Source organism: Helianthus annuus, chromosome 11, assembly GCF_002127325.2.
Source record: "Helianthus annuus cultivar XRQ/B chromosome 11, HanXRQr2.0-SUNRISE, whole genome shotgun sequence".
Taxonomy (NCBI): domain Eukaryota; kingdom Viridiplantae; phylum Streptophyta; class Magnoliopsida; order Asterales; family Asteraceae; genus Helianthus; species Helianthus annuus.
Genome location: NC_035443.2, coordinates 1,811,823 through 1,883,911, shown reverse-complemented (window position 1 = coordinate 1,883,911; position 72,089 = coordinate 1,811,823). Strand labels below are relative to the sequence as shown.

The following is a 72,089-nucleotide window of genomic DNA, read 5'->3' as shown; positions in this document are numbered from 1 at the left end:
ATGCCATTAGCGCTCGTTACTGGGATGGAACCCCCTCCATAACGCCCCCTGACGCCTAGGAAATAGGAAAGGGGCCTATGGAGCGCCATTGAAGCTGATGTGACGGGCGGTATACCACACATAGTAGCTTTAATATCACCCATAATTCATTGGGGTACCCATAATTTATTGGGTAAAAGTAGTTTGTAGTACAAATGATTTAAAGGAAACATGCTATTATGAGTCTGTATTCGGGGTTGTTTGGTAGCCTCTGAATGGTTATTAAGATGCTACCTCTTAATGGAACCATTAAAAATTTTACCAATGAGAAAGTAGAAGAATGTGACATGTGATGATTTACCATTCAGAGGTTACCTCTTAACCATTCAGAATGCTATTATGAGTCTGTATTCGGGGTTGTTTGGTAGCCTCTGAATGGTTATTAAGATGCTACCTCTTAATGGAACCATTAAAAATTTTACCAATGAGAAAGTAGAAGAATGTGACATGTGATGATTTACCATTCAGAGGTTACCTCTTAACCATTCAGACTTGAGGTTACCTCTTATTCATTCAGAGGTTTTAAATCATTAAGAGGTAACATCTAAGTCATTAAGAGGCTACCAAACAGCCCCTTCAACTTATATACATGCACGTAGTTATAAATTCTCTTTAATCAGTATATGCTATGTACACTATATGCTATGTACACTGGCGGATATTTTCATGGGCCAGGGTCCTCTGCCCGTTGTTATTCGCTTTGTAATGTTAATTTTATTAAAAAAAATATAATTATTTTTTATAGTATAAAATATTGGATTTTGAGAGTCCGTTACCCCTGATTTTATTGAAAACTAAGTTAAAAGTCCGTCAATTACTATGTCGACCAGCCGACATTCTGGTCTTTGGATGGGTAGGAGGAAAACATGTCTGTGTGGATCTAACAGGGGTTTCCCTGCTTCTGGGCTTAGGGGTAGTGCTTTCACGGTGAATCAGGCTGCTTTAAAGACAGCTTCGGGTAGAGTGACCAAACATAAGAAAGCGTGCCTTGACAACCAGCACGTGTTTATCTCATTTGCTTTTTTTACTTTTGGTTTTCTGACGCCAGAGACTGTGGACCTACTTAGTCGAGTTCAAAGGGTAATGAATAGTATGGGCGTATTTTTTAAAAGGCTTAGTTTTGCTATTAAAAAAGAGTAGCGACGTAGTTTGTTGCCCGTTTATCAACTATCTCAATGTAAATTCGAATCAAAATAAATATAAATATATAATACAAACATACCATAGGTAAAGAGGACGAGCACCAACAACATAAACACAAGGAAGCCTTTCTTCATTTTTGAAAATTGATTGCAAGAGATGATACAAGTGAATTGGAACATAACCCATGTTATGTTTTATATCGGAGGCTCAATTACCTTCATGGTGCACGTGTCCTTGCACAATTTACTTCTCTACACGTTTTCATCTACATGTACTCTTTGAATGCCAACTCAACTCACAAAATGTCAAAAGAAAAAAATGGTAAATTTGACTTTTATAAATCTTGCCATGACACTTGTAAGTAGTACAAGGAAAGATATGTATGGTTTCTAGTGTACATTAATGATTATCTCAAACTAGTCTGTCAGGTGTCTATAAAGTGTGTAACTAAACATCCTAAAACCTAATCTACGAACTTAACAATAATAACATTGATTGTATACTAAGTACAAAATTTACAATCAATTTTGTAAAGGCACTACAAACTTATGTCAAATCTAGCTTTTAACATTCTTTTTGTCTTCATAACATTCTTTTAAGTTGCCATGCCAAGCGTAAAACCTCTTTTCTTCAAGTATATATCCAATTGAACATTTTCCAATTATTAGAAACCGAAGAAAAAATGTTGAATACCAGAATAAGATTAAAAGGAAAAGGAAAAGGCTAAATATAAGAATCTAAAGAAGAAAGTGTTGAATATCAGAAAAAAGATTAACAGAGAAAAAAGATTAACAGGAAAGGTAAAGAACATATTGTAGAAAACAAAGCCATAACCAAGTTCAAGAAAACAAAGGAAAGGCCAATAAAGAAAGTTAGGTTTGCATGACCTGAGTTAAACAAAGATGTTGTTAATAAGATTGAAAGGAAAAAAAGCTGCATGGGAACTTATATGGCTAAGAGGGCAGCTTGTGGCTTTAAGAGATCGTGAAGAACATCGAGAAAAGAAAGTCACGAGAATGAAACGTCATATCGTCAAGGAAGACATTCTCATCGAGAATCGAGAAAAGCCTTTGTGTTACAACAAGGCGCAATAAAGAAAGTGTATAAATTGATCAATGATTTTCACAATAGTTTGGATATAGAAATGACCTTATCAATTGATGATATTTTTGAAGGATTTGATAAAGAAGGGGACAATAAGGAAAAAAACTAAACAAGATGCTAGTGGAGAGAAAGAAACAGTGACAAAGATTCTTGTTCAAAAGGAAGGTGAAGCGTTTTGGGTGAATATTTCGATCAATATTCTGGATCATGACTAATCAGAACCTATTCCTTATTTTCAAAGTAATCTATTTTTGCACGTGTTGTTTATTCATCGTGTAAGACCCTAATACGTATTTAACAAAAAGTCGCAGCGGAAATTTGTGCCATAAAAATTTCTTTCATTAAAAACATCTCGACTTACTTGAAAGTTCGTTTTAATATGTATCTTTTACAAAAATAAAGGTATAAGTCATGTTTACTAAAGTACATACTCAATTATCCCTGTACAATCTATCTTATGACTCGGTCTTCGATCTCCATTGCTCGTGATAACTGCCCGTGATTCGTACAACCTGCACTCACCACATACATTCATAACATTAGTACATAATACATAAACAAGATTCAGTCTCATACACTTCCCATTTCGTTATCTTTCTGACTTTAAGCAATTCATCTGCATATCCATATCCTGGTGAGGCTTTGATAATGTACCTGCATTACTTTTCATTCTCAAGGAACACTATTAATAACGTATTACTCGTCGTATCTCTATCATACATACATACATTCTTACATGCATACCTACACATCTACATACGTACATACCTTCCTATATCTCTACATACATGCATACACTCATGCGTACCTTCATATATACCAAATACATATCTACATACACACATACATTACTACGTCTCTATATATGTACATATACACATACGTATCTTCACATATACATAAATACACATCTACATACGTACATACATTACTACGTCTCTACTTACTTTCATACACTCATACGTGCCTTCATACATACTTAAATACGCGTCTACATATGTACATGCACTCTTACGTACACGTTCAAGATCTTACATACCTCTTGTATATCCATATATTAATCACGTGGTACTTAGACTTAGATTTATAGCCCATAGACGTCAAAAGAACGATCAAAATCATGTTTGGGAGGCCCGCCATGGTCCACGGATAATAAACCGAAGCCTACTATACCCAAATTAACTTAGGTGACAATTTTCAGGTTTTTGAACATGGGGAGGCCGTCGGCGACGGCCCTTGCATAAGTTAAAAGGTGTTCTGTTGAACTCCTCTTATGTTAAGATGTGTTTCTTTTGCACTCCTCTTAAGTTAAGAGGCGTTTCTTTTGCACTCCTCTTAAGTTAAGAGGTGTTTCTTTTGCACTCCTCTTAAGTTAAGAGGTGTTTTTGCTGCAGCTACGTTTCGTCGTTCGTACGCACTAAAACGCACATAACTTTTGAACCGTTTACCCGTTTAACCTCCCGTTTCTTCCTACATGCTTGTAAATTCACATTCTATTATACGAACTGGAAATCCAACATCCGGTTTAAGGAAAATATCCACCTAAGCTCTCGGCTTTATATACCCGCTTTCACTTATTCGACCCGTTCATGTTTTCGTCAAACTACTCATTTGTTTTAACCCAAAACTTACATAAACGTTATAGCTATAATACTTTTACATTATCCGGGGTTCGTACTTGGGATTTATGCACCTGATACCCTGTATGCGTTAAACCTATTCATGTCATTCATTTATACGAAAGCAAACTTTGTTAATACAATTTCAAATGCGAAATTGTTTGTCTATTAACCATGACTCACAACCGAGTCTTTAGACTATCAATCCGCGTCTCCGATTCTTGGATAGCGTACTTATGTACAATTCTACCCATACCCGGTTATAGTACCGTAACTAATTACTTATACAACCCTTCCGGTATAGTAATAAAACCACAATTTTGACCCATTCGGCCTACTTAACGTAAATCATCAATTTCATACAACCCTTCTTATTTGACTTCAATTATCAAGCCTAATTAACTAGAACATAACCTTACTTAACAAACTAAGAAGTGATTCGGAAATCACTTACCTTGTGCTTTCGTGTCCGTATCTACTTCCTTGCCTCCTCTTGATCCGTTAGCCTTTCATGCTTGAGTTCATCTTGATATGATTCCTCTACTTTCATGCCACCAATTCACATTCTCGTTAGTATACACAATTGTACATGTTAAAGATCATATCAATTGCATATTTCACATTTGACTTTCATTAGTCAATTATAACAAGTATAAGACATATACCCAATTTCACATCCTTTCAAACTCATACAATTTACCATGTCATTTCATATAACGCGTATAGATGTAACATGTACTATACGACTTTCTAATATCCTACCTTTACAACAACAAGTCAAATTGTGCTTCCTATTCGTAGTTGACTTTCAGAAGTCAACAGTTTATCATATGAACTTCCGACTTATTCACCTATATCCGTAACATCATTTATGCTATATTAAAGACACTATATATATTTCTTACTCACGATGCAAATGTGCTTACAATCACATGATCACCTAGTGATATAAAACACAATGTACAAGTCCTTAATGCATAGTCTTGACCAAGACATACATTCAACCCGAATTCTTGTATGAGTTCCATCTAAAGCACATTCTTCAAGTTAGTATACTACTAATTACATCATTACCTCATCTCATTCATATATATATCAAGCCATTTCATATAATCTCACATCTTAACTTCACTTAGACATTTCATCAAACACTTGGTGTGCGTACCACTACCTTAGCACAATGTACAACTAATTAAAGCACATTCTTCCTAGTTCAATCATGGATTAACATAATCTTTCACAAATCATCATCATAACCAAGCATCATATGTCTATATCAATTTATCCATCTAACTACTTTCTATAACACTACTCTAACATCAACATTACACAATTCATCATAAATCTTCACTATACTTCATCTTCCTACAATTCTAAGTGGGTTTTATCCTAACTCATCAATACCATCCAAATTAAGCATATTACAACTTTAACACATTGATATTAACTAACATTCATATTCAATTTCATAATACATTCACGGATTACACATAACCCACTTCATTAAATATCACCAAAACATTAAATTCAACTTACCACTTGCTTATTAGAGCTAGATGATGAGAGATCTTCATCCATGCAATGTTTTTCCTTTGATCTTGGGTTTGATTTGGCTGAATTTGCATTCTTGTTCTTGAGAGGATTTATCCTCTTTCTTTCTCTCCATATACGAAACACACACACACTACACATAGTAAAATTCTGCCTTTTACATTTAATCCAAACTTCATCCTAAATCTCCAAATTCAGCCCCTCATGTTTGTTATGTATTCATAATTGTCCAAAATTCATTCTTTATTTGTTTTGACTAAACCATTTAAATGGTTAAATAGTCTAGTCATTTTGTTTTATGTTTCATCATATGGAATCGTATGATGAATGTAAATATTCGAGTTATGGGGCGTTACAAGTCTACCCCCCTTAAAGAAGGTTTCGTCCCCGAAACCTTTCCCATTCTTAGTAGACCAATACTACTCTTACTTTTCACCTATTCATTCACGATGCTCATTACAACATGAATACATTCGGGATCTTGGTCAAAAGTTTGTTTCATACCTAGACATGATTGTACGCATTGTCCTTGCGTTCTTAAATTATGTAATTTACTTTCACAATCCCATAAAACCCAGAGTCTGATCCAGAGCTCTTATTAGTGTCGTTTTCATTGTATGATGCTAGTTCCTAGCAAACATCCTTACTAGCGATTCATTCATTGAATTCATTCAATATGCATACTAATGCAAAACCGTACTCGAGGTTATATTCAGGTTTTTGGTCGCACAAACCTAAATTTACAGTTTGTTTCTACCTTTCTAATTAAGCATAATACATTCATACATTTACTAATCGAACTAAATCGATTTATTTCATTCTAATCATACATCATATACGATCTTTCATTTTGTTCTCTTTGAGTTATCCTTAACATCCCATTACTAATGTTACTTCTAGTTATCTTCATATATACATACGAGAGGTCAACATATTATCATAGGCATACTATAAACATTTAATTATATCAATACTTACGCATAATCACAAGCTAAACATCTTACTAACCTTGATTTCGTTCCGTATCCCAACGGTTTGTGGCCCGAATCGGCCCATTTCTTCGTGAGTTCTACATTGATTGTTTCCATTGATTTGTTGAGCATCCGTCTATGCGCATCCTTTCAACAAAGTCTTGTTTAGATGAACATGGCCAATAAGCCCAACATCGAAATTAGTATTTTCCATCGATACTTGTCATTATTACTTTTTCTCCAAATTTACTTTATTCGGGGTTTTAAATGCTCACAAATCTTTCATTCTTATAATTATTTCATTAACCTTTTTGCAAAACTTCCCCTTCCCATCCATACTTAAGTTATTGTTCGGGTCGTAGCCCATCATTCGTTCCGACTCCCAAGAGTCATTTACCAACACATCTAACACATAACGGGTTTAAAACTTCTTTCTTTCATTTTAAAACTTAGGTTTGCGTGCCCATTACGATCGTTCTTTTGTTCATTTACTTTACATTTACTCATAGGACTCGTTTGACATAACTACGGTCAACTATTGACACAATTCTGATGTTGGTAGATTTTATCCTTTATATGTTTTAAATCCGTCCTGCGGATTCGAATGTAACACCCATACCTTTTATTACTTCTATATTTTGAATCCGTCTAGCGGTTTCTAACCTACCATTCATACATTTTCTTCCTTCTATGATTTGAATCCGTCTCGCAGATTCAAACATATCATTCCTGCATTTCATTCCTTGAATCCGTCTTGCGGATCCAAACATTCCATTCAAGCCTTTCATTCCTTGAATATGTCTCGTGGATTCAAACATTCCATTCATATCTTTCATTCCTTACGCGTGTTGAATCCGTCTCGCGGATTCAAACAAGTCATTCATACTTCATTCCTTTCATGCTTCGAATCCGTCTCGCAGATTCTAACACATCATTCATACTCTCCTTTCTTTCATGTTTCGAATCCGTCCCGCGGATTCTAACATATCATTCATACTTTCATTCATGAAAGTCTTGCATTTCTCTTCACCCCCACGTCCACCTACTACCTAATTCTAACGAACATACCTGTAACAATTATCACGGTCTCACGAACGTCATACGTTTCTTGTGTACTGGCCAGGTACACAATTCACATACTAGTTTCGTGTCTTCGCGTAATCGCCACCTTATGTCCGCAGAATTAAGTTTCGGCATGTGTAATATTTTCAAAACTTCTTTACCATGTCATTATTATATTTCATTTAAAATATGCTTTCACTTGCTTACTTATACCATTTCATATGCCCACACGTTAAGTTTACGTACCTGGGGTCAATTCGTCTTATTACTTGCCTTGATGCCAGTCCTAGACCGCATTCACGGATCATCCTTTCCAAGCAACTATGCTTACCTTACACATAACGTACTGTTAGTTTTATTCATGTGAATACATACATACACATTTTCATTCCATTTCTACCTTTAGATCTTGATCGAGTCATGGATTGTACGGGTTCCTTATCACAAGAGCACACAGGTTTGAGTCCAAGTACCTATCCTCTCGTACTTGATTCTCTCAAACCGGGGCTCTGATACCAACTTGTAAGACCCTAATACGTATTTGACAAAAAGTCGCAGCGGAAATTTGTGCCATAAAAATTTCTTTCATTAAAAACATCTTGACTTACTTGAAAGTTCGTTTTAATATGTATCTTTTACAAAAATAAAGTATAAGTCCTGTTTACTAAAGTACATACTCAATTATCCCCGTACAATCTATCTTATGACTCGGTCTTCGATCTCTATTGCTCGTGATAACCGCCCGTGATTCGTACAACCTGCACTCACCACATACATTCATAACATTAGTACATAATACATAAACAAGATTCAGTCTCGTACACTTCCCATTTCGTTATCTTTCTGACTTTAAGCAATTCATATGCATATCCATATCCTGGTGAGGCTTTGATAATGTACCTGCATTACTTTTCATTCTCAAGGAACACTATTAATAACGTATTACTCGTCGTATCTCTATCATACATACATACATACATTCTTACATGCATACCTACACATCTACATACGTACATACCTTCCTATATCTCTACATACATGCATACACTCATACGTACCTTCATATATACCAAATACATATCTACACACACACACACATACATTACTACGTCTCTATATATGTACATATACACATACGTATCTTCACATATACATAAATACACATCTACATACGTACATACATTACTACGTCTCTACTTACTTTCATACACTCATACGTGCCTTCATACATTCTTAAATACGCGTCTACATATGTGCATGCACTCTTACGTACACATTCAAGATCTTACATACCTCTTGTATATCCATATATTAATCACGTGGTACTTAGACTTAGATTTATAGCCCATAGACGTCAAAAGAACGATCAAAATCATGTTTGGGAGGCCCGCCATGGTCCACGGATAATAAACCGAAGCCTCCTATACCCAAATTAACTTAGGTGACAATTTTCAGGTTTTTGAACATGGGGAGGCCGTCGGCGACGGCCCTAGGGGCGTCGGCGACGGCCCTAGGGGCGTCGGCGACGGCCCTTGCATAAGTTAAAAGGTGTTCTGTTGAACTCCTCTTATGTTAAGATGTGTTTCTTTTGCACTCCTCTTAAGTTAAGAGGCGTTTCTTTTGCACTCCTCTTAAGTTAAGAGGTGTTTCTTTTGCACTCCTCTTAAGTTAAGAGGTGTTTTTGCTGCAGCTACGTTTCGTCGTCCGTACGCACTAAAACGCACATAACTTTTGAACCGTTTACCCGTTTAACCTCCCGTTTCTTCCTACATGCTTGTAAATTCACATTCTATTATATGAACTGGAAATCCAACATCCGGTTTAAGGAAAATATCCACTTAAGCTCTCGGCTTTATATACCCGCTTTTACTTATTCGACCCGTTCATGTTTTCGTCAAACTACTCATTTGTTTTAACCCAAAACTTACATAAACGTTATAGCTATAATACTTTTACATTATCCGGGGTTCGTACTTGGGATTTATGCACCCGATACCCGGTATGCGTTAAACCTATTCATGTCATTCATTTATACAAAAGCAAACTTTGTTAATACAATTTTAAATGCGAAATTGTTTGTTTATTAACCATGACTCACAACCGAGTCTTTAGACTATCAATCCGCGTCTCCGATTCTTGGATAGCGTACTTATGTACAATTCTACCCATACCCGGTTATAGTACCGTAATCAATTACTTATACAACCCTTCCGGTATAGTAATAAAACCACAATTTTGACCCATTCGGCCTACTTAACGTAAATCATCAATTTCATACAACCCTTCTTATTTGACTTCAATTATCATGCCTAATTAACTAGAACATAACCTTACTTAACAAACTAAGAAGTGATTCGGAAATCACTTACCTTGTGCATCCGTGTCCGTATCCACTTCCTTGCCTCCTCTTGACCCGTTAGCCTTTCATGCTTGAGTCCATCTTGATATGATTCCTCTACTTCATGCCACCAATTCACATTCTCGTTAGCATACACAATTGTACATGTTAAAGATCATATCAATTGCATATTTCACATTTGACTTTCATTAGTCAATTATAACAAGTATAAGACATATACCCAATTTCACATCCTTTCAAACTCATACAATTTACCATGTCATTTCATATAACGCGTATAGATGTAACATGTACTATACGACTTTCTAATATCCTACCTTTACAATAACAAGTCGAATTGTGCTTCCTATTCGTAGTTGACTTTCAGAAGTCAACAGTTTATCATATGAACTTCCGACTTATTCACCTATATCCGTAACATCATTTATGCTATATTAAAGACACTATATATATTTATTACTCACGATGCAAATGTGCTTACAATCACATGATCACCTAGTGATATAAAACACAATGTACAAGTCCTTAATGCATAGTCTTGACCAAGACATACATTCAACCCGAATTCTTGTGTGAGTTCCATCTAAAGCACATTCTTCAAGTTAGTATACTACTAATTACATCATTACCTCATCTCATTCATATATATATCAAGCCATTTCATACAATCTCACATCTTAACTTCACTTAGACATTTCATCAAACACTTGGTGTGCGTACCACTACCTTAGCACAATGTACAACTAATTAAAGCACATTCTTCCTAGTTCAATCATGGATTAACATAATCTTTCACAAATCATCATCATAACCAAGCATCATATGTCTATATCAATTTATCCATCTAACTACTTTCTATAACACTACTCTAACATCAACATTACACAATTCATCATAAATCTTCACTATACTTCATCTTCCTACAATTCTAAGTGGGTTTTATCCTAACTCATCAATACCATCCAAATTAAGCATATTACAACTTTAACACATTGATATTAACTAACATTCATATTCAATTTCATAATACATTCACGGATTACACATAACCCACTTCATCAAATATCACCAAAACATTAAATTCAACTTACCACTTGCTTATTAGAGCTAGATGATGAGAGATCTTCATCCATGCAATGTTTTTCCTTTGATCCTTGGGGTTGATTTGGATGAATTTGCATTCTTGTTCTTAAGAGGATTTATCCTCTTTCTTCCTCTCCATATACGAAACACACACACACTACACATAGTAAAATTCTGCCTTTTACATTTAATCCAAACTTCATCCTAAATCTCCAAATTCAGCCCCTCATGTTTGTTATGTATTCATAATTGTCCCAAATTCATTCTTTATTTGTTTTGACTAAACCATTTAAATGGTTAAATAGTCTAGTCATTTTGTTTTATGTTTCATCATATGGAATCGTATGATGAATGTAAATATTCGAGTTTTGGGGCGTTACACATCGCAAGCTTAACATTAAGAGACCAAGTCCAAGCTTAATTTTCGCTTACTTAGTCGAAGGAAGTGACCATTAGACTCAACAACCTGGACTCCAACGTTCGAAAAAGCATATACCGGAGCATCCACGAAATATTAGGCATATAGTTAGGCTTTTATCTTATAAATAAGGAGGCCATGTGATCGATTAGAACCTTACGAACACTACTCACACACACACTCACAAGCTCTAACATTCTCTTTTGCAGATTATACACCTCTTTACACATAATCACTTGCACTATAGCGATCATTGTACGGTCGATCACATTGGTCCGCGAGTTGTACCTTTACTTCTTTTCAATAATATTGACTGTGGCAGACGACTTTTATAGTCGTCTCCCAAGCTTTTGTGCCAGCGATCTACATTGATCAAGGGATTTCCTCCTAATTCCTAGTGTTCTTAATTATTACATTACTTAGTTTCACTTCCAACATTCTGAGCCATATTCCAATATTTCGAGCAGTATCTTTAGCAATTCAACGATATTCTGTCAACAACTCTTAGGATCTTTGTCCAACGTATTAATTACATTTTTTAATCAGTTAATCACCGAATCGTCTTATTTAGTTATTTAATAAAAAAACATAAAAAAATGTCTATTTAGCATGTTCATATGTTAAGTCTTCATATCAGAGTCAGACAAATTATCTTCATAACCATCTTACTTTTTCTTCAACATTTTTCTCATGTATGTATTTTCTTTTTTATTGAAAAAATGAATTGTTTAAATGCATAGAATGAGTCAAAGTCCAACCCACACACAAAGGCGGACCCAAAAAATGTTTTCAAAGGGTACGAATGAGGGGTTTAACCAAATTTTCAGGTACGAAAGAGATTTTGCTATGTAAAATACACTATTTTTTTTCAAAGGGTGCGTCCACCCACCCACCTCTTACTAGGTCCGCCCCTGCTCACACAATCACACTACCGTCCAATGGCGGATCTAGCCTAAAAGTTCAGGGGCATCCCAAATTTTATTTTATTGGATCAGGGGTATCCTTTGTATAACGAAGACAAAGTTAAAGGGTATTTTTACACTACGGAAACGAGGTTGAGGGGTAGCCTGTGCTACCCCTGCTAGCACACTAACTCCGCCCCTGCTACCGTCTTGGGAAGACTGAACAGTACTAGTGTAAACAAATTGAATGGTTCATGAACAGTTCGAAATCGCTTATCAAACTTATCAAAAGCTCAAACAGAACCAAGATTCAACGAGTTGGAGCTCAAACTCGAGTGAATTTTATACCTCAATTAAATTAAACAAGCCCAATGCCAAACTTTATTAAAAAAATATAAACCATTATTCAAACATAATGTTTTATTTTTGTCTCCTTGCAATCAAACCAAACCCATTTCAAATATATTAACTTCTTCTTCTTCTATTTTCATCTTCATGTCTTCACACTTTTCTCTAAACATACCAAACTTACATGCATTCAAACCCCACAATCAACAACGATCATGATCATGATCACAACAACAAATCCAACGGTCTGAGTTCAATCTCCCCACAAGACTCCCCAGATTTCGATCCTAGCGAGATTGTTTTAGCCGACGAACCGGCCGCTGAGGCGGCCGGTTCGGAAAACAACCCGCCGGACTCGTTCTGGGTGAGCCACAAAAACGTAACCGATTGGTTAAACCACAATACGTTCATCGAACGCAAAGCGTCGGTCAAAATGGTGACCGGTTCAAGAAAATTTGAACCGGGTCAAACCCGGTCTAACCAACGCTCCGTTTCGTTTAATAATAAACCGCAGGCTACGATAATCGGGTTTAGACAAAAGCCGGTTCATGGGTCTGATGGGAAGTCTAAACAGACCGACCGGTCGGATCACCTTCGGTTGTTTAAAAACCGGTCGGTTCCCGGGAAGAGTTCGGGTGGGCCGGTTCCGGAGCCCCGGTCGCCGAGAGTTTCGTGTATGGGTCGGGTCGGGTCAATGAGAAGCCGGGCTAGACGGACCGGGTTTTGGAAGAAAGTTAAGACGGCTATTTTGAACCGGGTTCGGACGAATAAGGTTCGTTGAACCGGTTTGGTGGCGACGGCGATGGTAATTTATTAGAACACGTTTTTATTTTTTTATATTTTTTATATTTATAAAGGATTAAATATTGTTTGTGTATTTTGTTTGGTAGTGTACATGTATATATTCCATTTGTATTTTTAAAATTTTGTTTTGGTTGGTTAAGTTGTAAGAAGTTGAAGAGAAATTTTGTATTTTAATTGAATAATAATTTAATAATTATTTTTCAATGTTCATGTCATATTCAGTATTATCTTTTGGTGATTATGATTAATAATTTATGGTTGGTAATGGTCGGATACCATTATTTTATTTTGTTTTTTAGTTAAATGATTTAAGTTAGTTGTGAATTATAAATTTGGAGGATATAAAATTTCTAACGTGGGATAGCATTCAAAATTTCAAATAACATTCATGACATAGATTTTGGATTGTTTAGTTATGTACTTATTATGTGTTTATTAGTCGGTATTCGTTAGGTTGATATGTCTAAATTGTTTAAAAAGGAGTGGTGTTTAGGTTGTATTAAAATTTAATTTTAATAAGGAGTTGTGTTTGGGTTGTATTAAAATTTACTTGTTGTGATCCATAAACTCGTTCGAAATTTAGTATTGTAAAGTTAGAAAATATATAATTTATAAGTTCAATCGTCAACATGTTTACAACATGTTTAACCCGCTTATACATCTATTACAACATTAGGTTAGAAACTTGTGTATTAAACGGGTAACGGGTTGAATATTTTTTTTAAATAATTGTAGTATAAAATATTTTAAAATCATATTATGCATGTTTATAAAGAAAATTCAATAGATATAGGAACCGAAAATTTATTAGAATAGATAGATAGATGTTTATGTTTAAAACATTAACCACTTATTTAATTCATGAAACAATACATAAACTTAATGGACTCATTTATCTGAAGAAAAACTCTACATATGGAAGAGAGTTGTAGGAAAATGACATTGGGCTTTTGTTTATACATATCAAGTAGCCACACCAAGATAGAGGGTATCAAACAATTAAAAAAAAAAAAAGAGTTAACTGCCATTTTCGTCCCTGTGGTTTGGTCACTTTGGCCATTTCAGACCATTTTTCAAAAATGCGCCATTTTCGTCCCCCACGTTCTGGAAAGGTGCCATTTCAGTCCAAAAATCATAACCCAGTTAAGTCAGTTTGTAAATAAGGACTGATTGTGTAAATTTGTAACATAAAGGACTGATTGTGTAAATTTAAAAAATGGACTGAAATGGCAGTTAACACCACCACCACTAGCCCTGCCACCACCACCACTCCGCTGCCACCACCGCCACCACCGCCACCACAGCCACCACCGCCACCACAGCCACCACCGCCACCGATGAACTCCGAACTCCGAGAACGGCATACCGAAACGAAAAGCTTGCGGGTTACGGGGACGTCTTCGTCTTCTCCGGTCGTCTTCTCCGATGAACTCCGAACTCCGGCGAGTTGCAGAAATGAGCAGGGGTGGAACTAGTAATTGATTTAGCCCATGTTCATTTCTGCAAATTTAATTAAGTTCGAGCGAATCAAGAACTCTTGTTATACACGAATCAATATAACATAAGCACGAATCTGAGGTGTAACAGATCTGGAAATTGATTATTCAAGAACTCTTGATCATTCGCAGTTCTATCTATTCGCAGTTCTATCTATTCGCTGGAAATTTAATTAAGTTCGAGCGAATCAAGAACTCTTGATCATTCGCAGTTCTATCTATTCGCTGAATCTGTTCCATCCACTGAGACGATCTATCAACTAAAAAAAGAGAACAAATGCAAGATTCTGGAAATAAGCAGCAACAATCGACACATAACTGTAGAGTGAGTTAAAACATTGAAGAAATAGGGAAGATTAAGTGCAAACGAACACTGATTAAGTAATTAATAACCGAGTGATGAAGAATTTCTTAGGAAGATATAAGAATAAGTTTACCAATGCAAAGGAAAATGGGGAAAGATGTACGAATGATTCTGTGGAGTTTGAAAAGTCGATGCTGTTGCAGAAGAGTGGGGTTCGACTTCCAAAAAGAAACGTGTTCTTGGGGTTTTAGAGAGGGAAAAAGCGTACTCGACCCGCCCCATACTCATACGGATACTCCATCTCCCTGCCCATTTCTGTAACTCGCCGGAGTTCGGAGTTCATCGGAGAAGACGACCGGAGAAGACGAAGACGTCCCCGTAACCCGCAAGCTTTTCGTTTCGGTATACCGTTCTCGGAGTTCGGAGTTCATCGGTGGCGGTGGTGGCTGTGGTGGCGGTGGTGGCTGTGGTGGCGGTGGTGGCGGTGGTGGCGGTGGTGGTGGTGGCAGCGGAGTGGTGGTGGTGGCAGGGCTAGTGGTGGTGGTGTTAACTGCCATTTCAGTCCATTTTTTAAATTTACACAATCAGTCCTTTATGTTACAAATTTACACAATCAGTCCTTATTTACAAACTAACTTAACTGGGTTATGATTTTTGGACTGAAATGGCACCTTTCCAGAACGTGGGGGACGAAAATGGCGCATTTTTAAAAAATGGACTGAAATGGCCAAAGTGACCAAACTACAGGGACGAAAATGGCAGTTAACTAAAAAAAAAAAACATTACTAAAGAATCTCAATGTAACTTGTTCGAATTAGTTGCTTTAATTAATAATCGAGTTGGCATTGAGAAAGATTTATTTAACAGTAGTATTTTTTTAATTTGTTATCCATTTCGATGGTTGTTTGAAAAATAAACAATGTTATTTAGTAGAACTAATGATACCACAACGGTCATGTTTGCATTAGAGCGTGCTTGGGGGATGGGCGAGCCGCACCCCAGCCGAGGCCCATTTTTTTAGGGCCCTAATTTTTTTTATATATAGAGTTAAATGCCATTTTAGACTTTGTGTTTTGGATCATTTTGCCAATTTAATCTAAATGTTTCATCTTTTATCTGTGGGTCCAAAACAATTTCACTGTTGCTGTTATAGTCCACTGGGTTAAATTGATTCATTTTTTCTGTTAACAAGAAGGCCAATTCGATCATTTTATATGACTGAATAACCCTTTTAGTTGACAAAATTACATATAAAATGACAAATTGGCCTTCTCGTTAACAGAAAAAATAGATAAAGTTAACACAGTGGACTAAAATGGCAACGGTGAAACCTTTTTGGACCCACAAGTGAAAAATAAAACATTTGGACTAAACTGACAAAATGGCTTAAACCACATGAACTAAAATAACATTTAACTCATTTATAATATATATACCATTCATTTACGTACATAAACACTTGTTTGTGTTCGTGTGCGTTCACGAATGTTCTTTTGTGTTCGGTACCTAAAATTAACAAACGAACACAAACAAATTTATTTCCTTGATGAACGGACACGCACATAAAATCTTATTCAGTAAGCGTTCATAAACACATGTATATTCTTAACAAACGAACACGTTTGTTCGTGTTCGTCTTCATTTGGAGCCCTAGCCTTGGATGCAAAAATCGCAATAATAGACAATTTTGGGTCCTTTTCATAATGTTCCCCAACAATACTTTTCCTTTTGGGGAAAAATACATTCGAACGAAGAAACAGCAAAAGAGTAAGTAGACCAATGGAGGAGGAGGAGTAAATGCTTCAAACCACAGTCCACCTCATCTCCTTTCCGCCACTTTCAATCATCAACTTCATACTCAAACTTCTTCATTCTCTTCATAAATCTTCACTCGAGCCTTCACACAGATATCTCCATTTCAGTTAGGTTTAAATCTAGCAGCAGCAACAACAACAACAACAACAAGACGAAGATCTGCGTAGAAAACGTACGGTTCGGCGCATTATTCATCCGGATTTAGGTATAACTGACGATTCGTTAATGTCTGGATTGCAATAAGTTTGTTTTAGTGTTTAATTGTTTATATACATGTAATTTATTTGTTGTTAATGTAGTGAATCAGTTCTAAGGATCCTAAATTGGAACCTATGTAGTTAATATCCCGGTATATCAGTGATATATCTGTCATCGGTCCTCTGCTGAAATATCGGTACAAAATATCCGTCAGAAATATTGATAACCTATGCAGTTAATGCGGTAAAATATCGGATATCGGTCGAGGACCGATATTTGAGATATAGGTTATCTCGGTGAGATATCGGTGATTTTAATACAATGTAGAATTTATATATATAGCAATTTAATACTAATAATTCAGTGATATATCGGTGATATATCGATTATATCGGTTATATCGGTCAAATCTCGGTGATATATCGGTTATATTGGTCAAATATCGGTCAATATCGCCGATAATATCGGTACCGATATTTTGACCGATATTTGAGACCGATATTTTACTAGGCGACCGATATGACCGATATAACCGATATATCACCGAGATTAACTGCATAGTTGATAACTATAGTATCGGCGATATTCACCGATATCAGGACCTTTCTTCTTAGTTCTACCATTTGTCTTTCTTCTTATTGCTGCTATTAGTGTTTTCAGTCTTAATTGTTACTGTTAAATGTTAGTGTTTTAAGTCTTAGTTAGTTCCGACTTGCTACAGTTGTTAGTGTTTTGCAAGTTGCAAAAGGTTGATTTGTTAATGTTAAGGAGATTATACAGAATTGTTAGTGATAAATTGCGATATTGACTGATATTTAACTGATATATCATCGATTTTCCGGATATCAATGCCTTTCTTCTTAGTTCTACCATTCGTCTTTCTTCTTATTGCTGCTATTAGTGTTTTAAGTCTTAGTTAGTTCCGACTTGCTACAGTTGTTAGTGTTTTGCAAGTTGCAAAAGGTTAATTTGTTAATGTTAGGAGATTATACAGAATTGTTAGTGATAAATTGCGATATTGACTGATATTTAACTGATATATCGCCGATTTTCCCGATATCATTACCTTTCTTCTTAGTTCTACCGTTCATCTTTCTTCTTATTGCTGCTATTAGTGTTTTAAGTCTTAACTGTTAGTTGTTAGTGACTTAGTGTTTTAAGTTTTAGTGAGTTCCGACTTGCTACAATTGTTAGTGTTTTGCAAGTTGCAAAAGGTTAATTTGTTAATGGTAGGAGAGTATACGGAATTGTTAGTGTTAAATTGCTATGTATATAAATTTAGCATGATATTAAAATTCCCGATATCCCACCGTGATAACCGATATCTCAAATATCGGTCCTTGACTGATATCCGATATTTTAACACATTAACTACTTAGATTGGAACTGCACTTAGTTTTCGACGATAAAGATAAACCTAGCAGTTTTGAGGCTTAACCGTTCAGAGGCAAATGTCTGACCAATTCAGATTAGAGGTCTTAACCATTCAGACTTTGTATAATGCTTAACCATTCAGAGGCAAGTGTCTGAACCATTCAAACATCTGCTCGTGAAACAAACAGTCTGAACCATTAAGTGCTGAACCAGTAAGAGGTCTGAACCATTAAGAGCCTCATTAAGAGCCTGTATAATGCTTAACCGTTCAGAGGCAAATGTCTGACCAATTCAGATTAGAGGTCTTAACCATTCATCTTTGTATAATGCTTAACCATTTAGAGGCAAATGTCTGAACCATTCAGACATCTGCTCGCGAAACAAACAGTCTGAACCATTAAATGCTGAACCAGTAAGAGGTCTGAACCATTAAGAGCCTCACTAAGAGGTAAACAAACAGCCCCTTAGTGAGTTCCGGCTTGCTACAATTGTTAGTGTTTTGCAAGTTGCAAAAGGTTAATTTGTTAGTGGTAGGAGAGTATACATAATTGTTAGTGTTAAATTGCTATATATAAATTTAGCATGACACTAAAATTCCCGATATCCCACCATGATAACCGATATCTCAAATATCGGTCCTTGACTGATATCCGATATTTTTAACACATTAACTACTTAGATTGGAACTGCACTTAGTTTTCGATGATAAAGATAAACCTAGCAGTTTTGATGTGCAAATTTGATCAGAATTGCAGCTGTTGGTAGTTTTGAAGTTGAGAAGTAAGTGTATTGTAACTTTGATTTTTTTAAAGTAAGTTGTAGTTCAGATCGAAACTGCTAGTTGACATTTGGTGGAACATTTAGGTAAAATTGGTTATTGTTCGAATTGCACAAGTTTGTTTTAGTGTATATAAATATTTAATGGTGGATTAACTCACCGGAAATTGCATCTAACAAAGCTACAATGTCATGTTTGAATGATTTGATTGTTCATATTGATAATGTATTGAATTAGTTTTTTATGGCTGATGCTAGACCTTGTAACTTGAAGCATAAAATTGATCGGAAGTTAAGTTTTATTTGCTGCATTTGCTATTAACATGGATATGGTAATTTATTGCTGAAAATTTGAAACTGAATTTGCTGGGTGACATTTGGTGCAATTCAAAGACAAATTGTAGCTTCTAATTTTTTAAAGTAATTTATTGTTGAAAACTTGAAATCGAATTTGCTTGTTGACATTTGGCGCAACCTGGATTTAAGTTGAAAAGGTCTTGCTTAAGTGCTAATTCATGCAATGTTAAGTTACATGTAGGGGTGTAAACGAGCCGGGCCGAGCCCGAGCTCGACCAGGCTCGAGCTCGGCTTGTTAGGTTTTTATGAAGCTCGAGCTCGAGCTCGGCTCGGTTCGAGCCTACTTCTTTGAGCTCGAGCTCGGCTCGCGAGTAAAACCCAAAGCTCGAGCTCGGCTCGAACTATTTTGAGAACAACCTTAAACGAGCTAAAAGCTAGGCTCGAGCTCACTTCAACATTGCTTAAACGAGCCAAAGCTCGGCTCTAGCTCGGCTCATCAATGTTATCATCATTATTAATGTATTATATATATAAAAATTAAAATTGTGTATGGGCTCGTTTAGGCTCGTGAGCCTAAACAAGCTTTGTATTTCAGGCTCGAGCTCGGGCTCGATAACAAAACGAGCTCTATTTCAGGCTCGAGCTCGGGCTCGGGCTCGTTAAGGCTCGGCTCGTTCGAGCTTTTAGTCGAGCCGATCACGAGTAGCTCTCGAGCCTCTTGGCTTGTTTACACCCCTAGTTACATGTGTTATTAGGGGTTATTTTATTTATTTTTATAATAATATTAGCAGTCATACTCTAGTTCAAACTATGGCAGTTCAAATATGTCAGATTCAAGCTCGGTCAACGTGATACTTGACTATCTGAAGAGTAACAGCTTTTCTAAATCTGAGGCTGCACTGCTTAACGAGATTGACAACCTACCTGATTTGAACGGGCTTATGCAAGAGCTTAAGCTTAAACAAGGAACGAGTTCTCAAACAAGTGACGGAACATCAAAGGAAGAATTCGTCGTGAAGGAAATGGAATACGGAGCTGCAAGAAATGGATCGTTTAATAAATGGAACAATGCTGCTTTTGTTAAAGAGCAAAATGGAGCCTGTGAGCCAATTGGAACAAGAACGTTTAGTTCCAGTAACGGGTCTGTTGATCTTTACCCGAATGATGTTGCCGTTAAAGTGGATGACGTGAAAGAGTGTCAAGTATTTACTCAATCAAAGATCCATCCATCTGACTTATATCCTAGGTTGCCACCTGTTAAACTTAAGTCAGATGACAAACATTCTAGTATAGCCTGGGAGGAGAAATATCAACGTGATGAACCAGGTTCGAAGACGTTTAACGTTGAAAGTACGTATCTTATTGGATCATTTCTTGATGTTCCTATTGGCCAAGAAATAAGCTCTTCAGGTCAGTAGTATTTACGTATATTTATTTCATCTAGGAATTCTTAGAATACATAGTGGCTAAATTATACATGTTCCACCCATAGGGCTGCAAACGAACCAAACGTTCAGCGAACAGTTCGTCGTTCGACGGGAAGTTTGTTAGTGTTCGTTTGTTTAATAAACGAACGAGAAATTCCGTTCGTTTAGTTAAATGAACGAACGTGAACAAAGGCCGCGTTCGTTTGTTTATGTTCGTGATTGTTTGGTAACGTGTTCGTTTATGTTCAATAGTTCATTAGTGTTTTTAAGTTTATATTTTATTTAAATACTTCAAAATTACCGACAAATAAAATATTTAATAAGTATCATTGTATTATATATCCTGTTCATAAACGCTTATTTGTGTTTGTTTCTCTTCATTTGCGTTCATGAACATTAGTTTGTGTTCATGAATGTTCGTTTGCGTTCATTACCTAAAATTAACAAACGAACACAAAACTTTCATTTACTTAATGAACGAACATGAACAGAAAATCTCGTTCAGTAAGTGTTCATGAACAGTTCGTGTACACATATATTACCTTAACAAACGAACACGAACAAGGTCATTGCTAATGTGTATATACATCTTTTACTTATATTTTTATGTGTATATACAACAAGGTAGAGGATCCTGTAAAAAGTGCTCAAAGTGTGAGAAGTGTATTATAACACTATATAACACCATATAAACAACGTATAACAATATGTAACACCATATAATACCATATAACACTATGTAGCACTATATATCATTATATAACAAATATAACACTATAGGTTGTCTGATAGCATGTCTATGATAGATGTATAGTGTTATATTTGTTATATAATGATATATAGTGTTACATAGTGTTATATGGTATTATATGGTGTTACATATTATTATACGGTGTTTATATGGTGTTATATAGTATTATATATAGTGATATAATACACTTCTCACACTTCTCACACTTTGAGCACTTTTTACACTATCCTTACCCTATACAACAATATCACGATTATAGTCATTGCTAATGTTCTTACTATCTACTCCTTGATGATTTAGGTGGAAAAAGGGTTGCAGGAGGCAATTGGTTCTCTGTAAGTCAGGGAATAACCGAGGACACGTCTGATCTAGTATCTGGTTTTGCAACAATCGGTGACGGTTTGAGTGAATATGTTGATTATCCAAATGATTACTGGGACTCTGATGAATATGATGACGACGATGATGTCGGTTATATGAGACAACCCATTGAGGATGAAACTTGGTTTCTAGCTCATGAAATTGACTACCCTAGTGATAACGAAAGGAAAACGAATCCACCAGAAAATACCCCTGAAAAAAACGACGATGATGATCTTTCGTATCTTTCGTTTGCAAAGGAGGAGTTGAATTATATGCATGAAGAACCCATGTGGAAGGGGGTAAGTGGGCCCAATTTGGATGATCTATGTGTAGATGAGGATCAACATGGTTCGGTTAGATCTATTGGTGTGGGGATCAACAGTGATGTGGCGGATTTCGGTAGCGAAAGGGAGTTAGATGGTATTTCGTCACATGATTCTGAGAAGAAATATATCGACCCGAAAACGAAAGTCGAAAATAGAAAAGCCACGGGTTCGGGTAAGGTGACGAAAAATGTGACGGATGGTGGATTTTCTTTTCCACCTCCTAGAGCGGGTCAACCGTTGACCGGTCTTAATAAAGGTTACGATCCTGTTGCAAGTGAGGATGAAGATGTGGATGGTGTTGGTACAGCAGATTCCAGCCCTTCTACGTTTTCGAATTATGGTTATGCTGAGCGGGCCCACCAGGTGGACCAGACAGTCGGCGGTTCACTGGAGGATGAAGAGGCTGCTGCTTTTCAAGAGCAAATGAACCAGATAAAGGCTCAAGAAGAGGAATATGAAACCTTTGATCTTAAAATTGTGCATAGAAAAAAGAGGTAAGTCTTTTGATCTCACTTGAACAAATCTGTAATTGACCAGTGATTGCTATCAATTCTATGCTAATTATTCATCTTCTATCTATATCTTGGTTTTATTAATCTAATTATTTACTAATTTTATTGTATCAAATTTTCTGTTATAGTGTTCTATATACTATTATACGTTAAACTGGTTAACATTGGTTTTATTAATAATTAATCTAATTATTTACTAATTTTATTAATCTATTTTGTTTTTCAGAACTGGCTTCGAGGAGGACAAGAATTTCAATGTTGCTATAAATTCGGTGATAGCTGGTCGCTATCATGTTACGGAGTATCTTGGATCTGCTGCATTCAGCAAAGCTATTCAAGCGCATGATCTTCAAACTGGCATGGATGTGTGTGTGAAAATCATAAAAAATAATAAAGATTTTTTCGATCAGAGTCTTGATGAGATAAAGCTTCTAAAGTTCATCAACAAACATGATCCTAGTGACAAATATCATCTTCTCAGACTTTATGATTACTTTTATTACAGAGTAAGTAATTCCCTTTACAAGTTACCTTTTTGGTCGACTATATTTTGAACTTTCAGGCAATCTTTATATATCGGCTCTCCTGACCGCTATTTGACTGATATCGACCGTTATTTTGGACTAAGCAGTCAATAGCGGTGCTATAGCGATGCTATAGCGGTTAGCGGACCTCAGGGTGTGTAGCGGTCCAAATAGCGGTGGCCTATAGCGGTTCCACTATTAGCGGCGCTAAATACCGCTATAGCGGTGCTATAGCGGTACTATAGCGGTGGCCTATAGCGGTTATAGCAGTAACGGTGTTTGATTATGTTAATTCTTAAATTAAATACTTCAAAGTTACTATTAGTATTTGATTTGCAATAGGTTTTTGATAATGGAATGATATTGCTATGAATTTTGATATTACTATTAATATTTTTCAAAGATATATTTATATATATATATAAATACATAAATTATGCATGGTATAAAAATTACCGCTATATCACCGCTATACCACCGCTATAACCTATATATCATATAGCGGACCTTGACCGCTATTCGATTTTGGACCGCTTTAACTGCATATATTTTGGATGCCTTTGTTGATGTGGACTCGGAGGAAGATTTCATGGCTTACGATTAGCTCATGTTTCAAATATTGGCACTTTTGAGTTTTGACTTTTGATATCACCATTAATATATGTTTTACGTTTTTTATATGTATATGTATAAATTCTACATGAATTAAAATTTCCGATATCCCACCGCCATAACCTATATCTCGAATATCGGCCCTTGACTGCTATTTGATTTTTGGACCGCCATAACTGCATAGGTGAACTAGATTCTTATAAGTAATAACTTTGGCGCTTTCATTTATATACTAGTTAATGGGTAAATAGGATAATTTTGGTGTTTTAAAAGGGTAAAAATGGAATCATAAAATTTAGAAGGATATAAATATCAGGGGTTGGTTCCGGTACAAACCATATTTATCCTACAAACCGTAAAAACAAATCTTAACAGTTAAAAAAGTTAAATTAGCACATACCAAAACAATACATACATAAAAGTAGCACTTTTGAATTATATTAGCACATGAAAATTAATCAAGATAATTGATTTTAGCACATATTTGAATGATGTCAGCACTTTTCTTAATCAGCACATTGAAAACAAAGGAAAGATCAAAATAAAGAATTAATTGATTGTTAACATATTTATAGTGAATTCAATATTATTGATATTATTTAGGATATTATTTTATCATTGCTCTATAATTGGTTGTATGTCACGTGACACTTTTTAAATGGTTCTTATAGTTTGTATGCGAAATATAGTTTGTATTTGATCCTACTCCATAAATATCAATATATGAAAATTTGAACTTTTAGAAGGATATATATGACAAATTGACAATGACACATGTTTAGAGCCTTTTCAGTTCTAAAGCTATTCTAGTGAAAGAACTGATTGTCTCTGTCATACAGTGTATGGTTTTTTGCCTTTGTGTTTTAACATGTATATAATATCATCCTTGCTTATATACTTTCAGGAACATTTGTTAATCGTTTGTGAACTTCTCAAAGCAAACTTATATGAATTTCATAAGTTTAATCGAGAATCTGGAGGAGAGGTTTATTTCACCATGCCAAGATTGCAGGTATGTTGTGCCTATTCAATAGGTGGCAAACTGGTCCTTGGGTGGGTAACGAGTAAAAAACGGGTGGTGTTGGGTTGACCCAAAACATTGTTCCCGGTTATTTTTAAAATTAAAGAGTAAGTCATCCCTGAGTTTTGGCCAGTTTTGCGACTTTCATCCAAAGGTTTGTTTTTCCGCATTTGGATCCAAAAGGTTTGAAATCTTGCCATTTTCATCCGGCTCGTTAACTCCATTCATTTTTCTTCGTTAAGTCAGGGGTATTTTCGTCTTTTTTGTTAACTTAAAGGGCAATTCGATCTTTTTCACTTTATGTAAAACAAAAAGACTGAATACCCCTGAAAACGACATAATTGCCCTTTAAGCTAACAAAAAAGACGAAAATGCTTCTGACTTAACAGAGAAAAATGGATGGAGTTAACGAGCCGGATGAAAATGAAAAGATTTCAAACCTTTTGGATCCAGATGAGGAAAAACAAACGTTTGGACGAAAGTTGCAAAACTGCCCAAATCTCAGGGACGAAAATGGCATTTTACTCTCTAGTTAATATGTTTATCAAAGGGCAATTGTCGAAAAAACCATATGGCCTTTTGCTGAACTCCTGCATAAGTCCCTAGAGGCTATTTTTCACGATTAAATCCCTTAACTTTTTTAAAACTTAATGATAAAGTCCTTGCATATTTTTATTTTACATAAACGGCACCTTTTGAAATATAATGAAAAGGTCCCTTTTTGCATCAAGCCTCTAAATTTTATCAAAAGGATCTTTTTCATTAATCGTTAGAAGTCTAGGGATTTAATTACGCATGAATGAAGTTCAAAGTATGTGAGAGTTCAGTGAAAGCCTATATCTAGTTTATCACATTTCTTATGAGAAAGAAACTAATAAAAAACTGGTACTGATGTCTATTTAATTATTTGAGTAAATTGCCATTTTAGTCCCTGTGGTTTGGGCCATTTTGCCAGTTTAGTCCAAAGGTTTCATTTTTAACCTGTGGGTCCAAAAAGGTTTCACAGTTGCCATTTTAGTCCACCATTTTAGTCCACTGGGTTAACTTCATCCATTTTTTCTGTTAACGAGAAGGCTAATTTGGTCATTTTATATGGTTGAATTGCCATTTTAGTTAACAGAATTACAAACAAAATGACCAAATTGGCCTTCTCGTTAACTGAAAAAATGGATGAAGTTAACCAAGTGGACTAAAATGGCAACTGTGAAACCTTTTTGGACCCACATGTTAAAAATGAAACCTTTGGACTAAACTGGCAAAATGGCCCAAACCACAGGGACTAAAATGGCATTTAACTCTAATTATTTATTTATGGTGCAGTCGATAACTATCCAATGCTTAGAGGCACTCGAGTTTCTGCACGGGCTTGGGTTGATACATTGTGATCTGAAGCCCGAAAACATTTTGGTGAAAAGTTACAGTAGATGTGAAGTGAAGGTTATTGATCTTGGAAGTAGCTGTTTCGAAACAGATCATCTTTGCTCATATGTTCAATCTCGGTCATATCGCGCACCCGAGGTTATTTTAGGGCTTCCGTATGATAAAAAGATCGATATTTGGTCCCTTGGTTGCATCTTGGCTGAACTATGTACCGGATATGTGAGTGTTTCTAGCGTAGTCGCTATAGGTGGCAAAATGGGCGGGTCGGGTTGGATAATAAGTTAAATTGGGTAATTTATTGGGTTTGGGTTGAAATGGGATGGATTGACCCAAACCCTTTTTCGGAGATATTGGTTTTATAATAAATAGTTGGTGTGTAAGAAAATAAATACTTTCAATAATAAATAATAATATATATAGTTAAATACTGATAGAGTAAAATGTTGTTTTTGTCCCCAAGGTTTGGCCAGTTTTACGACTTTCATCAAAAGGTTTGTTTTTCCGCATCTGGATCCAAAAAGGTTTGAAATCTTGCCATTTTCATCCGGCTCGTTAACTCCATCCATTTTTCTCCGTTAAGTCATGGGTATTTCCGTCTTTTTTGTTAACTTCAAGGTAGATTCAGCCCTTTTCACTTTATTTCAGGGGTATTTGGTCTTTTAACATAAGGTGAAAAGGACCGAATCGCCCTTTGAGTTAACAAAAGAGACAGAAATGCCCCTGACTTAACAAAGAAAAATGGATGGAGTTAACGAGCCGGATGAAAATGACAAGATTTCAAACCTTTTGGATCCAGATGCTGAAAAACAAACCTTTTGACGAAAGTCACAAAACTGGTCAAACCTTAGGGACGAAAATGGCATTTTACTCATATTGATATTTATAGTTGATGTTCTAAGCATCTTTAGTAATATAATTTTAAATGAAAAGGTTATATGCATTTTAATTATTACACTTTAAGAGACTTTCAACCCGTTTGGCTAATTTGTCACATCTTCCCTTTAAATGTTGTCTATTTTTATTGAATAAGGTTTCGCGTGTTGTAGGTTCTCTTTCAGAACGATTCCCCGGCTACTTTACTCGCGCGTGTGATTGGAATTATTAGTCCAATTAGCCAAGACATGCTTGCCAAAGGACGGGATACATACAAATATTTCTCCAAAAACAATATGCTTTATGAACGTAACCAGGTATGACATAATTAATAAGCAAACGGGTCAGATTTGCCAAGATTTTCTTTTCATATAGTTTAATAGTTGGAACTGCCAGTGGTTATTTTTGAAGTTGGGATTATTGGTGGCCAACGGCGAATAGTTGGGATTATGAAAATCCAATATTGCTTTTATTTAACTTTGGCTCAATGTTTGTTCAGGATACAAACATATTAGAGTACTTGATTCCCAAAAAAACGTCGTTGAGGCATCGATTACCCATGGGCGATCAAGGGTTCATAGACTTCGTCTCTCATTTGCTTGAAATCTCTCCGAAAAAACGCCCTTCAGCCACCGAAGCTTTGAGACACCCGTGGTTATCATATCCTTATGAGCCAATCTCATCATGAAGTAACAAAAGACTTGGATAGTTACAAAAATACCCCTTTTGTTGTCGGGTCTTCGGGTGCTTAACGACATGTTTTGGTGGCAAGTAGTGTTTATAAGTTTGCATGACCACATGTGATGTTGAAGGACTTGTATCTTTAGGGTTTGGAAGAGAAAATTTTAAGTTTTTTTGTATATATAATCATCATATACTATGTTTTTGGGGTATTTTGGTAATAGCTAGTGAAATAGCATTTTGACATAACTTTGGGCTATTTGTTAAAATTACTCTTTTGGCTAAGAAGTGGTTACTTGTGCTTAGGGTCATGTGACTTTATGGTTCATCTTCCTTTGGTTTTGAAAAATAAATAATGGTAACATTATCTCTTTTCATTTTCTTGATTTTTTTTGTTATGTTATGTTTTTTTTTCCTAAAATTAAAAGAGTTACTAATCAAATAACTATGTTATTAACATTTTAAGTTAGGACTATAACTTTAAGAAACGAAAAACAGAAACAAAGCTTGTCAACCACATAGCTTCCTTAATTCCTTTACTGCTTCAGTCAAAGCTATATATTTGCTTTGTAGATGGTACTGAAAATAAACTGGCTTTAGCTGACTGTTTGAATATGTAGTCGGTTAAGTCTGCTTAGTACATGAAAAAGTTTTTGAATGTTGTGTCGGCTTAGCCAGTTATTAATATATGTAGTCAGCTAAGCCTAATCAGAACATGAAAATCTTTTTGAAGGTTATCTCAGTTTAGCCGGTTATTTATAGTTAGAACATAAAGAAGTTTTTGAAAGTTGTGTCAGCTAAGCCGGTTTAGCTTATGATATATATTTTTTTTGGAAAAATGTGAAAGTTAAGTTGAAACATAAAAGGCCTACTGTTCAGTCTTATTCTACACCCAGACTCAAAGGTGGCTGGGTTGCCAAAAAATAATAAAAAATGAAAATGCATTTAATTTCCACAGCCATGGTGGTGGATGACACTTGTTGACAAATGTATGGTTGGATTTTTATCATGTTTTTTTTATTTTTCTTGTATAACAATTAATTTTACCTAAAGTATGATTTTTTTAACAACTTATTAATATTCAACTTTTTAAAAAAATTTGAAAAGACAGTCTTGTTTAACTTTTTCTTTTGTCAACACCCCGATGTAAATTTTATGAAAAACCGAGTTCCTTCAAAAAAAAATATATTTTTTTAAATATTTATTTTATAAAAAAACGCATTACTTTTGTTTCTCCACATGTACTGATCCTATGGGTTCGTTAGATTTTTTCGATAACTTTATTATCTAAAAAATCTAACATTATCTGATTAAAACAAAACGTAAAATATTAAAATTCATGTTTTTCCCTATAAATATTGCATAAGATTAACATATTTTCATACCCACTTTTGATTCTCTATCTTATTCTCTTTTGATTTCATATAATACTCATGATTTTCTAGGGGTGTGAATTTCTGACACGACACGAAAACACGACACGAACCTAACACAAAATTCATGGGTTTGGGTTTAGCCTAAACGGGTTCGGGTCAGATTCAGGTTGAACCTGCGAGCCCGTTTACCTAAACGGGTCAGGTTCGGGTCAAATCAGTCGGGTTGGCGGGTTGACCCGTTTAGCCCATTTCTATTATATTATATTTTAAAATATGTTTTATATCATAAATTAAACTGAGTGTGTATTTTATGCTATAAATATAACTTAAAAATGGAAGTTGAGAAAAAATTTTATGATTTTAATGTAATTTTATTATATAAATTTGTGTTTTTTTTTTTTTTTTTTTTTTTTTTTTTTGTAGTAGTAGTGTTAATTTTAATATATTAATTTGCTGAAAAAAATAAAAAAATTCGGGTTGAACGGGTAGGGTTCGGGTCAGTATTGTGAATATTCGGGTCGTGTTGGGGTTCATATATATGGCACAATTTTTGGGTTCGGGTCGGGTTCGGGTTCGTTTAAAATTTTCAGGTTCGGGTCGGGTTAAACCCACCAACCCACGAACACGACCCGTTTAGCACCCCTATGATTTTCTATCTTATGGCACAAATCTGCAGTCGACGAATAATAATGTAGTTTGTATATTATGTATCTGTAATTTTACATTCCATGTGATGGTTGTAACTTGTTTGTCTTTTTTATTAAGTGTGTTTGTTGAATGTGTGTGTTTTTTTAATTAAAATATTTCTTTTATTGTTGCTATTTATTTTACATCTAAAATAAATCGGTTTCAAACGAAAATATTTATTTTAATTATTTCTAATACATTTTAAAAGTTGGGTTAGGTTGGGTTGTGTAGGTGAAAGAGAGAAAAACTAGTTTTTTTATTAAAAGGTTGGGTTGAAGAAGGTTATGAATGGACATAGTGTCACACCCCCAAAATACCACATGCGGGTACACCGCGGAAAGTGTGATGCATCAGAGTTCGAGCCACCAATCACATTGAACCAATGATAAATATTTAAATAAAACATGTCATTAATTACCAATAGTAAATGTCAAGCATAAGATTGAATCAAAGAGTTGTGTAGCGGAAGCATATAGTAAATTGTTTAACAACTGTTTCATAATAAGTGTTCAAAACCAATGTATCAAATATATATTAACTCATGAGCCTCGATCCATGACCACTCCAGCACTCCCAGATAGCAAGTCCATGTCACGAATCCTAACGACCTGCAAGCATGCAGACAAGTGTGTCAGACGACGCTGGTGAGTTCAAGGTTTTGTTAACGTGCTTAGTTACCAGATGTGTGTATAAGACAGTTCAACGTTTTGTTTTGATGTTGTTATTACTCGATTACCGTATGTGGCGACTAGATGTGAATGCCCAACCCCAATGCCTCCATTTAGGCATTGGTCATGAGGTCAAGGTATCAAACAACCTTGAATAGATGTAAGGGGTCTTATATGTACACGATGTGAATGCCCAACCCCAATGCCTCTAACCAGGCATTGGTCATGAAGTCCAGGTAATTAGTTCACGCCCGTCCTTTCGGCCCGGTGTGAGGGTGCCAAACCTAATAGCGCTATCAACTAAATACCTCGTTGCTTCTTCAGCAACACGGTAGATGTATGGGGTCTTACATGATTTATACTGTGTTCAATAACCAACATCCCAAATAAACAGTTTACCCAGTATTCCCTTTAGAAACGTTTACCAGATGTCCCAAACCACCGGGACGCATGCTTAGAAAAGTGCAGTGAACTCACCTTTGGTTTGCTCGGTAAGATTAAGTATCTTGTTTATCAGTTGAACAAACACGCCCTAACAGGGTTACCGATAACAGTCAGTTCTACGTACACATAAACCACATGTTTCACATTCAACAAGTCATGTATTCCTTATTCACTTATTACATAGTCAAGATACATGTAGCACACCCGTGAAGTTCAAGCCATAATAGTCAATCAAATAGTCTCTAGTGTATACTTAGTTCATAAGCCAATTCGTCACAATAATATATATATATATATATATATATATATAAAATTCATACACAGCTCATTCGTTGACACCCGAAAATATGAAATCGTACAAACCAGTGATCCAGCTTTTAACTCGTGCGGCCCAACGTATTAACATTGTGTGTGCGACCCAATATTTTATTAACATCCACAATTTAACTAGATAAGATAGCCCAGTAGACCAGGCCCAATCAATTCAGCGTGTGTATGTGTATCTGGGCTCGGTGTGCAGCCCATTTCGTATATGGCCCAATCCATATATATATATATATTGTAAGTTCACATAATAATAAGTGGGTGTGTGTGTGTGTGATGGACCGAGGGGTGTGGCCCAATGCTTTAAAACAGGATTCGTTGCATGTCATGCGGCCCACTATTCACGCAGGCCCAACTAAAGTCAGCCATTCCGTTAATCTATGTGATTGGGCTTCTGCGGAGGGAAATGGACCCGTGGCCCAGATGTGCGGCCTAGTTGCATGTGGCAGCCCAGGCCCCAGCTCGTGGGAGAGGGACCCAAACCATGTGAAATTGGACTGACCTATGCAGCCCATGATAGCCTGAAATCATGTTTAATTAGATCTATTCCTTTTTGAATTTCGATACCCAGTTACATTACTATCCTAATCATGCACTCAAGTAATCATTTAACAAACATGGCATTAATAAATGCACATTATCCTCTTGGCTACCACTGACACATTATTAGAGTACCCACATGGTTTTTTTTTTTTTTTTATTAGTTCAAAACTACAACACATGGGCCGTCCTTTTTCCTTATTCATAGTTATCAAGGCATATCAAACCATGTTCCTTTAATTCTATTTGACCGTTAACATCCACTGTTACATCCAGAATTTATTATGAAACACACCATAATTACATAAACATGACACATTAGATCAGTTCACACATCATCAATATCACCAAGTGAATTTACTACATGTATTACTCTAGCATATCAATCCTATCATAACATCACTTATACGGAATTCTATGAAATCAATCTTCTCATACAAACATTATCAAAACATAGTTTATATGTAAAACAAGATTATTAATTTATTAATACATACTTCCTAGTTCATATGCGGACTATGATATCCAGTTTAAGATTCACAAGATCATCGAATCAATCGCAAAGCATAACAAGAATACATGTATATATATCGAATAGGGGATGTCACACTAACCGCAAAGCTTCAAGGGTGCCGCGATAGATGGAGGAGAAGGACAGCCGTTTTACGTAGAACAACTAGGGTTCCTCACAATATGGAGTTTGCTAACAACTAATGGAAATCAAACTCCCTTTTTAGTTGGTATATATCGCTAAAGGAGGGGAAAGGGGTCCAGCTTGGGTTAGGTGTCACAATGGGCTCGGTTTAACTGATATATGGGCCGAGAGTCATATCATAAATAATGGAGGTTTGGGCCAAGTAAATGGATGCATGCTAATAGTGTGGGTATATCGGGTACATCATGCGACTAACATACACGTCCATATAATCTAGGCATTAGCGTTTAATACTTAACAACTCACAACCAACTAGTCATAGCGATTCCATGAAATTCAAACAGATTTTTAAAGGCGTACTCACACATATGTAGTGACGTTGTGAATTGAAATATGAACAATAGTGATATAAGCCAAATGTCACAAGATCGGACAATGCTAACCTTGGGAGTACAGGTTGTCACATCATCCCCAACTTGAAAGAAATTTCGTCCCGAAATTTGATAAGTAAGCACAAAGGAATAAAGTGGAGTGATAAATCAAGATTGTTGTCGGTTTTCCTCAGGTGCCACATCATCCCCAACTTGAAATGGAATTTCGTCCCGAAATTCACCAGTAGTACCAGAATTAGATTGGTAAATGGGAAAGAGTTGAGGATACTTGAGTTTCATCTGATCTTCACGCTCCCACGTGAACTCCGGTCCACGTCTTGGGTTCCAATGAACTCTCACAGTCATGATACGACTATGTTGACAAGCCTTGACTTCCTGGTCCATGTGTTCGATAAATTCCTCCAGTAAAGGTATAGCACGTGTTTCATCAGACAACCACTGCCTCAGATTCGAAACATAAATAATATCGCGTACATTACCCGATTCGTCGGGTAACTCGAGTTTGTACGTTACGCTACCAATTCTTCCCAGACTATTGAATGGTCCATCGTGACGTTAGTTAAGCTTGCCATGCTTCCCAAGCATTCCACACCCTCCCAGGGTGAGACTTTCAAGATACTTAATCTTACCGAGCAAACCAAAGGTGAGTTCACTGCACTTTTCTAAGCATGCGTCCCGGTGGTTTGGGACATCTGGTAAACGTTTCTAAAGGGAATACTGGGTAAACTGTTTATTTGGGATGTTGGTTATTGAACACAGTATAAATCATGTAAGACCCCATACATCTACCGTGTTGCTGAAGAAGCAACGAGGTATTTAGTTGATAACGCTATTAGGTTTGGCACCCTCACACCGGGCCGAAAGGACGGGCGTGAACTAATTACCTGGACTTCATGACCAATGCCTGGTTAGAGGCATTGGGGTTGGGCATTCACATCGTGTACATATAAGACCCCTTACATCTATTCAAGGTTGTTTGATACCTTGACCTCATGACCAATGCCTAAATGGAGGCATTGGGGTTGGGCATTCACATCTAGTCGCCACATACGGTAATCGAGTAATAACAACATCAAAACAAAACGTTGAACTGTCTTATACACACATCTGGTAACTAAGCACGTTAACAAAACCTTGAACTCACCAGCGTCGTCTGACACACTTGTCTGCATGCTTGCAGGTCGTTAGGATTCGTGACATGGACTTGCTATCTGGGAGTGCTGGAGTGGTCATGGATCGAGGCTCATGAGTTAATATATATTTGATACATTGGTTTTGAACACTTATTATGAAACAGTTGTTAAACAATTTACTATATGCTTCCGCTACACAACTCTTTGATTCAATCTTATGCTTGACATTTACTATTGGTGATTAATGACATGTTTTATTTAAATATTTATCATTGGTTCAATGTGATTGGTGGCTCGAACTCTGATGCATCACACTTTCCGCGGTGTACCCGCATGTGGTATTTTGGGGGTGTGACACATAGCCTTATGGGTTTCTAAGCGGTCGTCACTTACGATCTAACACAAAATCTATTTAAGGAGTTTCCGGCAGGAAAACTTTTCAAACTTTCCCCACAGATGGATGTAACAGTCGTCGAGCAAGAAACGGAAGCACATGGTCGTTCCAATGTTTTTGAAGGCTCTAAGCGAAATAAAAAGTGGAGGCCATTTGAATTTGTATAATTTCACAAAAAAAAAAAAAAAAAAAAAAAAAAACCTTGCATCTACTTTGGTTTAGAAACTAGTTAAACATTATAGCATTATTTTAGAAGTGATCCCTTTTGTGTTTGAATTAAAGCTATTTGTTTACGCTTTTTTCTCTTTTTACATAACCGGATTCATAAGTTCGCTTTCGATTTGACATAGGTAAAATATCAATTACTTTTTGAGAAAAACAAAAACAGGATTAATAGCAAATTCCCCAAGCAAATGTAATAGCAAATCTAAAATTCCCTAAGCAAATTTTGTTTGATAACTAATATGTATCAAATTCCCAAACGGAGCAATAGCCAACTGCAAGATGCCAATATCCAATACAAATCACCAAATACGGTCTAAAATTTATTCTTTAAATCAGTTTTGCCTTCTAATTTCGAAACATAATCTCAAATGCCAATCGCAAGCATAGTAATTAGTAGGGCCGACTCAAGAGAGAGTGACCCTAAGCAATTGCTTTAGGCCCCCACTTAACTAGGGCCCTCCAAATTAAAATAAATAATACAAAATACAATAGAAATATAAAAATTTGGTACTTTGAACATATATAACATATTGAGTTAGCAACTTAATGGCAAAAACCTCTTGTCAACTCAATCGTACTACACAGGGGCGGAACCAGAGGGGGGTCAAGAGGGTCCGTTGACCCTCCGGTCACCAGAACTTTTTGAATTTTTATTTATAAATTTTGAGTTTTTGAACAACAAACGATGACCCCCTAATTTGAACAAGTATAGAATATAAGCTTATGATGACCTCTAACTAAATCTTTCAGGTTCCGCCACTGGTACTACACATATGTCTCGTTAGGATGCATGACTATTTACCTTTTGAGTTATATGTGTTGGCTCAACCCTTTGGTTTATAAATGAAGGCTAAGTCGTTAACTTTCAAAAATCAATCTTTGAAGTTGGTCGTTAGTCACCGAACTATAATGTCACATAAGAGTGAAATTGGTCATTGGATATTTATATAACACAAATAATTGTTGCCTATTCATTTTTTTTTTAAATTATCATGCTCAGCCGATCGTTGATTAATTTTTTTTTGCTAAGCTGACTAATATGTATTTTAATTAAAATGGCTGGCTGAGTTGGTAAACGAAGCCAAGTTCAAAAGAAAAAGAAAGCTGATTTCATTACGGCGGCTGATTAGTAACAAATCCTACGTGGACGGCAAAATAAGCCGATGTCACATGTGTCGTCTACCGATTGAAGACTATATAGGGACACATGTCCCTGGTAGGCTATTGCGTGATCCCCACCTATGCTTTGCATGATATTTTGTGCCAAAATTGATGACGACTGAGCTACAACCGTTTAAGCCGATGAGACGTACTTGACATAGTTCTTTGAAAAAGACTAAAAGTACTTTTCTTTTTCGCGAGTTAAACATGACTACTTTAGTAAAATTATTTTTTCACCGCAATGTAATATTTTATACTTTTTACTTTTTTTTAAACGACAAATTTGGATAACTAACAGATCACTAGAGTATTGCTATTGCGGAATCACACGTCAATGTTTTATGATTTGATCAGATGGTTACGTTAGTGGCACGATAATATTGTAGTGGTCCGTCAGTGATTCAAATTTGTTGTTAAAAAAAACAGTAATTATGTAACTTTAATTTGTTTACTTTTTGTCTAAAACTAGGGGTAAAGATCCGCCCGCGTTGCGGCGCGGGTACATCGTAAACATTGAATTGATTAGTCCAAACATTATATGATGCATTAACCATATGAAAACACACATTTCGACGTATCTAGTTGAACTCAGTGTAACCTGTATAAGCATTGTCATTGGATCAAACGTAAAGTAAATGAAATTCATATCGAACAATAACTTGAATTTACACGAAAACGTACATAAAAATATGCACGTAAAAGTGGTTTCTTTAAACGAAAACGTACATAAAAATATGCACGTAAAAATGGTTTCTTTAAACGAAAACGTATTATATTTGACCTGACTCGTCTATAAAAAAAGTTTACGTCGGAATGTAAAAGAAATCATATTTATACATACCCGTACATAAAATATGAACGTAAAAAATAGTTTTTAAGTAAAGGAAGTATAGTGGTAAACTGAAACAAAATATTAGTAAAAAAATTAATAGGTTAAAACCGTTCGTAAAACCGTGCTAAGTAGCACCAATGCAACATCGACATCGACTCTCAGCATCGTAAAAATAAAATAGATAAAATGGTAAAAATTACACTGAACGAAAAGGAGACTAAAATTGTTGAACCACACACACCCGTTACAGTGTGTTAATGCGAAGAAATTAACCGAAAACGTAAAACGTAGAAAATAATAACTTAGTTGATCTAGGACCCGCCCATTGCGGCGAAGTTTTCAAAAGGGAAAAAATGGACGCGTTGCGACGGGTCTGTCAAATATGGGAAAATAGAGAAAAAACGTTGAAACTCACATGCACGTCACTACATGTTAACTCGCAAAATTTAGAACGAAACGTAAAACGAAAAACTTGCGAAAGATAAAAAGTATGGGGACCAAAGTTGTAAATAATAAAGTGTTGTGTTAAATTCAAAAAATGAAAAGTTTGAGTTAAAAGTAAAAATTCAAATGGGTTAAAATGAAAAAGATAAAACTTTAAGGTTGAAAGTGGAAAATCAAGTAATGGGTTAAAATTTAAAAGATAAAAGTTGAAGGTAGAAAGTGAAAAATCAAATTTTTTTTTAAAAGAACCCCAAAGCATAGAGTACAAGTGATGATGCATAAGAAAGTTGTAAATTTATATATGGGATAAAAATTTACAGTGTAAAGAGCAACCTAATCTTGAACAGCGAATCATGCCCTTTGTCTAAAAGTAGCAACTTTTCACACACACTCACACTCACCGGCGGTGGAGCAAATTCAGTTAGCGACGGCGGCGGCGGTAGCGCAGGGTAAGCTTCTCCGTCCTCATCTCTCCTATTATTAACTCCGGCCGCCATTCTCCGTCATCTCAGACGGCAGCTGTTAGATTATTCGCAATTAGGTTATTCGAAGCATCAACTTCACTTCAGCATTGTTGTTACTCCAGCTGATCGGATCGATTCAACCGACTTAAACTGTCACTCGATCTGTTTCTTACCTTCAACTTTGTGCTTGTTTTGTTCTGGTTTATTGTGCTTTTTATTCTGTTAGATTAACTTCTTCTGCTGTTACTTTATGAAAATCATATATTATATTAATTGCATTGAATAAATTGAATAATTTGTGTACGTGATTTCAAACGGTTTTTCTTCATTTATGATTTAATATTATTATTATATCTGTACTGTACTGTGTTAGGTTAGGCTGTTAAGCACCTTTAATTTGATGTCTTATTTCTAGAAGCTGTGTGTATATATAGGTAGAAAAAGATTATATCTGTTCTTTAGCTATTGCTTCTTTTTTAAGCTTTCAGATCAGTATTCAATACCAGTTGCATTGTTCTCTCATCGTTAAATCCGTTAATTTTCACCGCGCGTTTTGTTTGTTAAGTTGTTACTTCTGTTTGTTGGAAATGTGATTCTGCTTTCTAGGTTCGTGAATCCGAAGGTCATTAAGCTTTGTACATAGTATGTATCGAATATATCCTAATATACCACTTAGTTTAACAAGTGTGTTCAGATCTAGGTAGTCGAAGGTGCTTAAAAAGCGAGGGCTTTTTTAAGCAAGGTGCAGAGTATGAGCAGACCATTCTTAGGCGTTTTAGACATATTTTAGGCTGTTTAGACCGTTTTTTTTTGTAGAATTTGGCTGGAATGTGTGCCTGTGAGCCTTGATACCAGGTTTACCAATTCATGTTTACACTATGTAGTTAATATCCCAATATATCAACCGATATATCAACTGATATATCAGTGATATATCTATCGGTTATCTGTCCCCTGCCGAGATAGCGGTACAAAATATTGGTCAGAATATCGGTACTGATAATATCAGCGATATTGTCCGATATTTGATCGATAAATCACCGATTTTCCCGATATCAGTACCATTCTTACGTTCATTTTTCTTCTTATTGCTGCTATTAGTGTTTTAAAAGCGAGGGCTTTTTTAAGCAAGGTGCAGAGTATGAGCAGACCATTCTTAGGTGTTTTAGACATATTTTAGGCTGTTTTAGACTGGTTTTTTTGTCAAATTTGGCTGGAATGTGTGCCTGTGAGCCTTGATACCAGGTTTACCAATTCATGTTTACATGACAATCGTTCTTGTTTTTCTTACCAAGTGATGTCCTATGTTCTCGTTCCTGTTCTACATGTCAGTTATGGCCTCAGACACATCATTTTCATGGTCTATGTACCGTATGCATTACCCGTTACCCATCACCTACCCATGAAATTAGTTACCAAAAGATTCTTTAAGTAAACAATGAAAACAAGTTAACCTATGACATATTTGTATCTTATTGTTACCCTTAGGAAAATCACATGCCATATATCAACCTATGCAGTTAATATCGGTGATATATCGGTTATCGGTCACCATGTAAAATACTGGTGTCAAATATCGGTCATATTATCAGTACCGATATTATCGGCGATATTTGACCGGTATATCACCGATATTCCCAATATCAGTACCTTTCTTCTTAGTTCTACTATTCGTCTTTCGTATTGCTGCTATTAGTGTTTTAAGACTTAATTCTTAGTGTTAAATGTTGGTGTTTTAAGTCTTAATTAGTTCCTACTTGCATAGTTTTAAATTGCGCGATGCGCTCCGATGCGTTTGGTCCAAAAATCTGATGCGTGATGCGTAATGCGTATTGCGAGTGCATCACGTATGTGATGCGCTCTTTATAGAAGTATACTAAAATTATTTATACATAAGTACATAACAACTTATAAAAACATACTAAAACTAAAACAATTGTCGTAGTAAGAAGATAAAGAGTTGTGCTTTTAAGTTCAAATCAAGCATCCTAAAATGTTTCTAGAACCATAAAAAGTGTTTAGGAACCATAATGGTTCAATTCAAGCATGCTAAAATATTAATTATTGAAAAAACCCAACCCATTTCATGAAATCTGGGAAAAAAACATAACAAACAATGATGCGTGCATCATGGCGCATTTTGCGACAGGCGCATTATGCGAAATTGTCGCAATATCATCGCATCATGTAAACGCAACGCATCAGGTGTTGCGATGCGCTCTCATTAGCGCAACGGGCGCATCACGCATTATGCGCGCATAATGCGTGGCTGCGTGCATTTTAAAACCAAGCCTACTTGCTACAATTGTTATTGTTTGCAAGTTGTAAAATGTTAATTTGTTAATGGTAGGAGAGTATTCTGAATCGTTAGTGTTAAGTTACTATGCATGATATTGAAATTACTGATACCCCACCGCGATAACCTATATCTCAAATATCGGTCCTTGACCGATATCCGATTCTTTACCGCATTAACTGCTTAGATATCAATATGGACCATATTGTATCATACTACTTGTCATGTGTCTGAGCTTCTTAGGATCTTAGCATGTATCTTTAGACAAGTAAAGTGCAATTTTCTTTCATGTTTTTCTGCTGTGTTAAATAGCTCTTGAAAGTACATTTTTTTTCTTTAGAAACTTAACTTTGTGACTCAACATAATGGACTATGTATTTTATTGTTTTAGTTATACCTTTTTCTCGGTCAAAGCATTCTGTATCGTGTTAAGGACAATGATGGTTTTTCTTGTTACCCTTATCATCTATCAAAAGCAGTTAATTGTTTCTTTCTAATAAATTTGATTATGTATGTGATATACATTTCTTCGTTATATTCATAGTTGTTAAAAGCCATCGCCTCTTGCGCCTAGGCCCATTTTTCAGGCGAGGCGAGGCAGTTGCGCCTTAAGTCGAGGAAATTGCGCTTTAATTCTCCAGGTGATGGTTCAGGTGCACATTCCGGCGAGATTCCTAGATTCCAGAGAGTTTCAGGCCAAATTTTTTAAATTGTGGCAAGATTCTAGCCAGATCCGTACTTTTATCTAAGGAAACCAATGGTCCAATACACTAATATTTTAGAACTTTTGGTACTAAATAAATGATACAAAGTGTTATATAACAGATTTTGTTTATTTTATTTAAAGAATAGTATTCTTTTTCTAATGCATAATATTTTGTTAATTTTTTTTCATTATGCGCTTTATTTTTCTCAGGCCCTTGCTTTTTTTGCGCTTTGCGCCTAGGCCCCAGGCGAGGCCTATGTGCCTTGAGTGCGCCTGGCGCCTTTAATAACTATGGTTATATTAATATGAAACTTATGGACTGTATATGTCTTCTATAATATGCAGGTAGCAAAACTAAACAGTGGTAAAGCGGATGGGATATATAGGTGTTCATGGCATTAATGCACTGCATAGATACAAATACAGTGGAGTTGATCACTCTTATGTTGCAAAATATGTCTTGCAACCGTTTTGGAGTCGATTTGTTACGTTCTTTCCTCTTTGGATGCCGTAAGCACTATTCATATTTTATACGTTAATATAGACTGTTGTTGTATGTTTGAATGCATAGACACGTGTCGCAACACCCCCTTTCTACACATCACTAATTTCTTTTTAATCTTCTTGTTGCATGTGATGGATGCTTTTTAGACCCAATATGGTAAAATGCTTAAACTATTTTATCTTTTGTTGCTGTATAATATTAATCGTTATTCTATTCTCGTTTTCTTACACGTTTCTTTTTTTAGATTACGCTAACAGGATTCATGTTCTTGCTCATATCTGCATCACTTGGCTATGTGAGTGCTCTGTGACTTCTATATGCGAAGCGCTCCGAAGCGTTTTGGTTCCAAAAGCTTTAAGCGAAGCTTCAAGCGCGAAGCGAGAGCTTCACGTATACGAAGCGCTCAATATATATATATATATATATATATTGTACACATCAATATGACCTATTCTACTTGTTAATCAATAACAAACACAAAAACATGATTAAAAAACACACTTAACACATAAAAAACATAGTTAAAACATAAATTAAAGTCGAAACACACTTAGGGTAAAGAAACAGGCCTCATTTAACCCTATTTAAAGACTGTTGGGCTTAAAAAATGGCCCAAATGTGACCTGATTGGGCTGAAGCGTCGCTTCAAACCATCATCGCTTCGCGCTTAAAGCTCGCTTCACAGCGCTTCACGTAATGTAACGCTTCAGACCAAAAAAAGCGATGTTTCCACTTCACGCTTAAAGCTTGCTTTAAGCACGCTTTTTTAAACACAGCGTGATGGCATAACTAGTAAATTCGCATCTCAAATGCATTAAGGGTAAAATTGGCATTTTGTTAATTAAATTTCGCATAGAATTTATATGCCTTCAATTTTGTTGAATTTTTTTTGAGAAGGAGGGAGTAGTTGAGTATTTCTTTTCCATTGTTCGCATGAAATTACTATCTATATCTATCTATATTATTACTATATAAAGCATCTCGTTGGGATAGAAATGTAATTTCACAATTTTTTTAAGACGCCTGTTACAACGTTTGAACTTTGAAGCATAGGGTACACATGCTTTATACAATAGTTCCTAATTTGCCCCTATTTAATAAACTTCTCTTAATTAATACGTTATTTAATACACATGAGATTATTTAATTCACTACATTAACTATTATCTTATTTATAATACTTTAACCTAATATTTAAATGTACATTTACTATTTATATTTTTATAAGTTATAACTAAATACTACTTAAACTACTCTTCATATGCAACCTAATATCATTACATACCCTGCAGCATCAGGGGCGGACCTATGTTTAGACAAGGGGCAACGCCCGCTACCGCTTGGCGCTCCGGCGGCAGTGTAAAATTAGTGTAAATTTTGGAAAAATTTGACGTTTTTTCGATTTCGTTACCGCTTGTTTATAAAACGTTACCGCTAATAACGAATCCTAGATCCGCCACTGTGCAGCATAATTTTCTCCAAAATAATATTGCATCAAAATATTAATATTTGGCGCTTGTTACTAATTTGTATGTTATGTTTGAGAATATTATAGATATATTCACCTCAATTGGATTCACCTCCTCCAAGATGGGTTCACTTTGCTCATGGATTACTCCTCTTCTTGTACCAGGTTTGTTTACTATTATTAGGTGTTATTTCAGCATTTGTATTGTTTAGCTTTCATGCAAAATATTTATTTATTCTTGATACAAAATGCATGTATCAGCTATCATTTATGTAGTTAATATCGTCGATCACCGATCACGGATATTTCAGTTATCAGTCCCCATGTAAAATATCGCTGTCAAATATTGGTCAGAATATCGGTACGGATATTATTGGCGATATTGATCGTTATTTGACCAATATATCACCGATTTTCCCGATATTAGTACCTTTCTTCTTAGTTCTACCATTCATCTTTGTTCCTATTGCTGCCATTAGTGTTTTAAGTCTAAATTGATAATTGTTAATGTTTTAAGTCTTATTGAGTTCCTACTTGCTACAATTGTTAGTGTTTTGCAAGTTGCAAAAGGTTAATTTGTTTATGATAGGACTGGTTTTAAAAAAACGGCTGAGGCGTGCGCCTCGGGGCGCGCCTCAAGGCGAAACGGCCAAAAACGATTCTGAGGCGCGCCTCAGGGAGTTTATACTGTATGTGCGCCTCAGAGGGGCTGAGGCGCTAAAAAGGCTGCGCCTCAGGTGCGCCTCAGGGGTTTTTGATATTTGTTTTTTTATGTTTTTAGTTTTTGTGTCAATTTCAAGCAGTTTATGTCTTTTTTATGTGTGTTTTTGATTATTTTGATGAATTTGATGATGAATTTAGTTAGTATTACTATTTTTATAAGATATATAATATTTATATTTACTTTTTAACTCCGCCTTGGGCTTACGCCTCGAGGCTTACGCCTCGTGAGGCGAAGGGAAAACGCCTCGAAACTCGTTTCCGTTTTTTTAAACCTTTCATAGGAGAGTATACTGAATTGTTTGATATTAAAATGACCGATATCCCACCGCCATAACCGATATCTTAAATACCGGTCCTTGAACGATATCCGATTTTTTTAGTGCATTAACTACATATTTACTCATTGAGGTATGTTTTTTTCAATTAGTTTGTCATACATTTCTCTATGTTCATGCTAGACTTTTGATGCTGTTGACGGAAAGCAAGCTAGAAGAACAAACTCATCTAGTCCATTGGGAGAACTTTTTGATCATGGTAATTAATATTTTCGGTGCTCTTTTATCTTTTCCACAATTACATTGAATTCTGTAAATTTATGTTTTTTTTTTTAAATTTCGGCAGGATGTGATGCACTTACTTGTGCGGTACGTCATCCCCACCCCCCTTAAATCTTGATAACAACAATTATTTATGTTTATTAATTAATGTATGACTCAGTTGGAGGCATTGGCTTTTGGAAGCACTGCGATGTGCGGAAGATACACGTTCTGGTTTTGGGTCATTTCAGCGGTTCCGTTCTATGGAGCAACTTGGGAACAGTAAGTAGACCTAGTAATTATTTTGTGAGCAAAATGCTATTTTCATCACTGAGGTTTCGCCAGTTTTGCGATTTTCGTCCAAAGGTTTGTTTTTCCACATCTGGATCCAAAAGGTTTGAAATCTTGCCATTTCCATCCGGCTCAATAACTCCATCCATTTTTCTCCATTAAGTCAGGGGTATTTTCGTCTTTTTATTTAGTAAGGGTATTTTGAATCCTTGTACGTACATTATGCTAAATGCTTGTACATAAAGTGAAAAAGAACGAATTGCCCTTTAAGTTAATAAAAAAGATGGAAATACCCCTGACTTAACGGAGAAAAATGGATGGAGTTAACGAGCCGGATGGAAATGGCAAGATTTCAAACCTTTTGGATCCAGATGCGGAAAAACAAACCTTTGGACGAAAGTCGCAAAACTGGCCAAACCTCAGGGATGAAAATGGTATTATTCGTATTTGGTTTATTTAGTACACAGTTTCTTCAAACATTACATTCTTAACGAGCTTGACAAAATGTAGGGGGTGTTTGGATTTGCACTTTGAAATGAGTATTGCTATCTGAAGTCATAATTATCAGTTTTATAATCTCTTGTATAAATGGATCCTGCTTCTGCTTATTTTTTCATCTACGGGTCAAATAATTTCAAGGGTGAAGTAAAATACTGAAGTTACTTTTATTTTGCAGTTATTTTACCAACACGTTAATCCTTCCGGCCGTAAATGGACCTACGGAGGGTCTCATGCTAATATACGTGGCACACTTCTTTACCGGTGTAGTTGGTATACAACTTTTAGGCTTGTAGCTTATTCCATCCTTTGTGACATTTTTTTGCATGTTTATCTAAATGGTGTCATTGAACGTTTTATTTTTGGGTTATTCTAATTCCAGGTGCAGAGTGGTGGGCGCAAGATGTTGGGAAGTCTATTCCTCTTCTTGGCTGGGTTCCATTTATAGATGGTGCAGTTCTTCTCTCTCTCTCTCTCTCTATATATATATATATATATATATATATAGGATTAGGATCATGAGTGAACAATTTCTTGAGAGTGAACTAAGTGAACTAATCTTGGCCCTTGATCATTTTTTAGATTGAAAGGGTAAGATTGACATTAGCCAAGTACTTTTAATTAAAATCCCTTAATTTTCTCCTCTCTTAACTCTCCCCCTCTCTCTCATTTTAATTATTTCTCTATTATTTTAATTATAAGAGATTGAAGGGCTAATGTTTTTTTTTAAATAAACTGTCATGTTCCTATAAAAATTAAATATTAAACCTAATTAAATAATTATTTTTAACATGTGTATAGAGGTCAGTATATACAAGACCTATACACTTGTTTATTATTACATCTTGTTTCCACGGGTCGGTATAAACCAGATTTATACACTTGTGTATTATTCAAGTACATATGTGTATACGGGTCCGTATATACCAGACGTGAACACCTGTGTACTACTTAAATACATAGTGTATACATGTTGATATATAACAGACTTATACACTTGTGTATTACTACATATTGTTTCCACTATACATCTTTTCATCAAACATTGATCTAATACATATATGTATAGAGAATGTAATTAAATATTTTTAATTATGTTCTAAATGGAACAATATTTGATAATGTTTGTATTTTTTTAAAATTCTGAAATAATAAGTTAGGTAATATGTGAGATGAAAAAAATATAGAGAATGTAATTAAATATTCTTTTAATTGGAAAGAGAAACCAGGAGAGAGAAATAATTAATTAACTAAATGAAGATAGAAATATACAATTATACCCTTGTGTCTATTAAATTACATGTAAGTTACAAAAGATAATTACAATCTTGCCATTAAAGAAAAAATCTAGATCTACAAAATCAATGATCAGGATAAGTTCATTTTGTTCACAAATATATCATTGTTCACTCATGAACCCTACCCTATATATATATATATATATATATATATATATAGGATCAAGTTCTGATGAGAACTTCCATGAGTTGTGAGAACTTGAGAACTCCGGTGGAAATCCTACTTCCTGTGTGAGTTTTTCAACCAAATTTTGCACAAACATAGATTAACATCTAATTAAGACATCTGTGAAAAAATATAAAAAAAATTGACGTGCCGGCATTTATTCGACATGTAAGTTTGTCTTACACTGATGTAAATTTGTTTTATAAAACTGTTGACGTCACCAGGTTGAGAACGTTACGGTGGTGTAAATTTGTTTTACACTGTCGTAAGAAGTCATATACGATTTTTTTTTTTTGAAAAGTTACATAAAAATAAAAAATTTCGTCAAATTTATACTTTTTTCCAAGGAGTTCTCAAGTTCTCACAAAGGGGGGGGGGGGGGGTCTCACGCACGCACAAACGCACTAGATTTGATCTTTCATGTTATTGAATTCAGGAATCCCTACCTATGGAGCAGTTTTATTTTTCATGATAGTTTTTGCCGTTATACCAACACTCACATTTAAGTAAGTAATACTTTTTCGTTTCCTAAAGCAAATCTACTCTTTTTTCCTTGCTGCATATCATTATCTATATAGCATAAAGTCCTTAGACTTATATATTAACTGTCAAAACTATTAGCAAAAGTAAAAAATACATTTAATGAAACTGGTATTTTACACTTTGCTTTATAGTCAGATTGCTATATATATATTAAGGAGTAAAGTACACATATGGTCCCTATGGTTTACCAAAATTTTGGATTTGATCTCTAGCTTTCCAAAAGTACACGGATGGTCCCTGTGGTTTGCACTTAGTAACGCATTTAGTCCCCAACCCACAAATCTAAAGATTTTAGCATGTCCAAGTTAGGGACTAAATGTGTTACAAAGTGCAAACCATAGGGACCATTCATGTACTTTTGGAAAAAGCTGGGACTAAATGCGTTACAAAATGCAAACCACAGGGACCACCTATGTACTTTTGGAAAGCTAGGGACCATACCCAAAATTTTGGTAAACACAGGGACCATCCGTGTACTGTATATCAAGATTAGAAAATCATTATAAATTCTAGAGTTGGCAGAGGTGTTTTCTTCTGTTCTTTTTTTAACGGTTTTGATTTATATACGCTTCTTATATTTGTTATTACGTTCAGTGTGCAAAATGTTTATAAGGTTGTACGCATGAGACACGGAAGCATGCTAAAGGCCTTGGCTATGGTAAGTGCATTTTTTTTTCTTTTTCCAAGTATATAACTAATATCTTGATTTTTTAAGAGACTTTTTTTGTATTTTTTTATGCCAGCTTGTCCCGTTTGGTGTACTGTTGGCGGTAGTTCTGCTATGGGATTATATGTCTCCATATGATTTAATTGGGAAATACCCGCATATGGTTGTTATGGGAATTGGACTAGCATTTGGATTCCTTGTGGTAAGATTGTAATTTTTTTTTTTTTTTGTCATTTCTTTTCTTCTAATTGATTACTGAACATAAATGTCGGTCTATAAACTAGCTTTGGCTTTATTGGCTTGTTTTTACATGTTATAAGCTAGTTCTATTTTGTTCATAGTAAATGTGCTCCAATATTAGATCATGTTGTGATGTTCACTAAAAAAAGCGTACAATATGTATTTTACTTTACATAAACTTAACCAACTGGGGTAGCCCAGTTGGCCACCGACACCCACCTCTTCCCAGAGGTCCCGGGTTCGAGTCTTGGGAGTGGCATATGTCGCCCAGGGTAAGAACTCGGCAAGGGGAATTCACCGTGGAGCTAGCTTGGTCGGGTAGCGGCTCCCGGAGTGGGATCACTCCGGCGGTTGGGAGGACCGTTAACTAATCCTTCTTTGAGATTCAGGCTTTTCAGCATCTGTAGATCATTTCTTACCTGTAGAATTTTTTGAATTTATTTTTCAAAATTTTGTGCAGTAAAAATTTGATTGGCTTCCAAGATTTTTCCCTTTTTCCCCTTCAAAGTTTCTCAGGTTTTTGAATTATTATTTTACTAGGTTAGAAACTTGTGTATTACTCAGGGGTTGGATCAATAAAATATTAAGTAGTTTTGATGAGCGGAAAAAATAAAAAAATAGTTGAGAAAAAAATATTAAATAAATAAGAGAGAACTGAGAAAATTATGATTCATTATTATTATTATTTAATTTAATAGGAGATAGAAGGGAAAAATTATGATTTAGTATTATTATTTAATATGAGACAGAGGCAGGGAAATAAGATTGAGGAGTGAGGACGCACCAGAAAGTGACATCTGTCCTCAAAGATTTTCATTTATTATATAGTATAGATATAGATATAGATATAGATTTTTAATTTACAACACTCCTGCCATTTTGGAATAGGAGAGGCTAAATAGTCATTTGTTTGCAGGGAAGGATGATATTGGCCCACTTGTGTGACGAGCCTAAAGGGTTGAAAACTAGTATGTCCATGGTAAGTTTGATCTAATATCATTTTGTTAAGAATTTAATTACCATATTGCTTCTATTTTAAATTCTGTTTTCCGTCAATAGCCTTCCTAATTTTAATAGGGAAGTAGGTTTGTTTAATAAAAGTGCAAATATGGGTGGGTTGATCCATTCAGTCAAGTAGCTTTTTAAACCCTTACTAGTGGGTTACCACCCGCGCTCCGTGGCAGGTTCGAAGCGTAGATAAAAATAAGCAAATCGCGAGAGTTAAAGTTGTTTGATGTTTTAGTTAAGGGGCTAAACATGTCATTATTAAATTTGAGGGGCTAAGCATGTCATTATTAAATTTGAGGGGCTAAACATGTCATTATTAAAGTTGAGGGGCTAAAGTTGTTTATTATTAAAGTTGAGAGGCTAAAGTTGTTTGATGTAGTTAAGGGGCTAAACATGTCATTAATGTGGAGGGGCTAAACATGTTATTAATAAAGTTAAGGGGCTAAAGTTGTTTATTATTCAAGTTGAGCCAAGCATGTCATTTACAAAGTTGAAGGGCTAAACATGTCATTATTAAAGTTGAGGGGCTAAAATTGGTTAATGCCAAAGTTGGTTGATGTGACAAAATAGCAAATTTATATTTTATGGAAAAGTGTAAAGTACAATACGGCAGACGTACATCACGTACGACAACGTGCGTGATTATGTGTATAACGTGCGTGATTAATGTTTTCATCATGCGTGATTAGTATTTTCCAACATGCGTGATTTGGGTTTTTTAGTTTATAACTTGCGTGATTTTCAAATGAACGTGCATAATTATCTGTCGTACGTGATGTACATTAAGCCGTATTGTACGTTAACTGGCCTCTATATTTTATAGTATATAGTATATTTTGGTAGTAAAACAGTACTGAATCAGCACATGTCATAAATATGAATATTTAATTAATAATGTTTAATAGACTTAAAAGTAATTTTTTTTATATAACGAAATATCTACAGTAGTGATGATTGACATTTTATTTACATTGTTTATACTCCAGTCCCTGTTCTATCTCCCACTCGCGATTGCAAATGCACTCACTGCGTGGTTAAATGAGGGGTACGTGTCATCTGACTGAAAACGACACTTTTTTATGTATATTTTCGAATGATATTATAAGTTTATTATTTCTTAATCTGTCGGTTGTAAATTCGTAACAGTTATAGATATTCATTTTTTGTGGCAGAGTTCCCCTAGTTGATGATAAATGGGTTCTTCTCGGCTTCTGTCTATACACTGGTATGATTGTTAATCATAATATCCTCAAATTAAATAAAATTTAAAGAGTAAACTGCCATTTTGGTCCTTGTGGTTTGGTCACTTTTGCCACTTTAATCCAAAACTCAAACTTTTTGCATCTGGGTCCCTGTGGTTTCAGTTTTATTGCCATTTTGGTCCAAAAATGAAATCATGTCATATTTGCCTTATAAAATCCTGCTATTTTGTCATTTTCCATAAGGGCAAAATGATCATTTCTCTTTTATAAATAAATACCATATTTTATAAGACAAATATGACCTGATTTACCCCTTACCCCTGAGGAAAATGACAAAATTACAGGATTTTATAAGACAAATATGATCTGATTTCATTTTTGGATCAAAATGGCAATAAAACTGAAACCACAGGGACCCAGATGCAAAAAGTTTGAGTTTTGGACTAAAGTGGCAAAAGTGACCAAACCACAGGGACCAAAATGGCAGTTTACTCAAATTTAAATTTTCTTCTAAATTTATAATAAAAAAGTAAAATAGTTTTCATGAAAATTGGAAAATATATTTAAATTTTCCTTTTTGTTATTAATGAAGAGTGTGAGTATATACAATGTTTGACTAATGGTCAACCATAAATCAGGTGCACTGTATCTACACTTTGCTACATCGGTCATTCACGAAATAACAACAGCTCTTGGAATTTATTGTTTCCGGTAAGTAAACAATGTGCTTAATCGATCCGCATTTATTTATTACCCGAAATGCTTAACCTAAACCCAATATAATAGTGTGCTTTTCCCGTCATTTGGCTGCTAATTTTGCGGTTTACAATATCAGGATCACAAGAAAAGAGGCATGAGACCCGTGCATGTCGTATATGAAGGTATGTTTTGTTCCTAGGTAGAAAAAATTTGCGGGTTGGGTAAAACCGTTTTACCCAACCCGCAAAATTTTACTTAAACGGGTCAAAATGGGTGCAGGTCAACTTTTAGTTTAACATCGGCTTGCATTGACCAGCAATATTCTTTTCTTTTTGTAATTAAAATAATTTAGGACGTATGCGTCAGAAATATACTTGTGTGCTTTCACCTAGGGTTGCAGACGAGACAAGCCGACCTCGAGCACAATTAACTTATGAGAGCTCGAGCTCGGCTCGGTTCAAGCTTTGTTTTCGAAGCTCGAGCTCGGCTTGTTGGTAGTTTCTCAAGCTCGAGCTCGGCTTGTTTATTATCAATAAATTAATATATTAAATAAAAATAATATAAATAATAGACTCGTTTAGGCTCACGATCTCGATAAGTGAAGCTCGGGCTCGGGCTCATTTACTAAACAAGTTTATTTTTAGGTTCGGTCTCGGCTCGTAAACAAGTTTAAATAAGCTCAGCTCGTTTACTAGAAAAAATTGGTATTAAATAATAAATATTAATAAAAGCTAATATTACACTAAGGCTCGACGAGCCTGGCAAGCTTCACATGCTAGGCTCGAGCTCAGGCTTGATAAATAAACGAGCTTTGTTTTAGGCTCAAGCTCAACTCGGGCTCAATAAGGCTCGGCTTGTTTCAAGCTTTTTCTCGAGCAGCTTGCGAGCCCCTCGGCTCGTTTGCACTCCTACTTTCACACATTCAAACCCAACCGAATCTGACCCGTTTGTGTTTAAAACATAACCCAAAGCACGGTTCAATGTTTCCATACTACATGTATTTCCCTTAATATGGAGCATGTTATTGGTTTTCTAGGGTCATGATGATCTGGTACTTACAAGTTCACAATACCATCAAATCAAACGGCTGAAAATAGATCTCAAAATGTCAAGTAGATTCAGTCTCCTATTGTTTAGTGCAACTTTTGCTATGCATCATGGGATTTATTCTCTTGTAGAAAAATATTAAAGTTTACTTTATGTGTCAAATGCCAGTCTTTGGTTCTTAAATGTAATTTAAGGTTAATTTTTGTGACCAGAAGTAGATTATGTTCCATTTTCATTGGGTTGACTTTGTTTGAACTTTTAAGGTTACTTTATCTGGTTTGATTTTGATAAAGACAATTATTATTATTATCTTTAGAGTTAATTGCTCGGATGGTCCCTGTGGTTTCACGTTTTTTCACGTTTAGTCCCCACATTTTGAAAATAGCATGTATGCTCCCAATGGTTTGTCATTTTGTTACTCGGATAGTCCCCCAACATTTACTCTGGGGACTATCCGAGTAACAAAATGACAAACCATAGGGAGCATACCTGCTATTTTCAAACTAATTGACATCTACTCAGGGACTATCCGAGTAACAAAATGACAAACCATAGGGAGCATACCGCTATTTTCAAAAGTTGGGGACTAAACATGAAAAAAGTTGAAACCACAGGGAACATCCGAGCAATTAACTCTTATCTTTATTAACTAGAATTGTTCACTGATGCTACCATCATGGCTGCTATATGCCCAATCACTTGACTGAATTGGCGGCCGATTGACTCAACCTGATTACTAGCAAGCCGCATTCACCTGATTGCTAAAACCTGAAAACCAATTATCCGAATCTATATTGGATCTGTAATCAGTTAAGATTACAATCACGGAAAACCCAAGGAACATGGCCCAGCAAACTTATAACCCGATTACTTACTGAAACCCGAAAACCAATTAACCGAATCTAGATTGGATCAAATCAGTTAAGATTACAATCATGGAAAACCCAAGGAACCTAACTCGATCAACCAACCCGAATGACTCCCCTAACACGAAGTAGCTTTCATATGTTATCTAGCAGTGAAAACATGTAGTGGCATATTCGTAAATAGGGGGGGAGACAAAATTGGCTAATCTTTCTAATGTTAAGATGTTCATGTCAGTTTTTTTTTTCTTTTTTTTTGAACGGGAAATTTGGATCACTGACGGACCACTGGAGTATCATCGTGCTACCAGCGGAACCACTCGATCATATCCATCTCCACTAGGCTATAGCGCCTATACACCAATTGAAGAGGAAACTCAATAACTCTGGGATAACCTCATTGTGAGAATCGAACCCAGGACCTAATAGTCTCAAAGCCTTATCCACCCGAAAGATGCCACTAGGCCATGGGCATGATATTCATGTCAGTATCTATCTAACGCGAGACAAATAAAAATCCCTCAATGTAATCAGGCAACATTTCAAATCGTTTTCACGAAAGAATTGAGACGGATTATTTTTTAAATTGAACACTGACAAAAGAGCTTAGAGCTAAGGTCTCAAATCTACAACTATTATAATATTAGTGCCACTGAGCTTATATTACGTTGGCAGCCTCATGACCTCTAGAGTAGAGGTCATGGATTCGAGTCTCACTTGGAACAAAAATTATATGGGTTGAGCCATGGTTTTATCACAATGGGCTTTCGTGCAGTGGGTTTCAATTACAATGGTGGCGGGCCGGGTCACTAGTGTGGTTTGCATTCGTGGACATGGGTAGTTTTTTGCCATTGGGTTTACCAGGATGATCAGTCTTTTGTTGGTCGTTAAAAAAAAGCTATTACAATATAGTATGCAAACGTTGGAAAACTAGATGAGGAAATTAAACTTTGCAATTGTAACTCCTCAATTTGTTGAGATGTGATCTAATATGGCTCTAGTATAGGTGCTATATTTCTTGGAGCTATTATAACTCACAATAAATAAATACTTCTATTTAAAAATAAGGAAAATTGGTTTTTAATAAAATAACCTTTGTTCCATTGGTAAATAATAATCTTACATACGTAATTGGTATACAATAATCCTACATATCAACATGTTGGTACTCAATGAACTTCCGTTATTTTTTTTAACTGAAGTTAGTTTTTAAGTTTTATTTATTACACAGACAGTCCCTGTAGTTGTAATTTACTAGTTTTAACTATTTTAAAACTAGTAAATTACAATCCCTTGAGGTTTTTTTGTTTTATAAAATAGTTAAAACTAGTAAATTACAACTACATGGACTTTTTGTGTAATAAATAAAACTTAAAAAGTAACTTCAGTAAAAAAAAATTAACGGAAGTTCATTGAGTACCAACATGTTGATACGTAGGATTATTATATACCAATTACATAGGTAAGATTATTATTTACCAACGGGACAAAGGTTGGTTTATTAAAAACCAATTTTCCTTAAAAATAATGGTAATAAATTGACTAGGTTGTTGTATTAATTAGCTAATTTGTGGGTCAGATGATACGTTAGTTTGATTATTTGAGCTAGTTTGACATAAACAAATTATATACAGTTTGCTAATTTGACATTAACATAAGTGGACGACGTCGTAGTCAGTTAGCTAACCATGCAACTTTGAATAAGCATCATGAAATTAAGTCTTGTGACAATTCTCATGCATATAATAATGTCACCTAATAACAATTTCTTTGATGATTTCAAGATTGGAGCATCCACCATAGAAAAGAGAAGAAAAAAAAAATTCAACTCAAATCAAGACAATGTACTTAAATATTGAAAGTTAATAGGAATTATTATGTAATATAAGGAAATACATAATGGTCACAACAAATATATTTATGATAACATGATGATGACTTGATGGGGAATAAATTAAGAATAGGAAATATAACCGATGTCAAAAGAACTTCCAAGTAGTTAATCGGTTAATGTGAGTCTTGGTGTCTCTCCTAGACGTAGTAAGGCGGAGGTGGTGATTTGTAGTAGTATGGGGGTGGGGATGGAGATGGAGGGGGTGGTGATTTATAAATATACGGTAGTGGTGGTGACGGTGAAGGTGGCGGTGGAGATTTGTAAATATATGGTGGTGGTGGTGGTGAAGGTGATGGTGGAGGTGGGGATTTATAGATATAAGGAGGTGGAGGTGATGGTGAAGGTGGTGGGGGTGATTTATAAATGTATGGTGGGGGAGGAGACGGAGAAGGTGGTGGTGGAGATTTGTAAATATATGGTGGTGGTGGTGAAGGAGATGGCGGAGGGGGTGACTTGTAAATGTATGGGGGAGGTGGTGAAGGTGAAGGTGGTGGTGGAGATTTGTAAATATACGGTGGTGGTGGTGAAGGAGATGGCGGAGGAGGTGACTTGTAAATGTATGGGGGAGGTGGTGAAGGTGAAGGTGGTGGTGGGGACTTGTATACATATGGAGGAGGTGGTGATGGAGATGGGGGAGGTGGTGATTTATAAATATATGGTGGGGGTGGTGTTGGTGAAGGCGGTGGTGGAGATTTGTAAACATATGGTGGCGGTGGTGATGGTGATGGTGGAGGTGGGGAATTATAGACATAAGGAGGTGGGGGTGATGGGGAAGGCGGTGGGGGTGATTTATAGATATATGGTGGGGGAGGAGACGGAGAAGGTGGTGGTGGTGGTGACTTATAAATGTATGGAGGAGGTGGTGATGATGATAGTGGTGGAGGAGGAGGCGGGGAAGGTGGTGGGGGAGACTTATAGATATAAGGAGGAGGAGGTGATGGAGATGGCGGAGGAGGTGACTTGTATGGGGGAGGTAGTGAAGGTGAAGGTGGTGGTGGGGACTTGTATACATATGGAGGAGGTGGCGATGGAGATGGGGGAGGTGGAGACTTGTAAATATAAGGGGGAGGGGGTGAAGATGAAGGTGGTGGTGGAGATTTGTAGACGTAAGGAGGTGGTGGTGGTGATGGTGATGGTGGCGGTGGTGATTCGTATATATAAGGAGGTGGTGGTGATGGAGATGGTGGTGGTGGTGGTGATCTATAAATGTATGGAGGTGGTGGTGATGGTGAGGGTGGTGGTGGTGATTTATAAACATATGGCGGAGGTGGTGATGGAGAGGGTGGTGGTGGTGACTTATATACATATGGCGGATGTGGTGATGGTGAAGGCGGTGGTGGTGACTTGTAGTAGTAAGGATGAGGTGGTGATCTGGATGGTGGTGGTGAGTTGTAGTAATAGGGTGGTGGAGATGATTTTAGTGGCGGTGGAGGTGAATAGTAATGATAAGGAGGGGGCGTTGATCTTGTCCATGGCGGTGGTGGTGACTTATAAACATATCTTGGCGGAGGTGGAGATGCATAAAAATAGTGGTCATCATGATCAGCCACAACATGCGTAGCTAACACGCCTATTGCAATGGCGACGAGTAACTGCTGCCAAAGCATGGCCATTTTTATCAAGAAATGTTTACTAGTAGAATGAGAGATTTGGATATGTTAATACAAAGCATAGACCCCCTTTTATAGATTATATTCCATCAACTTACATAATATTTAATTGGCAATATGAAGTAGGATAGATAAGTGGGAGTCACTAACATGTTGATGAGAAAGGATTTGGTCAATATTATTGATATTTTCAATTGCTGCCAACATATTGAAATAATTTCATGATAAATTAGTCAAATATTGTATATTCTTATGAACAATGAAGATGAAGCATATTTTTAGCTTTGCAGGCCTTTTGGTTTGACTTTTTTGTTGACCAAATACATGAAATTTGAGCATCAGTTTTACCAACTAAAGGCAAAAATTAAGTAGAAAATATTTCATTATTTACAAAAAATTAAGTAGAAAATATTGGTGAATTAATTAAGTAACATGCATATTCCATATAAATAAATTTTTTAAGTAAATGAAAAAATGTTGAAAAAGGCCAAGATTATCAAATAAAACAACTAAACAAGTCAACGGAGTTTCTCGATCATATGGAGGTTTGGGGAACCACTAAAATATTTTGTTTATTTTGCGTTTTCAAAATACATTATGCGTTTTCCAAATAGATTTTGCGTTTTCAAAACTGCGTTTTGAAAAAGCATGTAGGTACATGCTTCTCCAAAACTGCGTTTTGGAGGCAGAACACTTTTTTAGATTATTTATGTTTTACAAACGCAATAATCGAATAATCACTTCAAAACGTAATCCCAAACACCCTCTTAGTTAGCTTTGGACATTGTTCTTTATCAACTTGGGATATCAAGTCCATAATGCAATGTGATGGACGCTACAGTAACCGTCAAGCTGTTTTTTAATATTATTGAGAATTAACAATTTATTAATAAACTTGATGTTCACAAGTTTATTTACATAGATTCCTAAAAGTTTACTGTTTACCATTTAATATTCTTTACTTTTACAAGATGTTAAAATTCTGAACTTATGAGATAATAATAATAATTCCATAACTATTATTGTAATTATCATGTTGGTTTTCCAATATGTAGAGCTTTCTCCTCTTTGTTAATGTTATTCTCTGTCATACACGTTATGTGTTGAGAATCTTATCTCGTTATTTAAAGTTCATTTTGACACAACTTATCTTCATGTGAAGTTCTCGTCATAACTAAAAAACACAACCCCATATATTATTAATTATATATCTAGTGAAAGTGTAAAATACAATATTCCTTAACGTACGATATGAAATTACGCACGTTATAAAACTCAAAACTCTAATCACGCATGTTGAAAACCATAATCACGAATGCTGAAAAATCATAACCATGCGTGATTATGTTTTTTCAACATGCGTGATTAGGGTTTTGAGTTTTATAACGTGCGTAATTTCATATTGTACGTTAAGAAATATTGTACGTTAACATTCCCCTATATATCTAATATATAAATAATTATTTGTATCCAAATTCAGTAAGAATTAACTTTCTAACTAATTTTCCAACACTGATTTGATCCAATTTCCACCTTGAGGAGAATGTGTCCCACACATGTTAAACTACTTTGCAAACACATATCACAACATCTATTAATTAGAGTGGTGATCAGTCACTCTCTTATGTAAGTTATAATGGAAAAAAGTGACAAGATTATTAAATAAAACAGGCCAAATGGAGTTTATCATGGATGTTTAGAGAACCACTAGCTAAGATATATGTTTATTTTTTTCTCAAATTAGGCAGTTTCTTTAGTTACCTTGGGTTAGTGAGTGCATAGTTGTTCACTCATTTTCACTAATGGATAAACACACATCCAGGTGGGTTTGTGGATTAACATGTTTATTTTATGAATTTTAAATATACATATATATGAGTTTTATGTTATAGCTTAAACGGATTGAGTATTAATTTTATGCCAGAAAATAAAGAATAAAGGAGAAATAAGCATATAATATATATAAATTTTTCTTTTGGTTGTAAATGTTAATATTCAAGTACTAATATGCAATAAAATTAGATAGGGTAAATTAAATTTACAGATTAAACGGGGCATGTTCATGTGAACCCATGAAAATCCGTGTCATGTTCCAGTGCATATATAACTTACCGATTTCAAGTTCATTTTGTGTTCAGGTTCGTGTCAAATTTTGCAGATTTATGTACATTTCGACCCACCAACCCATGGATACAACCCATTATATAGTAAAACAAAAAGAAAATAGTAACTTGTTTTTTATTTTGTTTTAGTTTTTTAACTTTTAATTTAATTAAAACTAATATAATTTATAAGATACGGTGTTTTCTAATATTTTGATTATGATGTTATGACGTGCCTATTTTAATCTACGTCTTGAAATAATTTTTTTTTTTCAAAAGCGAGTTGTGATTTGTAATGTATAAGTAATCGAAGCACAAACGTACATGTTATAAAAACTACCTCACATTAAATTTTTTTCATAACTTGACGACGTTTACCCTTTCCGTTATTTTATTATTATACCGCTGTGACGCACTTATTTTTTATCTACGTTTCGATATAAGTTTTGTTCAAACTCGAATGAGTCAATTAGAATTTTATTTTTGTAACAAGCCGAACTAATACTGTCCGAACAACTTCGATAGCGGTATAGAGTATCTTTTCATATCGTATGCTATAGCGAGTGTCGGTATCGTACCGATACCGTGATGGATTGAATTGATAGTGTCCCAACAATATCGGGACTACGTCGACTTTGACCAAACAATACTATCTGATTTGTTACTTATTCGGTATTATGGTTTTCGACTGATGTTAAACATGCGTTGATACCCTTTCGGGCATATCATGACTTAATTTTTTAGTTTTTATCTTCATATTGCTATAGCGAGTGCCGATACCATACTGATACCATGATAAACTGAAACGATACCGGCCAAATTCCCGTTACAACACTCGAGGAATTTTGCTAGTTGACCCTTATTGTGATGAAAATCAACGTGTGTTCTCCCAAATAAAAGTTTTGGGTGATAAACCTATGAGGTGTGAGAAAGTATAATCACCTTACCTAACATGTTCAGTTTTAGATGTGAAATTTATTTATTTGATGATTGCCTCTTTAATTTGGTCATTTCTATGTGTCAAGGATAAACATAAAATTAAAAATATACCATTGACTCCTTTGAAAACCAGGCCGTCTCCGAGAACGATAACAAAATTTTAGGCCTTAGGCGAAACAAAAAAATTGGGTCCACTTATTATAATATAAACTCATCAGTTATATATCAAGAAACCACAATACAACGATAATTGTTACAAAATAAACAAAACAAACCGAAAGTGGTGTAGTTTGATAAAATATGTTTATACACCCATGTATATATAAATATGTCATTCAAATTAGTGATGTTTTTAGGCATAACATGTCGCGCAATCTCACTTTATAAAACGTTTTGTTTTTAGAAAATGAATCGTTACAAAATCATTAACTAAAAATAATAGTTAATCATGGGATTTGAACTCATGACCTCAAGAATATAACCCTAAACATTAACCAATGAATCATATATTCATCTTATTAACTTGATCAAACTGTTAATTAGTTAAGTGGGTTGATAAATTAAAACGCAGGAGACTAATAGTTGAAAATTGTTTAAATAAAAATGAAAAGGAAGAGATTAGAACTGGTGACCTTGGTTTTAAAATTTGAGTTAACCATTCAACTAGCTTCATTTTTGGATATTGAACTCATTTATTAAACATTTAACATAACGATGCTCACTTAAAATTTTAGGCCTTGAAATTTTGTCGGGCCCTATAAACCCTTTGGGCCTTGGCATCTGCCCGGACTGCCCAGCCCTAAAACCGGGCCTGTGAAAAACCTCGTATCATAGCAACACAAACATGTTGGAGTTTGTAAAAAGAAGAAGTACAAATAAATACAAATCAAATGGAAACAATGTATAAAAATACAGAAAACTTTATAGGAAATTAGGAATCATATAACACAAGGAAATAAATTTATGGCATATACCAACCAGGCAACCATTAGTTACAACTTACAACTCAGAATGTAGATATAAGTTGCACTTTCTTTTGACAGATAAATAACATGATTAAAATGAGCAATAAATAAAGATTTAAAAACATAAAATTAAGGTACAAACGCGGTCGAAAGAGCTTCAAGTAGTTAATTGGTTAACTTGCATTAATACTTGGCATCATTCTTAGACGTAGTAAGGCGGAGGTGGTGATCAGTAGTATGGGGGTGGGGGTGGGGATGGAGATGGAGGGGGTGGTGATTTATAAATATACGGTGGTGGTGGTGATGGTGAAGGTGGTGGTGGAGATTTGTAAACATATGGTGGCGGTGGTGATGGTGATGGTGGAGGTGGGGACTTATAGACATAAGGAGGCGGGGGCGATGGGGAAGGTGGTGGGGGAGATTTGTAAATATATGGGGGTGGTGGTGAAGGTGATGGTGGCGGTGGGGACTTGTAAATGTATGGAGGAGGCGGTGATGGTGACGGTGGTGGTGGAGATTTGTATATGTAAGGTGGGGGAGGAGACGGAGAAGGTGGTGGGGGGGACTTATAAGCATACTTTGGCGGGGGTGGTGACTTATAAGCATACTTTGGCGGAGGTGGTGACTTATAAGCGTACTTTGGCGGGGGTGGTGACTTATAAGTGTACTTTGGCGGGGGTGGTGACTTATAAGCGTATTTTGGCGGGGGTGGTGACTTATACGCATATTTTGGCGGAGGTGGTGACTTATAGGCATATTTTGGCGGAGGTGGTGACTTATAAGCATACTTTGGTGGGGGTGGTGACTTATAGGCGTATTTTGGCGGCGGTGGTGACTTATAAGCGTACTTTGGCGGAGGTGGTGACTTATAAGCGTACTTTGGCGGAGGTGGTGACTTATAAACGTACTTTGGCGGAGGTGGTGACTTATAAGCGTACTTTGGCGGAGGTGGTGACTTATAAGCGTACTTTGGCGGAGGTGGTGACTTATAAGCGTACTTTGGCGGAGGTGGTGACTTATAAGCGTACTTTGGCGGAGGTGGTGACTTATAAGCGTATTTTGGCGGAGGTGGTGACTTATAAACATATTTTGGTGGCGGTGGCGACTTATAGTGATATTTTGGCGGCGGTGGTGACTTATAGTGATATTTTGGCGGAGGTGGTGACGCATAAACATAATGATCGTCATGATCAGCCGCGACATGAGTAGCTAACACGCCTATCGCAAAGGCAACTAGTAACCATGGCCAAAACTTGGCCATATTGAGAAATGTTTAGTGATAGAATGAGAGATTTGGATGTGTAAATACAATGCATAGAAGCCCTTTTTATAGTTTAAATTCCAAACTATTTAATTGGGAGGCACGATCAGAAATGAATTGGTCAACATTGACATTTTCAATTGATGCTTATGAGTAGCCGAATATTGTATCTAGCAATGGATTATATATCAGCCGTCGTGGATGCTTTTTTTTTTTTTTGAAATATTTTAAAATTGCAGGCTTTTTGTTTGTATTTTTAATTAATAAATAAAATACATGAAATTAAATATGACCGTATCAGTTTTACCTACTAAATCCATCTGTTTTCAACTCTTTTTACCTACTTCATGTCAAAATGTTGTTAGAAACACAAGCGTCGCAACAACGAAATAAAAAATATATATATAAACTATCATATTGATGGTCAAGAGATTTCGCAGGTAACTCGGTTCAAGTATCTCGGATCGTTTGTACAAAGGGATGGGAAGATAGATAGAGACGTGCGACAGGACAGGGCCGGCTCAAGTGGGAGTGAAATAAAGCAAGAGCTTTAGATCTCCATTTTCCTAGGGCCTCAAGTTCTAAGAAAATATATTATATTTTGGTAATTTTGGCTTTGAAATTGTTAACATTGAGGTTTATGATCTATAATTATGCGTATACAAAGATGATATATGAATAACATATTCATAGCAATTTTTTTCGTTTACAAAAAGGACCCCAATTTTGCTATCCGCTTTGGGCCTAGAAAAAATTAAAAAATTTTTAGCCGGACCTGCAACAGGAGGTTCCCAAGGGGAAATTTTATAGGGTTGCAGTTAGACCTGCAATGTTATACGGGACAGAATGTTGGGTCATCAAGAAGACATAAGTGCGCAGAATGGAGGCAGCAGAAATGAGAATGCTGAGATGGATGTGTGGGCACACAATGCTAGATCGGATAAGAAACGAGGTCTTTAGGGAAGGCTAGGAGTAGCTAGTATTGCAGATAGGATAAAGGAAGGAAGATTGAGATGGTTTGGGCATGTGAGAAGGAAGGAGTCGAGGGTGCCAGTTAGAGTAGTGGAACCCCTCATTGTGGAGGGGAACAGGAGTCGTAGACCTAGATTGATATGGGATGAGCGGATTAGGCAAGATTTGCTAGAGTTGCAACTCTTTGAGGACATGGTCCAGGATAGAAGTGTGTGGAGACGTAGAATTAAGGTTAAGGACTTTTAGATGGAGTGTATACGTGTAGGGTTAGATTTTTCTTCGTTTTAGATAGACTTTGCATGTAATTGTATGCTTGTTTATATCTCTATATGTTGTTTAATCTTGTTATATATATATTTTCTCTTTCACTATGTTACTCTTTCACCATTCCTTCTCTTTTTGGTACATATTTATCCTTTGTATTTAGTTGTGTTTGTTCGCCTGCGGTTTGTTTTGGAGTCGATGGTCTCTCTGAAAGCAGTCTCTCTATCTATAGGGATAGAGGTAAGGTTTGCCGAAATCTCATTCTCCTCAGACCCTACCAGTAGCTTTATTTAAAAGCATATATATAGTCCAAACACGATTTTCATCCGATGCTTAAATTTTGTTTTCTAACTTAGAATTGCATGGGAATACGTTTTAACCTATCTTTGTACGAACCTTCCCTTCATGGTAACCGCAATGGTACGGCATTCCTAATCAAAAGGGTAAAGAAGATTAGGTAGTTCATCGACTTTAGTTTTTGGCATAGTTGTAAAAATCCCGACTAGGCACTGATTAATCACCGATTAATCCCTGACTAATAACAAATTAATCCCGATTAATTCCAATTAATTTAATCCTGATTGATTGCTAGTTCCCACCACACCGCCCGACTAGCGATTACTACAACACTAATCTGGTTTAATTCATCTAAGCAACGTCATAATCTGGATTTTGGTTTACATTAAGAATCATCGAGGTTCAGGTTTTAGTGTTGTCAGAGAATGCCTCAACGACCATTAGGCATGAGAGGCGATGAACAATATGTGACAACGACAAACGTTGTCACGGGTGTTTCTTGCCCATTTGAGCCCATTTTAATCCAAATTAACCTTTGACTCATTTACTGACAGGATCTTGATAAGCAGGCTTAGCAATAATCATTCAAGAACAAAAATCACATCTTTTTTTAACTTATTTCATATTATCAAACATTAAAACCTGTAGTTTGCCATTTTTGTACATACAAATTTTCAATACATACAAACTTAAGTTACAAAAGTCGGCGGGAATAGTGAAAAATAGTGAAAGAAAACTATTGGCCCAAAGTGACGGCTGACTTTAATAATCTCTTTTTTTTCTTTTTCTTTTTGCATAAAATAGTTATTTATAAGTCCTGTTAAATTACGATTTTATCCCCTGTTAAAAATTACGATATTGCCCCTAGCTTAGATCTACGATTTTGCCGTTTGTTTAAAAATACGATTTTGCCCTGGTTAAAAAAATATATATACTTTTGCCTATAATTTGGTTCCCATTTTAAAACTACAATTTCGCCCCCAGTTCAAAGTAAAAGTTTTGTTTGCCCCTTTGCCCACAGTAAAAAAAATTACGATTTTGCCCACAATTCAAAATAAAAACATGATTTTGCCCTCAGTTCAAAATATTATTTTACCTCCAGTTTAAAATTACGATTTTACCCCAGCTAAAAATTGCAATCTTCTCAGCGGTTTTTTTTTTTTTTTTGGGCAAAACTATTATAGTTTTTTATTTGACTTGGTTGACTTAATTTAGTTTTTATTTGTGTCAAACAGCTGCCTAGCACTCGCTAATTGGTCCTGACAAATTATCGTTTTGCCCCCAACTCTAAATTACACGTTTGCCATCGTTTTAGTTATTTTTTTTTATCATAACTATGATAGTTTTTTCTTTACTTGGTTAACTAGATGTATCTTTTTTGATATCGTGTTATAAGTAGCATGTATAACTAATCGAAATAAATGCGTACATGTTATTAAAGTGAGAAATATTCGGTTTAACGCCCCGCAACGCGGGCGGGCCATACTCTAGTAAATATACATGTTGTAACAGTCTGTGCTTATGAATTATTATAATAACTATGTATTTTTTTTTGAAAGGTGTGAATTATTCGCGAATGTCGGGAGGTCTAGCACACGTTGTCTTAACCGGGTCCGCGCTAGAGAGCCCCCTCGCACAATAGATCCCCAATTTAAACCCCTCAATGAGAAACCTCTATCACCAAGACTCGAACTTGAGACCTTGAGAGGAAAACTCACCCGGGCCCACCATAAGTGGAACTTAAATACCCGTGGCCAAACTCTTGTTAACCCAACTTCTTCCTTCAAACATTAAACCCACTCATGTAATCACAGCCGCTGCATCCATGGTCGCAACCATCACCTCCACCCATAACCACTAGCCGCCATAAAATATAAACGACCTACTTTGATAATGTTTTCATCTAAAATGATTCATTTTAACCAGGGTCCATTTTGATCAGAACCCGTTTTGACCCAAACCAAACTATGCCAAGTCTCATCTCATCGAGGTGGGGGTTGTTAAGGAAGAGGTGGAGCAAATGGCATATAGCATCAAGCGTAGATCGGCCACTTTGCCTTGCACATATTTGGGTCTAACTATTGGCGCGAATATGAATCGCATGGCAAATTGGGATTCAGCTTTACAAGCTTTTGATAGGAGGTTGACCCTTTGGAAAGCTTCGGCTTTGTTGGTTGGAGGATGGAGACAAACGAATTGGATACTTTGCTGGGTTCACTTCAGCAAGTGCGTTTAGGTCACACTCCGGACCGTTGGATTTTGCTTGAGAATTCTCAGTAGTGTATAAAAAAGTTGTTATTTGATGCCACTAGAACAGCAGCACCATTTGTAATTGACTGGAATTGTTGGGTTTTATTAAAGTGAACGTTTTGGTTTGGAAGGCTGAGATGAATAGACTTCCAACTCTTTTAGCGTTAAGGGCGAGAAACGTACAGGTGAGTTACAAACTGTGTGGGCGTGAAGAAGAGTCGTATTTGGCAAGCGGTGGCGGCATGGTGTAAGGTGCCGCCAATATATGCCTTTTTCACCCGGGACCTACTGATGGTTCACAAGGCGCAACGCTTGGATCGCGATTGAAACATGGGATTATAATCACGGCTTGTTGGTGCATATGGAAGGCGAGGAATGAATTCGTGTTTAACAGCACAACGGCTAATGTTGCGAAGACAATGGAATAAATCAAGTCTTTAAGCTTCTTTTGGATTAAAAATAGGTCCACGCTTAAGTCTTTTGTCAAGAAAAAATTGATGCAGCTTTCTTGTGTAATAGTCGTTGCATAGTTCGTTTGGTTAATGAAATATCGCCGTTCCAAAAGAAAACCCAAACCAAACTAATATTTTTTACGACGGCCCATTTTGACCCGTCACCCGACCCTCTTTGCAAGGCTTAATTAATGACCATACGATGATAACCTAATATCCGAATATTTAGGACAAAGTAAGATTACTGAAGCACGTTTACAATGATTCTGGACCGCTCTGGTGACGGACGACTAAGAATATTTAAGAAACGGGATCACAGTCTTGAAAGAGTTCTTGAGTTACGAAGAATATCGAAGCACATATACATAAAGTTAAGATTAAAAAAACACGGGCAACAAAACAGTTTAAATAAGAGTAAAAGAAGATGATATTACTACCTCCACTTGGGAAACAAGTGTACATTCACAGTTTTGATAATCAAATTGTTCACAAACCTGAGATTGATGAGCGGGCATCCAAATAGGCAGAAGTGCCCCTCATCGCGAGCGGGCTAGTCCAAAACTTGCATCAGATTGCTGCTGCTGAAACTGCGAACACGTGTTAGAAAACGTCATTAATACTCAAAATACATGCAGAAACAATCGTCAAAACAAACAACATATTTATCATCTACTATACTTTTAACAAGTTATTTGTTCCTAAAGTTTAACGTAATTATAGTTTCAATAAGAGTAAATTGCAAAAATCGTCCTTTATGTATGTCACTTATTGCAAACTGTGTTCTTTATCTTCAATAATTACAGAAAACGTACTCGATGTTTGCAAACCCTTGCAAGTTATGTCCTTTAGCGTTAACTCAGTTAATTTTTTGTGGTTAAATCTGAACAAATGGACCCCACATGAGGGTATTTTGTTCATTTTACTCTCATGTGAGGTCCATTTGGTCAGATTTAACCACAAAAATACCCTTATGTGGGATCCATTTGGTTAGATTTAACCACAAAAACTAACTGAGTTAGGGCTAAAGGACATACTTGCAAGAGTTTGCAAACATCGAGTACGTTTTCTGTAATTATTGAAGACAAAGGACACAATTTGCAATAAGTGACATACATAAAGGACGATTTTTGTAATTTACGCTTTCAATAACTATATACTTTTTAGGAAAATGATAACCATAACCACCTTATTTTTTTTTGGGTTGCAGTTTTAGTAAAATTATTTCGGTATGAAATATAATGGAAGTTAATTACAATAACAAAGTGGGTAACTAACTGTAGTATACAAGTTATCTTAATATTTTGTAAATAATTAAATAATCAGAATTATAAATTATAGTTACTTTTTCCAAACACTAAACAACTTATCATTACGATAATCAAATGACCGATTTTTGTAAAATATTTTGGCTTTGGCTCACCAAAATTATCTACCAACCATAGTTGTCAATAGCGATCGTAGCGATCGCTATAGCACGCTACGTAGCGTATAGGTATAGTGTCGCTATTAGGGTTGTAGCAATGCATAGCAAGAGTAGCGACACTTTAATTTTTTTTTGTTTTTTAATATAAATAGCAATTAAATATAGCTATAAAATAGATGGATTTTAGGTTTTTGTTAAATATACATGTAAAATAGCATATATACGAGGGTATTTTGATATAATATACATATAAAAATTTTTAAAATTTTTTTTCTAGTGTATCGCTATTTATAAAATAGCCGCCCGCTATTTATCGCTATTCGCTATGTAGCATATAGGAACCTTATCGCTATTTGTCGCTATTCGCCATTAACAACTATGCTACCAACGCAAAGGAATAACAAACGATATAAAAGAGTAAAATGGCATTTTCGTCCCTGAGGTTTGGTCAGTTTTGCGACTTTCGTCCAAAGGTTTGTTTTTCGACATCTGGATCCAAAATAAATTGAAATCTTGCCATAATTATCTGGCTCGTTAACTCCATCCATTTTTCTCTGTTAAGTCAAGGGTATTTTCGTCTTTTAAAAATTTGTTAACTTAAAGCGCAATTGGGTCTTTTTCACTTTATGTACAAGCATTTAGCATAATGTACAAGTATTCAAAACAAATTAAAGTAGGTAAAAAGACGGAAATACCCTTGACTTAACGGAGAAAAACAGATGGAGTTAACGAGAAGTATGAAAATGGCAAGATTTCAAACCTTTTGGATCCAGATGCGGAAAAACAAACCTTTGGACGAAATTCGCAAAACTGGCCAAACCTCAGGGACGAAAATGGCATTTTACTCCAATATAAAATTATATTTACCTGTGCCAACTGTTGGTGGGCCTGTTCATGAGGATGAATGAATGTGACCCCAGACCGTTGAGTAGGGTATTGCATGTATAGTGCAGAGCCATGATTCGGATTAAACGGACCCACCATTGACTCCAGAGGTCTATAACCAATACTTGCGGGTGAGGATGGTGCAACCCATGGTCCAGGTAACTGTTGAGTCAGAGTGAGCGGCTGGTGTTCAGTAGAGATAGGTGAAACCCTATGAGTATGAGCTGAACCAAGTTGCGGAAATTCAGTGTTGTAGGTCACAACCGGCGCGTACATAGGTTGGATCGGGTATGAGCCTCCGTTAAATCCAAAGCCTGGATCGAATCTTTGTGCATATCTGATAAACACGATTAATTAGGGGTCTACATTTAATAGCAGTGGCTAGAACTGCAAAAGAACCGAACGAACACGAACAAGTCGTTAAGGAAATTTATGTGTTCACGAACTGTTCATGAACACTTACCAAACGGGATTTTTTGTTCGTGTTCGTTCGTTAAGTTTAGGTCAAAAACGCAAACGAACATTCATGAACACAAACAAACACAACACAAAGAAACATAAATTAAAATTTGAATAAAATCAGTATCTTTCATCATAAATATTACGTAGATCCACCCATAGTAGACTAACCTAACATTTATTAAATAATTTAAATACAGTACAACAAACTAATATTTATTAGTGGGAATTTGGAAGTATTTAAATAACAAAATATAAAAAAATTAGAACCCCAATGAACTATCAAACCCAAAGTAACATAAAAAACACGTTACTAAACGTTCACGAACATAAACGAACGAACACGACCTTTGTTCATGTGCGTTCATTTAACTAAACAAACGACATGCGGGTTGGGTAATGGGTCAAAACAGGTAAACATTCAGATCAGGTCGAGATGGGTTTGACCCAAAAACGATTTTGTCAAAAACAATTAGCTGTTATATAAACAGATGATGTGTAGATGTGGGAGAGAGAAGCAAACCTGTCATAGCTCCTATCATAATCAGGATCCTTCCGCTCAACTTCATGGTCCCGAAAGATTGCTACTTTACCATTATTCCTAGACCTACTAATCGGCTCGTCTATTCTAACACTACTTGCGGAACCCGTATCAGCAACCGAAGTTACCGAACCCCTGCCACTGTTCACATTCGTTCCTGTTGAAGAAGAAACTTCTTCCGCCTTTATCGCCCCTAAAGAGCCCTGGCGGAACCCTTCGTGCATTCTCGAATCACTCACTTGCTTACCACTGCCGTTAAAACTACTAGAACAGAATATTCTCGCACGTGCGCGATTATACTCTTCTTTTCTCTCCTCAACGCTTTTCAAGCTATTGCTCTTTTGTAAATTTGAATTTGCTCCAGCAATTTGTGATTTTTTATTTGGCCGTTGTTTGATCGCAACCTTGACAACATTGTTGGTTGAGTCATCGGTTGGTAACTTTACGGGAATGTCAGCTAAACGTATTAGAGGAAGACGGGGTCCGGAAGTCTTGTAGATGATGATTCTGGTACCGGAACCTTCCGGAAGGGTGTTGTCGAGTAAGACTGTGGATTGAAGAAAGTAGTGTTGAGCAACGCGGTGTGCTGCTAAACGGAGATAAGAAGTGGGTAGCTGTTGGAACTCCATTTGTTGTCGTGTAGGATCTCTGATGAACTTTTCTACATCTTGCTCCATCCTTAACACTGAATATAACATAATAAGCATCTGTTTTGACTTAGATACAGTGTTAATAAAAAGTAAAAACCATAGTTAATAAAACACTTGATAAAGAGTATAAGGTAACTGATCCATTTAGCATAGAAATTCATTCTAATTTCTACATCCTGCTCCATCAAACAGATGCCCAGTGCGACCCACGGCTCGAAAGTGCACTAATTTTAACGTTATTTTACTAAGAGTAAATTACGTTTTTGGCCCCTGTGGTTATATCACTTTTACTATATTAGCCCGAAATAAGAATTTTTAACATATATGCCCCCATGGTCTCTATAACTAACCATTTTGGCCCCTAAGTCTAGAGATCATGGGGGCCAAAATAGTTAGTTACAGAGGACCATGAGGGCCAAAATGGTTAGACTTAGGGGTCAAAATGGTTCGTTATAGAGACCATGGGGGCAGATATGTTAAAAATTCTTATATTGGGCTAATATAGTAAAAGTGATATAACCACAGGGGCCAAAAACGTAATTTACTCTTTTACTAATTTCGTGAAATTAGAAATTCATTCTAATTTCTATTCCCACGGGGTAGAGGTAAGGTTGTTTGCATCTTACCCTCCTAAGACCCTACCTTAGCTTTGCTATTGGTGGGATTTATTGAGTATGATGATGATGATCTTCCTAAAATGTCACTATTGTTCAAAAACACACTAATATGTCACCAAACTACTTACAATTCAAATGATATACATGTGAAAATACACAATGTTAAATCAAAATCTTCATACTAGCTCTCCCATTAGACGGGAACTAACAAACACCTTGTAGTTAATATCCCGATATCACGGATGTATCCGTGACATATCGGTTATCCGTCCCCAGGTGAGATATCGGTGCAAAACATCGGTCAGAATATCAGTACCTATGATATCAACGATATTTGAGTCCGATATATCACCGAGTTTCCCGATATCAGTACCTTTCTTCTTAGTTCTACCATTCGTCTTTCTTCTTATGTGTTTTAACCCTTAGTTGTTAGTGTTATTTTTCTTTTTCTTTTTTGAAAGGTGTGAATTATTCGCGAATGTCGGGAGGTCTAGCATACGTTGTCTTAACCAGGTCCGCGTTAGAGAGCCCCCTCGCACAATAGATCCCCAATTTAAACCCCTCAACGACAACGAGAAACCCCTATCACCCAGACTCGAACTTGAGACCTGAAGGGGAAAACTCAACCAGTTCCTACTTGCTACAAACGTTAGTGTTTTGCAAGTTGCAAAAGGTTAATTTGTTAATGGACGAAGAGCATACTGAATCGTTAGTGTTACATTGCTATATACATAAATTCTACATGATACTAAAATTACCGATATCCCACCGCGATAACCGAACAGATATCCGTTTTTTACCACATTAACTACTTAGCTAAAATGTCACAGTTGATCAAAAACACACTAATATGTCACCAAACCACTTGCAATTCAAATGATATACACACAATGTTAAAGCAACATCTTCAAACTAGCTCTCGCATTAAACAGAAACTAACACAGACCTGAAAGGCGCTCCCTAGGGTTTTGCAACGCTTCACGAAGAAACTGATCGACAGAATTGACCATCTCCTCCAACGCACCACCAGACGATGACCTAGCCGGAGCTGAGGAACAATTAGCACTCAAATTGTTGGTTTCTGGTTTAGATGAGAGCATTAACCTGCTCATGGTGGCGTCTAAGTCCGCAACCTCCCATGAATCAGGCGGAGGACCTTCTTCTACTGAGTTTTCCATCGTCTTCTACTGTGAAGAGCGATTGGTGAGGATTTTAGGGTTGAAATTGTCGCCGGAATACAGATTGGTGTGATGATTGTGGTGTTAGGTTATCAGAATTGTGATGGTCATCGAGAAATTGGTTGAAGAAGACGATAGGGTTTGACGAAGGGGTGTGTTTGTTTATGTGTATGTTTTCATCCACATGTATTATTTTATTACATCCGTTACACGTACCTTAACGAACAGTTTGTGAACCGTAGACGAGAAGTTCGTTTACACTGGTTTGTTTAATTAATGAACAAGAAATTTCGCTCAATTGCGTTCGTGTGTAGGCATGAATAAGAAATTTCGTTCGGTTAGTTAAATGAATGAACACGAACAGATGTCTTGTTTGCTCAATTGCGTTCGTGAGTATGGATGAGCATGGTACCCGTTCGGTAACGAACCGGTACCGGTAATCCCCAAAAGTGGGTACCGGTACCGAATATACCCGGTACGGTACCGGTATTTTAGTGTAAGTACTGGTACCGTACCGGACCGGTACCGAAAATGTCAAAAATCGGTACCAAAAATGTACCCGGTTCGATAAATTCGGTACCGGTACCATTTGCCCATCCCTATTCGTGAGCATTAAGTAATGTGTTGGTGAACATTCTTTTATGTTCATTAAAGATTTTTTAGCATTTATTTATTTTATCGAAATTTTTTATATTCTTTAA

General features: G+C 35.9%; 6 protein-coding genes across 9 annotated transcripts; 3 read left to right on the top strand and 3 right to left on the bottom strand.

Moving 5' to 3' along the window:
- The first annotated feature begins 12,732 nt into the window (after positions 1 to 12,732).
- On the top strand, positions 12,733 to 13,618 carry LOC110889138 (serine/threonine-protein kinase pakA-like). Its single transcript, XM_022136651.2, has one exon. It carries the CDS (start codon positions 12,784 to 12,786, stop codon positions 13,378 to 13,380), a length of 597 nt encoding a protein of 198 aa, XP_021992343.1. The 5' UTR covers positions 12,733 to 12,783; the 3' UTR covers positions 13,381 to 13,618.
- A 3,287-nt stretch (positions 13,619 to 16,905) lies between these two features.
- Positions 16,906 to 28,511, top strand: LOC110889137 (dual specificity tyrosine-phosphorylation-regulated kinase 2). 4 transcript variants are annotated; one of them, XM_022136646.2, is made up of 8 exons: positions 16,906 to 17,223; positions 20,482 to 21,074; positions 22,143 to 23,025; positions 23,270 to 23,549; positions 25,084 to 25,191; positions 26,521 to 26,799; positions 27,627 to 27,770; positions 27,953 to 28,511. In XM_022136646.2, exons 2-8 carry the CDS (start codon positions 20,489 to 20,491, stop codon positions 28,139 to 28,141), a joined length of 2,469 nt encoding a protein of 822 aa, XP_021992338.1. In that variant the 5' UTR covers positions 16,906 to 17,223; positions 20,482 to 20,488; the 3' UTR covers positions 28,142 to 28,511. The 4 variants fall into 4 exon arrangements, with proteins under 4 accessions (XP_021992338.1, XP_021992340.1, XP_021992339.1 ...); XM_022136648.2 differs by having other exon boundaries at positions 20,467 to 21,074; XM_022136647.2 differs by having other exon boundaries at positions 20,456 to 21,074.
- Positions 28,512 to 37,734: 9,223 nt separating this feature from the next.
- LOC110889136 (choline/ethanolaminephosphotransferase 1) lies at positions 37,735 to 52,058 on the top strand. The gene is made up of 19 exons (XM_022136644.2): positions 37,735 to 37,858; positions 41,221 to 41,385; positions 41,527 to 41,536; positions 41,625 to 41,675; positions 42,936 to 43,013; positions 44,030 to 44,105; positions 44,193 to 44,215; positions 44,289 to 44,389; positions 45,075 to 45,169; positions 45,279 to 45,347; positions 46,797 to 46,866; positions 47,498 to 47,561; positions 47,647 to 47,772; positions 48,727 to 48,789; positions 49,805 to 49,863; positions 49,991 to 50,043; positions 50,659 to 50,731; positions 50,856 to 50,901; positions 51,756 to 52,058. Exons 2-18 carry the CDS (start codon positions 41,249 to 41,251, stop codon positions 50,875 to 50,877), a joined length of 1,170 nt encoding a protein of 389 aa, XP_021992336.1. The 5' UTR covers positions 37,735 to 37,858; positions 41,221 to 41,248; the 3' UTR covers positions 50,878 to 50,901; positions 51,756 to 52,058.
- Positions 52,059 to 54,436: 2,378 nt separating this feature from the next.
- On the bottom strand, positions 54,437 to 56,136 carry LOC110889134 (extensin-2). The gene has a single exon (XM_022136643.2). It carries the CDS (start codon positions 56,134 to 56,136, stop codon positions 54,661 to 54,663), a length of 1,476 nt encoding a protein of 491 aa, XP_021992335.1. The 3' UTR covers positions 54,437 to 54,660.
- Positions 56,137 to 60,076: 3,940 nt separating this feature from the next.
- LOC110889135 (extensin-2-like) lies at positions 60,077 to 61,419 on the bottom strand. The gene has a single exon (XM_035979482.1). It carries the CDS (start codon positions 61,398 to 61,400, stop codon positions 60,369 to 60,371), a length of 1,032 nt encoding a protein of 343 aa, XP_035835375.1. The 5' UTR covers positions 61,401 to 61,419; the 3' UTR covers positions 60,077 to 60,368.
- A 4,537-nt stretch (positions 61,420 to 65,956) lies between these two features.
- LOC110889133 (R3H domain-containing protein 2) lies at positions 65,957 to 71,572 on the bottom strand. The gene is made up of 4 exons (XM_022136642.2): positions 71,157 to 71,572; positions 68,926 to 69,628; positions 67,926 to 68,280; positions 65,957 to 66,222 (listed from the first exon to the last, which is right to left on the bottom strand). The coding sequence occupies exons 1-4, from the start codon at positions 71,386 to 71,388 to the stop codon at positions 66,172 to 66,174; spliced, it is 1,341 nt and encodes a 446-aa protein (XP_021992334.1). The 5' UTR covers positions 71,389 to 71,572; the 3' UTR covers positions 65,957 to 66,171.
- Positions 71,573 to 72,089: the final 517 nt, after the last annotated feature.

What these genes read in the sequence shown, in the direction of transcription:
- LOC110889138 (XM_022136651.2), top strand. Translation starts at nt 12,784, where the DNA reads ATGCATTCAAACCCCACAATCAACAACGATCATGATCATGATCACAAC.
- LOC110889137 (XM_022136646.2), top strand. Translation starts at nt 20,489, where the DNA reads ATGTCAGATTCAAGCTCGGTCAACGTGATACTTGACTATCTGAAGAGT. An exon ending in TCACCATGCCAAGATTGCAG is followed by an intron (nt 25,192 to 26,520) that starts GTATGTTGTGCC and finishes TTTATGGTGCAG; the next exon opens with TCGATAACTATCCAATGCTT. An exon ending in CTGAACTATGTACCGGATAT is followed by an intron (nt 26,800 to 27,626) that starts GTGAGTGTTTCT and finishes CGCGTGTTGTAG; the next exon opens with GTTCTCTTTCAGAACGATTC.
- LOC110889136 (XM_022136644.2), top strand. Translation starts at nt 41,249, where the DNA reads ATGGGATATATAGGTGTTCATGGCATTAATGCACTGCATAGATACAAA. An exon ending in GTGATGCACTTACTTGTGCG is followed by an intron (nt 44,216 to 44,288) that starts GTACGTCATCCC and finishes TGTATGACTCAG; the next exon opens with TTGGAGGCATTGGCTTTTGG. An exon ending in ACTGCGTGGTTAAATGAGGG is followed by an intron (nt 49,864 to 49,990) that starts GTACGTGTCATC and finishes TTTTTGTGGCAG; the next exon opens with AGTTCCCCTAGTTGATGATA.
- LOC110889134 (XM_022136643.2), bottom strand. Translation starts at nt 56,136, where the DNA reads ATGGCCATGCTTTGGCAGCAGTTACTCGTCGCCATTGCAATAGGCGTG.
- LOC110889135 (XM_035979482.1), bottom strand. Translation starts at nt 61,400, where the DNA reads ATGGCCAAGTTTTGGCCATGGTTACTAGTTGCCTTTGCGATAGGCGTG.
- LOC110889133 (XM_022136642.2), bottom strand. Translation starts at nt 71,388, where the DNA reads ATGGAAAACTCAGTAGAAGAAGGTCCTCCGCCTGATTCATGGGAGGTT. An exon ending in TATGATAGGAGCTATGACAG is followed by an intron (nt 68,281 to 68,925) that starts GTTTGCTTCTCT and finishes CGTGTTTATCAG; the next exon opens with ATATGCACAAAGATTCGATC. An exon ending in CCCACCAACAGTTGGCACAG is followed by an intron (nt 66,223 to 67,925) that starts GTAAATATAATT and finishes ACGTGTTCGCAG; the next exon opens with TTTCAGCAGCAGCAATCTGA.